This window comes from Euphorbia lathyris, chromosome 2, assembly GCF_963576675.1.
Source record: "Euphorbia lathyris chromosome 2, ddEupLath1.1, whole genome shotgun sequence".
Lineage (NCBI taxonomy): Eukaryota > Viridiplantae > Streptophyta > Magnoliopsida > Malpighiales > Euphorbiaceae > Euphorbia > Euphorbia lathyris.
Window position 1 is genome coordinate 56,418,730 of NC_088911.1, and position 72,089 is coordinate 56,490,818.

General features: G+C 38.0%; 1 protein-coding gene and 1 long non-coding RNA gene across 2 annotated transcripts; one reads left to right on the forward strand and one right to left on the reverse strand.

The window, feature by feature from the left end:
- Window positions 1-33,127: 33,127 nt before the first annotated feature.
- Window positions 33,128-34,922, reverse strand: LOC136220475 (uncharacterized). Its single transcript, XR_010684535.1, has 2 exons — window positions 33,657-34,922; window positions 33,128-33,574 (listed from the first exon to the last, which is right to left on the reverse strand). It is a non-coding gene; the product is annotated as an uncharacterized lncRNA (long non-coding RNA).
- Window positions 34,923-43,227: 8,305 nt separating this feature from the next.
- LOC136218292 (pentatricopeptide repeat-containing protein At4g02820, mitochondrial) lies at window positions 43,228-45,734 on the forward strand. Its single transcript, XM_066005088.1, has 2 exons — window positions 43,228-43,543; window positions 43,855-45,734. The coding sequence occupies exons 1-2, from the start codon at window positions 43,274-43,276 to the stop codon at window positions 45,109-45,111; spliced, it is 1,527 nt and encodes a 508-aa protein (XP_065861160.1). The 5' UTR covers window positions 43,228-43,273; the 3' UTR covers window positions 45,112-45,734.
- Window positions 45,735-72,089: the final 26,355 nt, after the last annotated feature.

Below are 72,089 nucleotides of genomic sequence, written 5' to 3' on the forward strand. Positions count from 1 at the left end.
ATATGTGTGGTTTGAGTGATGAAGTGAACGAGCGTTGCGGTTGTATGGTAAGAACATCTCATCAGATCACATGTACATGTGAGATTAGGAAAGCGATGGATTCTGGTACCGCAATCAGTGTTGACAGTGTCCACGTCTTTTGGAAGACACTTGTATACGGTTGTGCTAACAGTGATGACAACGTCCAGTCCGAGCAATTGACAAAGGAACGACGATACTTTCACTCACTGGTCGAGGAAATCGAAAAAAACGACCCAACCTTTATGCGGAACATTTTTTTAATCATTCATAATCAACTACACCCGGAGCAAGCCAAATATAGTGAACCGAAGGTGAAAATAAACGTTCAAGGATGACCTAGGGGTAGTTTATCAACGAAATGGATGCCGAGTGCCTGGGAGTATCGTGACAGGGGTCATGGATGTGCTCGGTCTTCTAGTTCATCTTAGAGTCGTGGGAGAAGCTCATCATCATCCGTACATATTGCTGGTACCACTGGTATGTTTCATACACTTAATTATCTTTACCATTATTATTTATGAAATTATCTGTTTAATAATCTTGCAATATATTATAACAACAATGCAGATGGCAGTCAATCTGATATTTTTTATTATGTACATTCTGATAAAATAGTAGGAATAATTAAGCCATATGTCGAATCATATCTAGATGTGGCAGTTGATGGCAAATGTGGGTTCCGTGTTGTTTCAGACTTTATTTTTGGAACTCAACAAAGTTGGCAATTAGTTAGACAGTGCCTACAAATGAACTTATTGCTAACCGTGCTTTATACGAGCCATTATACATTGACGGGGTTGATATAGAAATCACTCGGATTAGGTGGGATGGTTCACGGTGTACGGAAGCACATTGGATGCATGTTTGGGACGACTTATATCCGGTTGCAATGTTATATAATGCTGCTGTCTTTTTCTTCGGGTACGGGAATGGGCAAAGCTTGATGCAGTGTTGTACCATTGTATGCACCCTCTACTGCTATGCAACCAGATCGGGAGATTGTTATAGCATATTTAGGGACATACTACCGACACTTTATTCGCTTAGATTTGACGTCTAGTTTTCCAGCACCCCCTATACTAGAATACTTCAGATATCATATGCGTAGCGTAGACGGATGGGAGAACTTGTATACTGAATAGAGAGCACAGTGGGATAGGTTGGTTAACCTTAGGGGATGTTAGTGATTTTTGGACGTTGTTATTGTTACTTTGTAAATTTAATTTCTGTTTAGTGATACCACAAAACTGTAACATGACTGAAATGATATTATGATCTTAAATGTGAAGGAAATCTACACATTGGATGGCTATAACTAAGATATCACAGTGAAATCTCAGTTATAGTAAAACATGCTTATAACTATGATATCACAGTCATATCTCAGTTAAAGTCACCCAATGTGTAGACTTCCTTCACCTTTAAGATCATATTATCGTTTCAGTCATGTTACCATTTAGTGACATCACTAAACCCGTTTAGTGACATCACTAAACTGTAACATGACTAAAATGATAATAGGATCTTAAATGTGAAGAGGGTTACACGTTGTATAGCTTTAATTGAGATATCATAATCATATCTCAGCTACAGCTTAAGATGGCCATAACTGAGATATCAATATGATATCCAGTTTAAGTCATCCAATGGGTAAACCTCCTTCACATTTACGATCCTACTATCATTTCAACCATGTTACAGTTTAGTGAGATCGCTAAACAGTAACATGGTTGAAACGATATTAGGATCTTAAACGTGGAGGAGGTTTACACATCGGATGACTTTAACTGTTATACCATATTGATATCTCAGTCTACAGGTGAAGATGGCCACAAATGAGATATCAACGTGATATCTCAATTAAAGCCATCCAATGCATAGACTTCCTTCACATTTAAGATCCTATTAGCGTTTCAATCATGTTACAGTTTATCGATATCACTATTTTATTGATGTACAGTTTCCCATTGTTATAGTTTAATAAGATGTTACAGTTTACTGAGATGATGTACAGTTACTGCGGTGTTGTCAACGTAGTAAATGTGTTGATATTACAGGTTTATTAATTTTGATACCATTTTATTAATTTTGATATTACAGGTGAAATGATATCAGTTTATTAATGTTACTATTACAAGTGAGATGATATCAGTTTAGAAACGTTATTGTTACAGGTGAAATGATATCATTTTAACATATTTTAATGTTACATGTGAGATGATATCAGTTTAGAAATGTTACTGTTACAGGTGAAATGATATCAGTCTAACATATTTTGATGTTACTGGTGAAATGATATCAGTTTATTAATATTACTGTTACAGGTGAAATGATATCATTTTATCATATTTTGATGTTACAGGTGAAAGGATATCAATTTATTAATTTTACTGTTACAATTGAAATGATATCAGTTTAGAAATGTTACTTTTACAGTGGAACTGATATCAGTTTAACATATTTTGATATTACAGGTTAAATGATATCAGTTTATAATTGTTGCTGTTACAGGTGAAATTATATCCATTTAGAAATGTTACTATTACAGGTGAAATGATATCAGTTTAGAAGTGTTACTGTTACAAGTGAAATTATATCAGTTTATTAATGTTACTGTTACATGTGAAATGGTGTCAGTTTAGAAATTTCACTGTTATACGTGAAGTTATACCGAAAACAACTTTAAATGTTTGGCATAATATGTTAAAAAAAAGTGAATATTCTAGTTTAACATAACAAGAAATCCAACAAACAAAACAGAAACATAAAACGAAATGTATTAAACAATCCCTACTAATATAAGAAATAAACTACACTACGATCACAAATCATTTGGCCAAATTCCAAGCACTCATAATCTGGTCCAATTCGTCTGCATGCCTCTCCGCATCATCCTTATTATACTCTCGCAACGTGTTTAACACATGGTAACACTGGGTAGCCAGACGACTAACCCACTGCAAAAATAAAAAAACAAACAATATGATAACAACCCAAATTATTCTTGAATAAGGAATAAGTGAAAATTAATAGAAATAATGGCAAACCATTATTCATTCTAAAAGAGATATTTATGCATGATTAATGTGGAATTAATGATAATTAATGCAGGGGCGAATATGCAAATAATGAGGAAAAGGAATGAGTCTCTAGCATTATGCCACGCCACGTGGACCATGGCGAGATACGCCATAACGAGATACGCCCGATGAGAGCGAGTAGTGGAGACCCGCCATAGCTCTCAAGGAGAGCGTACATACGCCTTGACAGATCTAAGAATACCAAGAGGCGCCTTTATTACCATCCATGAATGGGAATAAATACAATTAAATGGCAATTACTAGCCATTAAAGGGGAATAAAGACTTGACTGTTCGAATACCTCAACTTTGAGGGTTTGAATGCTAAATACTGGGATTAATGGAGAATTGATAGCAATTAAAGACGAGTAATGACACGACTCTTCACCTGCTTCCCCATTAATGCTGAAGGTTACAAAAACCTATATAAATACCCCAGCTTCCTAGGATCAAAGGTACACTTACTGATTCTCTACTTTTGTGCTTACAGTTTATTCTCAAAAATATTACTGACTTTGGCATCGGAGTGTCCCCGGCCGATCCCAACGGCGCCTCACAGGGAAGTGCTCCGATCAAGGATTTTTCCACAAGTTATCAATTGGTGCGGTGAGCGTGGATCTCTAACAAACAGAAGATCACAAAATCTTGATTGTATAGAGTTTCACAAAGAACAAAACAATGGAGTCAACAGAATAGAAATCACAATCTCAAACTTTGGCTCAATCAGTACAACAAATCTATCCAAAGATACAGTTCTCCATATATTGGTGGGAAAGAGTTTTCTACATTAAATCTGGAATTTTATGATGAAAAAGATAAGTTTCCTCTCCTTTTTTATTTCATTTTTAATTAAAGAAAATTGAGATCCCTCACTCTTATAAAGTGCTATGAATATCATTACATGTTATTATGATAAATCTAATAAACTGTGAAAGATGAAGTCATAGACACAAATCTTTCATTAAATCTTGCATGCTTACTATGCCCTCATATATTTATGCATGACAAGTGTAATATGATATTATCATTGAATTAGTACAAACGCATGTATAAGACCCGTAATCTTGGGATTTACAAAAAAAAATCATCCATTCAATGTGATTTTGTCATTTGATATTAAAATATCATAAAAGGGCTCATGTAATTACAAATGATTTAGACCTGGTCGGTCTTTTGGATGTACATGCATATAACTATTAGAAGAAATTACAAAAAAATCATATTTGGTTTTTCCTTGTACAATTCACCATCTATATATGGTTTTTCTCCTATATAGTACTTTTAATATCAAAAATTCATATTTTTGAATATTGTTTTGTCAAACAGTTATTTCATTCCCTTTTTTACAATGATGTGTCTATTCATATAAAAACTGTTTATTTGACATTGTTAGAATTTCTGTTACCAACACAAGAGACTTGAAAATATTGAGTCTATTTGTAATTATCCTGTAATTGTCCCTAACTATTAAGGCCATTATGGGCTGATGAATTACCAAATTGGATAAACAAAACTTTCATGTCCTGAGCTAACTACAAAATAGTGCAAGTGTCGGTTTCGGATCATAACATTAATTTATGCAAAATTCTTAGGATATACATGAGAATTCCTTAAAGATTGGAGGATTGTATGTGAAGGTAGGTAAGAGTGGATTTTGAGTAATTTTCTTTACACTCCAAATTGGAGGAGAATCATGGTACATGTATTTTTCTTCCAAAATTACCCTTTCTCTTTTATTTTATTCGTACAAATGAAATGATATAAGAGTAATTTTATATATAACTATATTATTAAATCATCACTTACCTTTCTTTAATTACACCTCATTCAAATGAGGCTTTAATGATCTCTGAATGCCATTAATGTATGGATGCACAATATTAATTGCAAGTAAATAGCAACTATGTAAGATATCTTACCCAATATAGAATGTCATAACTTTTATGACGTTTAAAATAAATATGCTATCTTGGATATTAATGCGCATTGAAATACAAAAGGACATTATTCTTAAACCATTCTCATTATGGTTATTTATTAAGAATTCATTATGATATTCATGTGCAGTAGCAATCTTTATGGTTATGACCGTTATACGTGATATTATTATTAAAACAAGCACGATTAAAATTCTATTATGAATTTGTTTGACATATAATATTTACTCGGTTTTATCCTTTGACTAAGCTCATTCTAGAGTCAGGGACCAACGTGAAGGAATTATTAAGTTGATTCCAAGATGAGCTAAAAATTCCATAAAGAGACATTGCATTATACATGATATTTTCCAACAAGGTCAATGCAAACAGTCTTTTGCTATGAAGTATGTTTCATGGATCAAGCCACTGATCCCCAAGGTAAGTGAATATAGCTTTTATGTCTTACCACAATCTTTTAATAATGGACAGGGTATGCCCCACTTCTGGAGTTCTTTCAGTGCTAACCCATAGGTACAAGGGAATTGCTAATAATGCAACCAGTGTCAAACACTAGCATGAAAAATAAAGCTCAATCCAGAGAAGTGTATATTCAGAGTCACTTCAGAAAAATTCCTTGACTATATCATTAGCAAAAAAGGAGTTAGAGCAAATCCAGATAAAGTAAAAAGCCCTGCGAGGAAAAAGGTGAAAAGAGCGCCTAAATAAAAGCCATGCGAGGAAAAAGGTGAAAAGAGCGCCTAAATGAAAGCCCCACTATGGGTGAGAAAGATCCAGAGGTTGAACGGGCGGATCATCGTACTAGAAAGATTGTCAACAAGCATATCAAGGTATAAAACAATTCCTAGCAGAACCACCCTTGATGAGCAGGCCAATCTGAAGGGGAGACCTGTATTTGTATCAATCTGTCATGGATAAAGCTATGTGCACCGTGGTTATTCAAGAAGAAGAAGGTCAGCAGTTCTCCATCTATTATGTTAGCAAAATGTTGAAGGATGCGGAGACAAGATATTCGAAGCTAGATAAAATGGCTCCCACGGTTGTGACAACATCCATCCGCGTTAAACCATAGCTCCAAGCATAACCTCAACATGATCGAGATCAAGATCAAGAGCCGGCTTCACCATCATGATTCAACATTGAACACACGAATGATGAGATTGAAAGGCGAGTGCATACCGCTCTGGATAGACAAGAGAACAATGCAGAAAGATACGCCATCCAGTTAACAGGAATTCGCCATTCACAGCGCGAATCATGGGGTACGAGGCGGAAAAAATGATTAAAGCTTCCAACTTGCCACAATATAAAAGAAAAGAATCAATATAAGCGGGACATTACATATCCCGAACCCAAAGGAGGGGAGCATGTAACCGTTGGAAGAAACGCCAAAGCGTACTACAGGTTGGCCACCACACTGAAGCTTGCTGGGAGCTGGCAAACTAGATAGCTTTGTCCAGAATAACAAATAACAAGACAACAAGCAGAAGACAGATCCCAAAAAGAAATTCAAAAGTGTCATTAATGTCATAGCAGATGGACCAATGTATCAGCCACCCGTGGAAAAAGCAAAAATATCTGTTCTGGATAAAACATCCCTCAATTGCCCCTTTTGCAGAAACAGGTTCAGTAATCTCTCCACATACAGATGCGTTGACAATTGAAGGATGGGAGATGAAATGAAGCGAGTAATGGTAGACACGGGCAGTTATTGCAATGTCATCACCATAGGTGCATTCGCCAAACTAAAGGTTGATCCGATCCAAATAGAAACAACCATTGTTGACATCATGGGAGTGACATGTCACACTATCCGGACCAAGGACCAGGTAACTTTGGAATGCAAGCTGGCGGATGATGATCAAGCGTGGATTGGTGATCTGGAGTTCTCTATTATGAATGGACAATCACCTTATAACATCATTCTTGGGCGACCGTTCATCTCAGAGGTTGCAGCCCTAATTTCCATCCATCGTATGGCAATGTACATTCCCACCAGCAAAGGAGGAATAATGATTAGCGGGAACCAAAAGGCGGTTCAAAAGACCTACTCGGTGTCGCTATCGATCCGCCCACAATTCAAAGATGACGAAGGTGAGGAAGATGAACTTGTCACTACAGCTTTGGGCGACACAGAAACGCTCCTTATTGCTAATGGAAAGCGGGTGCGAATCGCCAAAGGATTAAAACCTGAGATCAAGGAGGATGTTACGAAAGTTCTCATTGAGTCTGAAAGCCTATTTGCATTGGAGAATGAGATCCCCACAGGAGTAAGCCCAGATGTGATTACTCATAAGTTAAACATCATTGAGGATGCGGTTCTAGTTGCTCATAAAAGACGGAACCATAGGCCTAAAAATCAGTATTTTTACGTATTCTTATATGTGCATTAAACTGTTATAGTATCCTATATTTTATAATTTATTCTTTCTCGCCATACTTCTTATATTCATTTGCCTAGCTTTTATTCCTGATATACGCCCAGTGGCTGGCGAATGAAAAGTTCCACAGACGGATCAATTACCTCAGAGATAGGACAATTGATCCCCATCACGGGCGGATCCCCTTTCCACAAAGATAAGAAGCACAGACCCTCAAGAGCTTTCAAATGAGCTCAACTCTCTCCTCAAAGACAGGAACAATATTGGTCACCATCAAAAGCGGGTTAAAATTATCTCAAACATGAGAAAATTACACCCTAAACTTTCTCCTCATAGATAGGAGAACAATAATCTCAGCGGCGGATCGATCTACCTCAAAGATAGGAAACGATTGATCGTCGTCAGAGACAGAGTTAAAACATTTCTCAAACGTGAGAACTTTACACTCTCAAATACTCTTCCCAAAGAAGAGTCTCAAGACCTGGCGGCGGATCGATTCACCTCAAAGATAGGAAGCAAATCGATCACCTAAGGCAGCTTAACTTCCTCACCAGGAATAAAAGCTTCTAACCTTCACAAAGGTTCACACATTGGGGTACGGCTGGCCACCTACCCTAAACAATCGGAGAAATCCTAAACCAGATTCTAAAAAGTTACTTGCTAAAAGATATAATGCATTAGTAAAAATAGTTCTGGAAAGAAAAGGGTTCATCCAACAATGAAGCCTCATCTTCATCAAGATAATGAAGCCTCGTCTTCATCCAAGATAATGAAGCCTTGTCTTCATCCAAATAATGAAGCCTCGTCTTCATCCAAGTAATGAAGCCTCGTCTTCATCTCCAAATAATGAAGCCTCGTCTTCATCCAAGTAATGAAGCCTCGTCTTCATCCAAATAATGAAGCCTCGTCTTCATCTCCAAATAATGAAGCCTCGTCTTCATCCAAGTAATGAAGCCTCGTCTTCATCTCCAAGTAATGAAGTCTCGTCTTCATCCAAGTAATGAAGCCTCGTCTTCATCTCTAAATAATGAAGCCTCGTCTTCATCCAAGTAATGAAGCCTCGTCTTCATCTCCAAACAATGAAGCCTTGTCTTCATCAAAGTAATGAATTCACGTCTTCATCATAGAAATAACGAAGTCTCGCCTTCACAAATGCAAAGTAAAAACACTTTGGAAAATGAGTAAAGGCTAAAAAGGCAAGTGCCTAGAGTGCCAAAACCCTCCATAAAATGCACAAAAGTCCCTAAATGGCTGATCATTCTTACTGATCCCTAAGGTCGGGTCATTCTCCTCAATATGGTAGAACTGAAGAAAAAAAGTCTCTAAGGCGAATCATAATCCTATGCGGTAGGAACAAATGGTCCCATAAAGGGCGGGTTATTCCATTTCTAAAAGAAATATAACTCTCAAAAAGCCCCTAGAGGCTAACAATGGATACAGTTGACCACCTATTTACGAAGAAGAAAAAACCCCTAAAAGTGCATCATATCCATATATGATCCCATCTAGGGCGGGTCCACTTTCCTCCAAGATGGAAAAATAAAACACCATTTAGACAGCCCTAAAGAGCTTTTTATATCTTTAGGGGGGGCTTCTGATAACAACCCAAATTATTCTTGAATAAGGAATAAGGGAAAATTAATAGAAATAATGGCAAACCATTATTCATTCTAAAAGAGATATTTATGCATGATTAATGTGGAATTAATGATAATTAATGTAGGGGCGAATATGCAAATAATGAGGAAAAGGAAGGAGTCTCTAGCATTATGCCACGCCACGTGGACCATGGCGAGATACGCCATAACGAGATACGCCCGATGAGAGCGAGTAGTGGAGACCCGCCATAGCTCTCAAGGAGAGCGTACATACGCCTTGATAGATCTAAGAATACCAAGAGGCGCCTTTATTACCATCCATAAATGGGAATAAATACAATTAAATGGCAATTAATAGACATTAAAGGGGAATAAAGACTTGACTGTTCGAATACCTCAACTCTGAGGGTTTCAATGCTAAATACTGGGATTAATGGAGAATTGATAGCAATTAAAGACGAGTAATGACACGACTCTTCACCTGCTTCCCCATTAATGCTGAAGGTTACAAAAACCTATATAAATACCCCAGCTTCCTAGGATCAAAGGTACACTTACTGATTCTCTACTTTTGTGCTTACAGTTTATTCTCAGAAATATTACTAACTTTGGCATCGGAGTGTCCCCGGTCGATCCCAACGGCGCCTCACAGGGAAGTGCTCCGATCAAGGATTTTTCCACAAATTATCACAATAATTACTAGATATTTTATATTTTTTTTTATCTAATATGGTTAAAATCAATATCACTATTTTATTAATTACTAGAGATTTTTTATATTTCTTAACTAATATGATTAAAATCAATAGCACTAACCAACTCACTGTTTGTACGAGTCTCAGCAGTCGATGGGAGTGGATGAGTGTCGTGAATGAGACATGGATGTGAATGGCGGAGGTACCAAACCAAGTACTGCTCCTCACATGCCGAAGGAGTCCGAGCGGGGGTCAAACAAGATATGATGAGCATCAAACCGAGAGGAAATACTGACCATATGTCTAATGCAATCACATCAGGCACCTCAACCCGATACCTCATACTAGCCCAGGGACGCACGACCTTCGAGGGCCTAAAATCGGTTGCGGAAGTTTCTGCTCATACCTCAGCTGGTGTGCGCATCTACCGGGCATATAAGGCTCGATCATATCCTGATATCGTATCCATCCGGAGTATAAGGTCCTCGGAGTGCGGGATATGGCAGCACGACCGTACGGAAGCCACATCACATGCATACGTATACAAATATATTAGTGAATACAGTAAATTAATATATTTTAATTGCAAAGTAGTCAATAATTAAATGGGAATTGTACCTCATCAGCAGTCAAACTATCAAGTCGGCGTCGAAATGCTATCACCCGATCCTCTTTCTTATCCATAGCATAAGATGGCCACATGGAAGCCCTAGGTAAGTCGGGGTCAACTGGTAATCCCTCCCGATAAGGCCTGAAGCACAGGAAGTACTCGTAAATCCATACCTGAAGAAGAGTCAGACAACCCGTAATCTAGCCGCAGTCTCTACTAGCAATACCTAAGTAATGGTATAGGTATGCTAGTGCAACCGAGCCCTATGAGTATCCACACGCTTCATCCGCCCCATCCTACACATCAAGCAAACAGGTGGGTCGGATCCGGTCACCACTCTTATCTACAAACAAGGTGGAACCGAACATAAGCCAAATCCAACCTATCACCTCAGTCTCTGGAACCCGTCCTACTTTACATAAACTGATGACAGAACCATCATGTATACCACCAGAGCGGTAATGGTCAGCCAGTAACTCCTGGCTAGTCACCCCAAACTAATCACAAACAGCTGACTGAAGCTCATCCGGACCCTGGTCAACAGTCACCATATCGCCCTAAACTGGGATACATAAAATCTACCACACGTCATGTAACAGAATGGTCATCGCACTTAAAGACATATGAAATGATGTCGTGTTCGACTGTCAATGCTCCACGAAAGCAGATATCAGAGCCGCATCAATATGAGGGTACATGATGGATGGCAGATGTGCCATCATAGATGATTGTACTAGCACCTAGGTCTGCTTAGAAGTGGAATTGAACCATTTCACCAACTTACTGCAGTACCTTGATCTCGTATGGCACTTGAGGACGCTCCTCTCCTGCCCTCCCTATATCCCAGCTGCTACATGTCCTAGGAAACTGGGAATCACTAAACCATCCACAGGACCCCCAGGGATCTCCTCCTTTACTACCCAATCGTCATCTAAAGCATCCCTGGAGCATTTGGATGTGCCCACTGAAATTATAATATACGTATTACAGTTGAATGAAATCTTATAAGAATAACTATATAAAATTAATAAAAGAATAAATAATTCAAATTTTTTACCGGATGACAACAACGACCCAGCAGCAGTAAAACGCTCGTCCCGACCCCTCGTCACATACACAAAGGGGGCCATATCACCACATGGAGGAGGAACTGAGCCAGCTACGTCCATCTGATCATCAACATCATCCTCCTGCTGAACTCCAACACGCTCAGCATCCTCCTGCGCCCTTTGGGCGTCGTCAATCATCCTTATCTGTATCCGAAGCCTCCGCGCGGAGGCAGTGATAACACGACTAGTGGTATACCGGTGTCCGGAACCAACGTCATCCTCCTTTGAAGTCTGGAAAATTACCAGCAAATCAAATAAGTATAATTCTTATTTGCATTAATTGAAATTAAATTTACACAAATGGAAAAACAAATAAAAAGTAACACCAAAAAATTAATTGCACGCTTCAATACCACGATATAGTATTTTTTCTATCCAATCAATAATTTATCTACAATTAAATTTACGTTTGTGCAAAATAAATAAATATAAATTAACACCAAAAAATTAATTGCATGCTTCAATACCAAGATTTCTACGTTTTTTCTATCCCATCAATACATAATTTATCTATAATTAAATTTAGATTCTAAAAGATAAATAAATATAAATTAACAAAAAAAAATTGCACATTTGAATACAATGATATAATATTTTTTATTTCCAATCAATAATTTATCTACAAATTAATTTATGTTCGTGAAAGATAAATAAATATAAATTAACAACAAAAAATTAATTACACGCTTGAATACAATGATATAGTATTTTTTTATTTCCAATCAATAATTTATCTACAAATTAATTTATGTTCGTGAAAGATAAATAAATATAAATTAACAACAAAAAATTAATTCCATATTTGAATACAATTATATAGTAGTATTTTCTATTCGAATCAGTAATTTATCTAAATGAAATCTACGTTCCTCAAAAATTAATAACTAAAATTTAACAACAATAAATTAATTGCACGTTTGGATAAATTGATATAGTATTTTTTTTCCTATCTCGGGTTGGCCTACGGGCGTCCCTGATATTTATATATTTAAAAAAAAAATTGTCAAATGGCCTAGGTAGGTGGTTCACACCACCTGGCTCAGGTTGTAAAGGGTGGAACACCCTGTCGGCCCTAGGCCGACAAGGATGAACTACCCGTTTCTTAACGGGTGTTCCACCCGTTTCACCTAGGCCAGAAACGGATAGTTCATCCGTTTCGGCCTAGGGTCGAACCGGGTGATCTACCCGTTTAGGCCATCTTCAAGGAATTCCGTCTCCGATTTTGGAGACGGAACTCGTTTAATTCGAAATAATTTTCAACAACAAGACTTACCCGTTCAAGTATTTGCCCTTTTCCTTTTCCTTGTTTTGGAGGCATGATTATTCTTCGGGTTTTTAATTCCTTAGATATTTAAGAGAATTTCACTTTTTAGCATGAAAAAAGGAAAAGGGCAAAAGTGTCAAACAGGGGGTGGTAATAAGTAATATATGGGCGGTGAATAGCAATCCAAAAAATAAAATATATTTTTATACTTTAATTTATAAATTTTAAATTCCAATTTATAAATAATAAATCCTAAAAAATATATTTTAAATAATTATATATTTAAAATTAAATTTTCTATAATAATTGATTTAACATATTTGTTATATTTTTTTTGGCAACAACATATTTGTTATATTTACTGAGCTTTTTACTTAAAAATCATAGTTGGTTATAAAAATTATAATTAAATCATATTATAAAAATTAATTTTTAATATGTGATTATTATTTTGGGTCTGTGTTTACTGCCTAACATTGGAAAATGAAATCATAGAGCGAGACTCTCTTTCAATATTTTTTGTGAAATGAATAAAATTAAATCGAGTATAATTTTGTTCTGTCTCTTTATGCACCTTCTTTTGGATATCCTGTTGCATACAACAATTTCAAGACCAACAGCCTTTACTCCTTTGCAACCGTCGTTGTCCATCTCCGTCTAATGTCGAACTCATCTCTGACGACAGCGATTCAATTTTCTTATTGTCTCCTATTTTCTTTCATTTTATTTTTGTTAAAGTAGAACAAATCTACAGAGAAAATGGAATCACCGATATCTTCATGGCGATGACAACCGCCTCCGAGACATTCCTGATTAGACCGGACAACCAGGGGGATGACGAACAACATGAATAATGGATTCGAACGGAGTTGTTTAACTGTCGATTATATCTTCAGTTTTCAGTTGTTTGACTATCAGTTACATCTTTTGGTTTCAAATGTTTCACTGTCAGTTATGTCCTATGCTTTCAGTTATTTGACTATTGGTTACGTCTTATAATTTAAGTTGTTTGACTATCGGTTACGTCTTTTGCTTTCAGTTGTTTAATTGTCGGTTACGTCTCTTAATTCCATTTTGTGGGTAAAGATAACATGCTTTCTATTGTTTGACTGTCAGTTATGTCTTTTGTTTCCATTTTGTGGATAACTGGTTTATGTTTTTCTCTCTTGTCCTATTGATAAGTTTTTGACCTATTGCGTTCTATCAAAATTAATTCATTCCCGCTTGAATCTCTATATCATACAAGATCTGATCGCCATGAGTCTCTTAGCTTGGAACTACTGTGGGATGGGCCACGGACAGTTAGGATGATTCTGGATTTAGTCCATAGTTGTAAGCCCAATTCAACTTTTCTTAATGAAACAAAAATTAAAGAAAGCAAATTGGAAGTCTTAAAAAAGAAGTTGGGCTTCACTGGTTGCTTAAGTGTGGACTGCATAGGTAGAAATGGGGGGATGGGCCTGTTGTGGCAGGATATTAGGATGGTCCAAATATTAACTCTAGTAAATACTATATTGATGCTAATGTTTTCCTTGGGTCTGTGCAACCTTGAAGATTTCCTTGTTACTATGGTAATAAAGATAGATCTAGAAGATAAGAGTCCTGGAATATTCTTCGTGATCTTGCTTCTCTATCAGATGATCCCTGGTATTGCACGGGTGATTTTAATGACCTAGACTGTCTTGATGAAAAGAGGGGTATTAATCCTCACCCTGCTAGACTGTACTTGGGGTTTAAATAAGCAATTGAGGATGTGGTTTGGTTGACTTGGGTTCTTTTGGTCCGTTCTTTACATGGGAGCGTGGTCGTGGTACAACTGCTTGGGTGGAGGAACGCCTTAAAGAATGAAATGTTATCTGGCGCCCTTTTCTTTTTCAATAAAAAGTTATGTTGAAACACCTTTCCACATGATTTTGATTTGACAAAATTATCTAAGTAAATGATAAAAAATATTCTAACACATTAAGTTTAAATGCTTTGATTTATTCACACTAATGTGTTTGTTCAATGTTGAGTTTATTGATTTATAAGACATTAAGATAAAAAGCCTAAAGGCCCATAAGTGGAAGTTAAGCCCAAGTCAACAGATCAAGACCTCACGGCCCAAGAAGATAAAACGCAGTCGTATCAAGTGAAACGACGACTCAGCATGAAGAAGGATTGAGAAGTCTTCTAACAAAAGCTTCAAGAGGAAGCTGCCGAGTTAAGCGACAATGCAGTCAGGTCAGCGGCAGAACAAAACCAACTTATAGACAAAGTATTTCTACTTTGGGTAAAGTTCAGAAGGCGCAGGAAGCTGTCTGGAAGACTTTACCGTACATGTCGAAACATTCTGTTTATCTGACGAAAATCTGTTGAGCACTGCCGTAGACAGAAGATGCAAGAATCTCATTGGCCAACGACACTGAGCACGTCCTGAGTGACAACAACAGGAAGTCGTTAGCCTCCAACGGTTATTTCGAAATTCGAAATTACCGGTGCTTGAAGTGTCACTATATAAAGGCCTCTCAATTGCTTCATTCGATGCAGATCTTCAATCAAGTCGAAACGCTGACCAAATTCATACTTGAAGTTCTGTGAGAAAAGCAAAGCAAACCTTACACCAATTCCAATCTTTGTGTAAAAGTCTAGAGTGAATTCATTCATCTAAAGTGTCTTAGCAATTGTTGTTTAGGACAAACACTTATCATTTCTAGAAGAATAGAAAGGAGAGGCCGAGTACTCGGTTATAGTACTCAGCGGTAGTTATAGGAGTGAGTAGAGGAATAGAGGAAGGTACTCTTGTATACTCAGCTTCTATTGTAAAAGGTTTCGTGCTCTACCTTTAAAGAGCTCAGTAGAGGATTCAAAAATCTCGGAACGAGTTCCGGGGACTGGACGTAGGCGGAGAGGCTGAACCAGGATATGTCTGCTGAGTAACATATTTCTAACCTTTAAACTCCTTTATATATTGCTTGCTATTAAAACTGACTAAGTAACGAACTCACGCTGAATTGAGTGCACTAAGAAGCTAAGTTCAGGAATAGACTTAAGTGCTATCTCCTGACTCAAGGAAAGAAGCAGACTTAGTCACCAGTTGACTAAGCTTGTGTCTTAAATCTACTTAGCGCCGCTGTGTAAACCTTTTCTCAAAGAAAAGAAGTCAGCCTTAACGGACAAAATTTTAAATAGTTCCTATCCCCCCCTTGGAACTAACCTTGTCACGTTATACGGGACCAACAAGTTATTCAATAAAGTGCAAGTTTTCATAACTACAACCATCTTTCTTGTCTTTTCATATATCTATACCAATATTTATTATTTCTTTTTCTCTTCCTTTTATGATGTGTGCATTCAGGAGCAGTGATACAGTATTTGACAATCATGATAATTACGAACCAATTTGCAATTTTGATAATCTGGTCTATGAAATAGATTCTAAAGGAGAAATCGAGGAAGAAATCCCTACAGAAATTGAAAGGATGTTAGAAGCGGAAAAGAAAACCATGGAACCACAAGATGAGGCCCTATAAGTAGTAAACTTGGGGACAGAAAAGGAGCCCAAGGAAGTTAAGATAAATGGAACTTTGGACCAAGACATCAAAGAAAGGTTAGCAAACTTATTAAAGGAATATAAGGATGTGTTCGCATAGTCGTATGAAGATATGCCCGATCTAAATACAGACATAGTGGTGCATAAGTTACCACTAAAACCTGAATCCAAACCGGTGAAACAAAAATTGAGAAAAACGAAGTCGGAAACACTGTTAAAAATAAAGGAAGAGGTGAAGAAGCAATTTGATGCTGGCTTTTTAGTAGTATCTAATTATTCGGAATGGGTTGCGAATGTGGTACCAGTTCCAAAAAAGGATGGAAATGTAAGGATGTGCGTGGATTACAGGGATTTAAATCGAGCCAGTCCGAAAGATAACTTTTCGCTACCCCACATTGATGTATTGGTGGATAACACTGCCGGGTACCATATGTTATCCTTGATGGATGGATTTTCAGGCTACAGCCAGATCTTGATGGATATGCTAGATAGAGAAAAAATGACTTTTATAACACTGTGGGGAACCTTTTGTTACAAGGTGATGCCATTTGGGTAAAGAATGCAGGGGCAATGTACCAAAGGGCAATGGTCACCATATTCCATGGCATGATGCATAAGGAAATGGAGTTATACATGGACGATATGGTAGCAAAATTGTGGGCAAATGAAGATCACGTGGTCGTACTAAGGAAAGTCTTTGAGCGGCTCCGAAAATTTCAAATACGACTAAACCCTTCGAAGTGTGTGTTCAGTATTACTTCTAGAAAGCTCCTAGGATTCATTGTGAGTAAAAGAGGGATTGAAGTTGACCCAGACAAAATTAAAGCGATACTTGAGATGCCTCCCCCAAAATCGGAAAAAGAAGTAAGAGGTTTCCTAGGGAAGTTGAACTACATAGCTCGTTTTATAGCTCAATTAACCTCGACCTGCGAGCCGATCTTCAAGTTACTAAGAAAAAGCAATCCTTGCAAGTGGAACCCAGATTGTCAAAAATCCTTTGACAAGATAAAAGAATACTTGCAAAATCCACCGATATTGCAACCCGTTAATCCGGATAAGCCATTATTGCTATACCTAACGGTACACGATAATTCCATGGGCGCACTCTTGGCACAACATGATGAAACAAAGAAAAATGAGCATGCAATTTACTATATCAGTAAAAAAAATCACCGACTGCGAATCCAGATATTCTCCTCTAGAAAAAACTTGCACAACATTAACTTGGGCGTCTCATAGATTGAGACACTACATGCTAAATAGTACCACATGTTTGATCTCGAAGATTGACCCAGTTAAGTTCATCTTCGAAAAACCTGCATTAACGGGAAGGGTAGCCAGGTGGCAAGTCTTGCTATTTGAATATGAAATTATGTATGTGGCTCAAAAGGCAATAAAAGGCTCGGTGATTGCGGATTTTCTTGCTGATAACCCCATGGAGCATGACCACCCGATGGAGGTGTCCTTCCCAGATGAAGACATTCTGGCTATCGAGATAAGTGAAAACCCTCCTAACATATGGACTATGAGGTTTGATGGAGCTTCCAACGCTATGGGTCATGGAATAGGAGTAGTTTTGGTATCGCCAGAAGGTCAACACTTCCCTATCACATCAAGATTATGATTTCAAAATACCAACAATACGGCTGAGTATGAAGCATGCGCTTTAGGGGTCCAAGCTGCGTTAGAAATGGGAGTCAAAAATTTGAAAGTTTATGGAGAATCAACCAGCTTAATGGGGAGTGGGAAACTCGAGATAGTAAACTCATCCCATACCAAGAGCATATATAAGAAATGATCAAAGGTTTCCATTTCATCAAATTGGAACATGTATCCCGATTGGAAAACCAAATGGCAGATGCGCTAGCAACCTTAGCCTCAGCATTCAAACTAGAGAAATGTCAAAAACTACCGGCCATCGAGATTAAATTGCAGGAAGACCAAGCCTATTGTGGGAATATAAAGCAGGAGGCCGATGGGAAACCGTGGTATCATGCTATCAAGAATTACATACAGGAGCAGATCTACCTCGAGGGGGAAACTAATAATGACAAAAGAGCGATAAGAAGATTGGCTACAAGTTTCTTTCTAAGCGGAGACATCTTATATAAAAGGAACCACGATACCACTTTAATCCGATGTGTATGTTATCCTTACAATCAGAAGCTAGTGGAAGAGGTACACGAAGGGTTTTGCGGAACTCACCTCGGAGGACATGCTCTAGCTAGGAAAATCTTGAGGATGGGCTACTATTGGATCAAAATGGAATCTGATTGCATCAAATATGTCTGAAAGTGCCACAAATGCCAAATTTATGCAGATGACATGAACGCGCCATCCGAGCAGCTTCATGTAATGGTTGCACCTTGGCCCTTTTCGATGTGGGGTTTAGACGTTATTGGGCCTATTAAACCAAAGGCTTCGAATGGCCATCGTTTCATCCTCGTCACCATTGACTATGTCACCAAATGGGTTGAAGTTGCGTCTTATGCTAGCGTAACCAAAACAGTGGTAATGAAGTTCATGAAAAACAACATCGTTTGTAGATATGGGTTACTGATAGGGGTCAAAAACCCCTATCTTTGGGTACGGTTTTAGGACGGTTTTTAGTGTTATTTAGTTAATAAGCGAGCAATTCTCGCATTTAAATGCTTTTGTGTGAGTTAGTTAGAAATTAGAAATGTTTTATTTACTTTTCGTTGTTTAGGCTCGTTTTATGATCAATTTAGGCAAATACGGCCAAAATGGCATGCATATTATAATTCCGTTATCCTTTGAAGCTAATTGATCCGTCAAAAGTCGCACCAAACGAAGCGTTTGCTCAAATAAGCGATTGGCGAGTCAATTTAGCCTTTGGACTAATGTTATCTGGAGTTTTTGTGCATGCGCAGGGACAAGTTCGGGTGAAAAGACACTTTATTGGCACTCGGCAACCGCGTGGGGGCGCATCGGGCTAGACTGCTCGACGAACTGGCCTATTTTAGGCCAGCTCGCCGAACAGGCCCTCAGGGGCCTGCTCGGGCGAGCTGGCGCGGCCAGCTCGCGGCGAGCTGGCCTTCGTAGGCCAGCTCACCGAGCAGCTCGCCCTGCTCGGCGAGCAGACCTGCGGGAATTGGTCAAAAAGACCAATTCCGCCCCCATGATGCCACGATGGACCCCACGACTTCCTACCTGCATAAGGACACGAAATAGGTCATCAAAAGGGCCCGAGCCATGCCTATAAATAGGATTTTTCCAATGTAAATTAGCATCTTTTATCTTTTGTAATTTTCTTAGCTTTTCATCTTGAGAAATCCTCTCCACCTCCTCCATATCCTTCAAACCTCCATTGAAGACACCTCCGAAGCTCCGCTCACCGAGGATTGCTCAAGCTCCATCCTTAAGTCCTAGGAAGACGCCTGCATTGGTAGACAGGTTCCCTGAAAGGGATTTTTCTTCTTTTACATTCTGTCTAGCCTCTGATACATGTTATGAATCCTAGGCTCATTGTATCTTCGTGACAATACTTTCATCTTTGATATATATTATAGTTTTTGTTCATTCAATTGTTTTAATGCTTTAATCTTTGTCTTACGCTTTGTCTGATTGGTTTAACTCATTCGATAATCCCAAAATTAAGTTGGCACATATTGCGAGCTGAATCTGACCTAGTCAGTGCCTATAGGATTGACGGCCCTATAGAAGATTAAGCCCAAATTGCTGAGCCTTAGAGCTAGTTTCGGCCTTACAAAGGAATCACGAACTAGGGACTTTAGGAGGATAGGTCGGGTTAATCGCCTCGGACACAAGTGACTTAGGTTTTAATTCAATTGTTTAAACAATCTATTTTCATTATCATCGTATCCCTTCATGTTCCTTCGGATGATTGCATTGGTAAAAGATCACTTAGGAGTAGTTTAATTTAATTAGGCGTAGAATAACTTAGTTAGAATCAGATAACTTAGCTAGGAGTAGTATAATCCAACCTAGGAGTAGATTAACTTAAGAAAAACCAACTCAAAACCCCCTAAGCCTAGATAACACCTGAAACCAAGTAACCCGATACTTGCATAAATAAATCCTGTGGACGATACCTGGAATTTTCCAGAAATTTATTACTTGATAACGATGGGGTACACTTATCCCTTAGTGAGTCTCGCGGTGCGACTGCCGTGAGGCGCATCAAGTTTTTGGCGCCGTTGTCGGGGATTTATTTCTTCTGCAATATCGAACCAAAGGTCGATTTGTTAGTTTAGGCATTCATTGTGAATACCCTTTGTTTATAACATCTATACTTGTTTATATACTTGTTTATATTCATACTTACGTATACAAATACTTGTTGATATATTACTTCATTTCTGTAACATTACTTGTACTTATAAAAATCGTTCTTCCAGCAATTATGGACAACAGAGCTCCAAAACCGTCCATGAACGATCTCAACGCGAAAATGGATTTCCTTATGGCTTCGTACAGCCGTGATAGCCAAACAAGGACACCGTTTTGCGTAAGATGTGGCCAGAATCACCCCGGTGAGGTATGCCACGTCAACTACTACGTACCTAGAGGTGAGAATGTAAGTTACTTGGGTAATCGTCAAAGGTATAATTCTGAACCCCCAACTTACAACTTTTACGATCAAGAGCATACACGATATCCACCGGCGCCCTACATGGCACCCATGGATACCCTTCCATGTCCCCCTTCTAATTCTGATTTTTATGGCAGGAAAACAGAGTGTTCAGAAGGAATAATAACCCTCCTAAGAGAGATATCCGTCCGACTAGCAGCCAACGAGGAGGCATGTAGGACCCTGAGCAACCAACTCGCCGCAATCAGACAGGAAGAAAGGGAATGTCAAGAGGCTTTCCTCTTACAAGAGGAAACGGTTCAAGCCATCGCCCTAAGGAGCGGCAAGGAAGTGGACACACTCGTGGCACCTCAATCGCAAACACAACCATCACCGCAGGTAAGTAGGGAACCGGAAGTGGTAAGCAACCCCGGTCCCGTATCTGAAACTCCAGCTCCTGAAGTCGCTGTAGAAAAAGTAGTTAGGCCTTATGTACCAAAACTGTCATTCCCTCAGAAACAGAAAAAGGCCAACTTAGATAAGAAATTTGCTCGGTTTTCGGAAATCCTTAGTAGATTAGAAATCAATATTCCATTAATGGAAGCACTAGAGGAAATACCGAACTATGCAAAATTTCTCAAAGACATGTTGTTGAAAAAGAAAAAGTTTGGGGAAAATGAGATAGTGGCTTTAACAGAACAATGCTCGGCCATAATCACTCATAAATTGCCCCCCAAGCTTAAAGATCAGGGGAGCTTTACCATCCCGTGTAGGATAGGCAACATGCACATAGATAGGGCATTATGTGATTTAGGAGCAAGTATTAATCTTATGCCTTTATCAATTTTCAGGAAATTGGGACTCGGAGAGCCTAAACCAACAAACATGACACTACAGCTAGCGGACAGGTCAATCGCACGACCTAGAGGCATAGTTGAAGATGTATTGGTGAAGGTGGACAAACTGATCTTCCCGGTCGATTTTGTGGTCCTCGACATGGAAGAAGATGACTCCGTCCCCATTCTTCTTGGAAGACCGTTCCTTGCAACCGGCAGGACATTGATAGACGTCCATGGAGGTAAATTGGTCCTAAGGATGCAGGACGAATAGGTAACATTTAACGTTTACGAGTTTATGAAATTTCCTCAAGAGCGTTCCAAAAGTTGTAATTTTGTGGATGCACTAATAGACGAATGCATTGATGAAGTTGACCTTAACATAAGAAATACCTCTTTAGAACTCGGTCTAGGTGGTGAGGAATGTGAAATCTCGAATGAACCATTTGAAGACCTCCCACCTGAAAAATTTTATTGGGTCAAGGGTCGAAAAAAGGACCTTGATCGTGAGATCAAACCTAAACCCAAAACCTCGCTAGAGGAGCCTCCAGAATTGGAGCTTAAGCCCTTGCCCAACAATCTGAAATATGTTTTTCTTCAACCTCCCACAGATTTACCCGTTATTATTTCTTCTTTGTTGACAGTTGAACAGGAAGAAAGATTGGTGGAGGTGCTGAAGCAACATAAAAGGGCCTTTGGATGGTCAATCCACGACATCAAAGGCATCGACCCCAAAATCTGCACGCACAGAATTTTCCTTGAGGAAGAGATTAAGCCATCTGCCCAACCTCAACGATGGCTCAACCCTAATATGAAAGAGGTGGTAAAAGCCGAGGTTATAAAACTCCTCGACGCAGGTATCATCTTTCCAATTTCTGATAGCCAATGGGTAAGCCCGGTTCAATGCGTGCCCAAAAAAGGGGGAACAACGGTAATGGAAAATTAAAAAGGGGAATTAATCCCAACTAGAAAGGTTACGGGTTGGCGTGTATGCATAGATTATAGGAAATTGAACGAGGCCACCCGTAAAGACCACTTTCCTTTACCATTTATTGATCAAATGTTGGAACGGTTGGCAGGGCACGAATTTTTCTGTACTTTAGATGGGTTATCCGGTTATATGCAAATTCCTGTGGACCCTTTGGACCAAGAGAAAACCACATTCACTTGTCCCTATGGAACTTTTGCCTATAGGCAGATGCCCTTCGGACTGTGTAATGCCCCTGCCACATTCCAACGCTGTATGATGGCTATGTTTTCTGACATGGTCGAAGAGTTGCTAGAAATTTTCATGGATGATTTTAATGTTGTAGGACCTACTTTCGATCAATGTCTTGAAAACTTGGACCGAGTCTTAGAACGTTGTGAAGACAAAAACTTGGCACTCAATTGGGAAAAGTGCCAGTTTATGGTCCAAAACTGCATAGTGTTAGGACACAAGGTGTCAGGAAAGGGGATCGAGGTAGATCTGGCAAAAATTGAGGTGATTGAAAAACTGCCACCTCCTACCAGTGTAAAATTGGTTAGGAGCTTTTTAGGACATGCGGGGTTTTATAGGCATTTCATAAAAGACTTTTCAAAAATCACTAAACCCCTCACTCAATTATTACTAAAAGATGCTGATTTTAATTTCAATGAAGAATGTATGTCTGCATTTAAATTACTGAAAAAGAAATTAATCGAATCACCTATTATGGTAAGCCCGGATTGGTCCCTTCCCTTTGAGTTAATGTGCGATGCCAGTGATCTAGCTGTAGGAGCCTGTCTTGGGCAGAGGGTGGATAAACTTTTTCGCCCAATCTTCTATGCTAGCAAAACCTTAAATGATGCACAACAGAATTATTCAATAACTGAAAAGGAATTGCTAGCCGTAGTTTTTGCCTTTGACAAATTTAGATCTTATTTGGTGCTATCTAAGGTAATTGTTTTTACTGACCATGCATCTTTAAGGTATTTGATGAGCAAGCAAGACGCAAAACCTAGGCTGATTCGTTGGATCTTACTACTCCAGGAATTTGACATCGAGATCAGAGACAAGAAAGGAGTGGAAAACGTGATAGCGGACCACCTATCCAGGTTAGAGTCAGATCAGCAACCCTTAGAGCATGAGGTGATCAAGGAGGTATTTCCGGACGAAACGTTGTATTCGGTAAAAACTCTCCCCTGGTTTGCAGACATCACGAACTACAAAGTCGGTAACATTCTTCCTCTTGATTTAGATGCAAACAAAAGACGTAAGTTTTTGTTTGAAAGCAAACAATATTTTTGGGAAGAACCTTATTTATTTCGATTCTGCACCGATGGCATGATTAGGAGATGTATACCTAAGGAGGAGGTAGAGTCAGTGATTAACATGTGTCACTCTAGGGAACCAGGCGGCCACTTTGGGCCAGATAGGACAGTGGCAAAAATCCTCCAAAGTGGATTTTGGTGGCCACAAATGCATAGTGATGTCAATAGTTATATTAAATACTGCGATGCATGTCAGAGAGTAGGGAATATCTCTAGGAGGAATGAGATGCTTCAGCAAGGCATACTCGTCTGTGAGCTATTTGATGTTTGGGGCATAGACTTTATGGGACCTTTCCCTATGTCACACAACAACCAATACATTCTTGTCGCGGTTGATTATGTCTCTAAATGGGTAGAGGCCGAAGCCCTACCCTCAAACGATGCTCGAGTAGTGATAAAATTCCTGAGAAAGAATATCTTTACTAGATTTGGAACCCCCCGGACTATCATTAGTGATGGGGGATCCCATTTTTGCAATAAACAGTTTGACATGTTGCTCCAGAAGTATGGCGTAGCCCATAGGGTCGCAACACCTTACCACCCTCAGACGAGTGGTCAGGTAGAAGTGTCAAACAGAGAGCTAAAACGTATTCTTGAGAAAACAGTGGGGAATGCTAGAAAGGATTGGAGTCTTAAACTGGACGATGCTCTTTGGGCATACCGGACAGCATTCAAGACTCCCATAGGAATGTCCCCCTACCGTTTAGTTTTCGGGAAATCTTGTCATTTGCCTGTTGAACTAGAGCACAAAGCTTATTGGGCGCTAAAATTTCTAAACTTTGACCCTAAACTTTCAGGTGACCTACGGTTAACACAAATACATGAACTGGATGAGCTCCGATATAACTCTTACGAGAATGCCAAGCTGTACAAAGAACGAACCAAGAGGGTGCATGATAAAAAATACAGCGGAAAACCTTCCATAAAGGCGACCAAGTACTGCTTTATAACTCCCGATTGAGATTCTTCCCTGGCAAGCTCAAGAGTAGATGGTATGGACCATTCTCAGTTCTTGACGCACATCCCTCCGGTATGGTTGAGATTATGTTGAAAGATGGAACCACCCAGAAAGTAAATGGACATCGACTCAAACTTTATCTCGGTAAAGACAATTCGGGTGTCCAAATTCTCCGTCTTCAGGATGATCAGTAAGTTGTCTTCTCCACCCTAACTTTTTACACTTGTTCTTTATGATTTGTGATGCAATGTTGGAACTTATTGAATATTTTTAGTGTGAGGAGGAGGGGTAGACAAACTTACAAAAATTGTATAATTTTTAAATTTTGGTTGCGTCGTGTCTAGTTTAGTTTTGCGTGCGTTTTTCGGGTTTTATTTATGTTTTGCATGTTTAGGACCTAAAATCGTGAACCTCCTTCGAATCTAAACTTCGTTATTTGTCCTTGAGGGCTGGGAACCGAATCTAAGATTGCATGACAACTAGTTTAGGTGTAGGACACAATCCTTGTATCTGTAAAAGCATGAGCTAAAGTTTGCATTTAGACCCTACTTTTGAAGAAATGCTAAAATCATTACTTAGGTAGATAACTTAAGAATTGAAGGCATGTGATATTAAACTTGAGTTTGGGGAGAACTAGTAAACACAAAATTGAAACCCAAAGAATTGTGAGTTGAGTTTGAGCCCAAGAGCGAACATCAAAAAGCTCTTTTTCTTGACATTTTTGTGTGAATGCTTTGACTTGTGGAAAGATTACAGATTTTGCACCTAATACTGTGTTGAACCTACATGCAATGATTTGAGATGATAAACGATGAATCAGCCTCATTAGAATTAACCCTTTTCTTTACCTTATTTTCTCTTTTTCATCCACTCTAGGAAGCCCCTTTGAGCCTATATTTTTGTAGTTTATAGATTTTTCTTTCGTTCTAACCCAATTTTTGCAAACCATCATTTGGTTTGCTACTTAACCCTAAGTTTTTGCAAAGCTCACATCGAGCCTTTGTCGTTTCTAGCGCTTTATCTTTGTTTATGGCATCATAGTAGCAATCCAAAAGGCTAAGAAGTGAATGAGCATCACTATCCCAAGAAAAAAAAAGAAAAAAAAAAGAGAAAAACAGAAAAAGAAAAGAAAAGAAAAGAGACGAACAAAAGAAGGAGAACTCTATCTCCCAGTCCTTAAAATCAAAACGTCTCAAAGAAAATATAACGAATAAAAAGCTCAGTCACTTCATACTCGCTAAAGCCATTTTAACTTTGTTTTTCTAGCGCTAGAACTATTAACCCTTGTTGTACCTTTAACCCTCTAACCACATTACAACCCTAATTCGAGGCTGTTTTTGATATCATCGGAGTCATATAGCATAGTAGAGGAACTCGGATGAACGTGCAAAATCAACGTAATCCTAAGCAAGAACATAAGCCGAGAGTAAACACCTTAGCCACCAAAATTGTGTGAAATGAGTGAACTACCTATGGTGAGGTGTCTTACTTAGCAATCCCCTCAAGCTCGTTTAATTGAACATGTGTCCTTTTTTTTAAAACATATGACCTATGATAATTGAAATGCGGCTTTTGGATATCGTGTCTCTACTTTGTATTTCCGAATGTATGTAATTACAGAAGCTCGAAATTGTGTCAAGCACCTAGTCAAACCGGGAGGTTTTCTAGCTTGCTTGTGATTGCGGGTTTAGTTTTTAGTTTACTTGGGGACAAGTAAAGTTTTAAGTGCGAGGAGGTTTGATAGGGGTCAAAAACCCCTATCTTTGGGTACGGTTTTAGGACGGGTTTTAGTGTTATTTAGTTAATAAGCGAGCAATTCTCACATTTAAATGCTTTTGTGTGAGTTAGTTAGAAATTGGAAATGTTTTATTTACTTTTCGTTGTTTAGGCTCGTTTTATGATCAATTTAGGCAAATACGGCCAAAATGGCATGCATATTATAATTCCGTTATCCTTTGAAGCTAATTGATCCGTCAAAAGTCGCACCAAACGAAGCGTTTGCTCAAATAAGCGATTGGCGGGTCAATTTAGCCTTTGGACTAATGTTATCTGGAGTTTTTGTGCATGCGCAGGGACAAGTTCGGGCGAAAAGACACTTTATTGGCACTCGGCAACCGCGCGGGGGCGCATCGGGCTAGACTGCTCGATGAACTGGCCTATTTTAGGCCAGCTCGCGGCAAGCTGGCCTTCGTAGGTCAGCTCGCCGAGCAGGCCCCCTGGAGGCCTCCTCACCGAGCAGGTTGTGCCTGCTCACCGAGCAGCTCGCCCTGCGGGAATTGGTCAAAAAGACCAATTCCGCCGCCACGACGCCACGATGGACCCCACGACTTCCTACCTGCATAAGGACACGAAAATAGGTCATCAAAAGGGCCCGAGCCACGCCTATAAATAGGATTTTTCCAATGTAAATTAGCATCTTTTATCTTTTGTAATTTTCTTAGCTTTTCATCTTGAGAAATCCTCTCCACCTCCTCCATATCCTTCAAACCTCCATTGAAGACACCTCCGAAGCTCCGCTCGCCGAGGATTGCTCAAGCTCCATCCTTAAGTCCTAGGAAGACGCCTGCATTGGTAGACATGTTCCCTGAAAGGGATTTTTCTTCTTTTACATTCTGTCTAGCCTCTGATACATGTTATGAATCCTAGGCTCATTGTATCTTCGTGACAATACTTTCATCTTTGATATATATTATAGTTTTTGTTCATTCAATTGTTTTAATGCTTTAATCTTTGTCTTACGCTTTGTCTGATTGGTTTAACTCATTCGATAATCCCAAAATTAAGTTGGCACATATTGCGAGCTGAATCTGACCTAGTCAGTGCCTATAGGATTGACGACCCTATAGAAGATTAAGCCCAAATTGCTGAGCCTTAGAGCTAGTTTCGGCCTTACAAGGGAATCATGAACTAGGGACTTTAGGAGGATAGGTCGGGTTAATCGCCTCGGACACAAGTGACTTAGGTTTTAATTCAATTGTTTAAACAATCTATTTTCATTATCATCGTATCCCTTCATGTTCCTTCGGATGATTGCATTGGTAAAAGATCACTTAGGAGTAGTTTAATTTAATTAGGCGTAGAATAACTTAGTTAGAATCAGATAACTTAGCTAGGAGTAGTATAATCCAACCTAGGAGTAGATTAACTTAAGAAAAACCAACTCAAAACCCCCTAAGCCTAGATAACACCTGAAACCAAGTAACTCGATACTTGCAGAAATAAATCCTGTGGACGATACCTGGACTTTTCCAGAAATTTATTACTTGATAACGACGGGGTACACTTATCCCTTAGTGAGTCTCGCGGTGCGACTGCCGTGAGGCACATCAGTTACCCGAGCGCATCATTACGGATAACGCAAAGAACTTCAATAATAAAACCATGGAAGAGATGTGTATGCATTTCAAAATTAAGCATCACAATTCCACGCCTTATAGATCGAAGATGAATGGCGCTGTCGAAGCCGCGAACAAAAACATCAAAAAAATCATGTAGAAGAGGGCCTTAACTTACAAAGATTGGTATTAGATTTTACCGTTCGCGTAGCACGGGTACAGAACCACGTCTAGGACTTCCACTAGTGCAACTCATTTCTCTCTAATTTATGGTATGGAAGCTGTCTTTCCCATAGAGGTCGAGATTCCATCATTAAGGATTATGATGGAAGCAGGAATAGAGGATTTGGAATGGGCTCAAAAAAGATATGACCAGCTAAATTTCATTGATGAAAAAAGGTTGACAGCAATATGCCACGGGCAACTGTACCAAAGAAGACTGATAAAGTCATATGGTAAAAAGGTGAAACCCAGGCAGTTTCGAGAGGGGGAATTGGTACTTAAGAAGATTATTTTGAAGAACCTAGTTCCTCGGGGAAAATGGACCCCAAAATATGAAGGTCCCTATGTGGTGAAGAGGGCGTTCACGGGAGAGGTGTTAACTTTGACAAACATGGATGGCGACGAGCTGCCAAACCCCGTGAATTCTAATTCTGTCAAGAAATATTTTGCATAATTGTGCTTATGATTGTCGAACAATTGTCAAACATCTTATTCTGGTATTTGAATAACGCATGATTCTATAAAAAAACATCTCTGATCCTCTGTCAACCATGAACACGCCCTATATACCTATATACTTATAAGATATAATTACGCTCACATATAAGAAGTCTTTTCTTTCTATTCTTGTTTTCTTTTCTCTCGCATAATACTGATGAAGTTTTATAAAAAAAAGAGGGGAACATGATGCTAATGAATATTATTACACAAAATGGGAAGATTGTAAGAGATTTCGCTTTTGTCTTAAGAACCCGAAAGGATGAAGTTTGAATAATGAATTAGCGGCGATCAAGTCTCGAAAATTGTATTGAGCCATAATGAAAGAAAGAACGTTCATAAGGGACCAAATTCATGTTGGTCCCTTATAACATGACAAGTTAGTTCCAAGGGGGGGATAGGAACTATTTAAAATTTTGTCCGTTAAGGCTGACTTCTTTTCTTATGAAAAGGTTTACACAGCGTCACTAAGTAGATTCAAGACACAAGCTTAGTCAACTTGTGACTAAGTCTGCTTCTTTACTTGAGTCAGGAAATAACACTTAGAGTCTATTCCTGAACTCAGCTTCTTAGTAAACTTAACTCAGCGTGAGTTCTTTACTTAGTCAGTTTTATAGCAAGCAATATATATTAAAGGAGTTTAAGGGTTAGAAAGATATTACTCAGCAGACTTATCCTGGTTCGGCCTCTCCGCCTACGTCCAGTCCCCGGAACTTGTTCCGAGCTTTTTGAATTCTCTACTGAGCTCTTTAAAGGTAGAGCACGAAACCTTTTACAGATAGAAGCTGAGTATAACAAGAGTACCTTCCTCTATACCTCTACTCACTCGTATATCTACTGCTGAGTACTATAACCGAGTACTCAGCCTCTCCTTTCTATTCTTCTAGAAATGATAAAGTGTTTGTCCTAAACAACAATTGTTAAGACACTTTAGATGATTGAAAATCACTCTAGACTTTTACACAATAATATAGAAATTGGTGTAAGGTATTTGCTTTGCTTTTCTCACAGAAACTTCAAGTATGAATTTGGTCAGCGTTTCAACTAATTGAAGATCTGCATCGATTGAAGCAAATGGATGGCCTTTATATAGTGACACTTGAGGCACCTGGTCATTTCGAATTTCGAAATAACCGTTGGAGGGAAACGGCTTCCTGTCGTTATCACTCTGGGCATGCTCAGCGTCGTTGGCCAATAGGATTCACGCATCTTCTGTCCACGGCAGCTTTTCGTCCTTGAAACAGAATGTTTCGACATTTAAGGCAAAGTCCACGAGACAGCTTCCTGCGCCTTCTGAACTTTACCCAAAGTAGAATTACTTTATCTAGAAGTTGATCATTGTCTGCCGATGTCCAGACTGCATTGTCGTCCAACTCAGCAGCTTCCACTTGAAGCTTTTGCTTCGAAGGCTTCTCGATCCTTCTTTTGCTGAGTCGTCGTTTTACTTGATACGGCTTCGTTTTGAACTCTTGGGCCGAATGGTCTTGATGAGTTGACTTGGGCTTGACTTTCACTTTAAGGGCCTTTGTGCTTTTTAATCTTAATGTCTTGTAAACAATTAAACTCAACATTGAACAAACACATTAGTGTAATAAATCAAAGCATATAAATTTAATGTGTTAGAATATTTTTATCATTACTTAAATACTTTTGTCAAATCAAAATCATGTGGAAAGGTGTTTCAACAATTCCCACGATAGCACCAACTCTAGAAGGATGATGAAGTGGAGAAGATGAGGTTCAACATGGACCACTTTGTGCAGCATAAGCAAACGCTTACCAATAATATGGAGGGAATCAGACTTACATCTTAAACAATCGGGGTTCGAATAAATGAGTTCGGAGTGAATGATCCCTACTTGGGACATTCCTTTGGGCGTTCAAAGAAATTGAAAAAGGTGATAAACAAAAATGAAGTAAATTTGCTTGTCATGCATCATACCACACATGATAAAACATATGTGCGCCTTCTTCCTCAGAACCACTACATGCACTAGTTGCCTCTTTTAGAGTGTCTAGAATGCATGATAGATATAGAATTTAAAGAAATGTCGAGTCCATATGTATCCACCATGCCATACTTTCACGAATAGATAGGTCCTCGTGAAAATCATCCTCGATCAAAGTCGGCCTTGCTCGACGGTATCACCCATTGGTCCAAAAGGACTATTTAGTTTTTGCAAGGAGATGGATGCTCGCGGTTTAGTCACGAATTGGAAATTTCGACATCCTATTTAAACCTCCTTCTTACGAATCCTCCGAGATCGAGTCTCACGATTTGTTTCTATTGAAGGTCGAAACCGTTGACCACGTAGAATCCTCTAAAATCAAGTCTCACGATTCAATTCGGTCATTTTCAATCTTGTTATTCATTTGAGATCTAGTCTCGTAATTCGTTTCTATTTAAGATAGAAATGGTTGTTCTGTAGAATCCTCTGAGACCAAGCCTCACGATTCAATTCGGTTATTTTCAATCTTGTTATTCCTTTGAGATCTAGTCTCGCAATTCGTTTCTATTCAAGATAGAAATGTTTGTTTCGTAGAATCCTCTGAGACCAAGCCTTACGATTCAATTCGGTTATTTGCAATCTTGTTATTCCTTTGAGATCTAGTCTCGCAATTCGTTTCTATTTAAGATAGAAATGTTTGTTCTGTAGAATCCTATGAGATCAAGCCTCACGATTCGATTTGTTTATTTTCAATCCTGTTATTCTTTCGAGATCTCGCCTAGCATTTCATTTCTATTCAAGACAAAAATGTTCGTTCCCCGCGAATATCCTGGGGTCAAGTCTTCAGGATCCGAGCTCTAATTATACTGATGCACAGAGATCCAGTCTCGGAATCACCATCTATTTATGATAAACAACATATTAAAGGCTTATAAAATGTATATCTAGAGCTACTTTGTATCTCTTTATTATATAAAGTTATACAAAGGGGGGCAACTATAGATACCCATTTTGTCCGGGATAAACTATTTTTTTTGCTTCTTTATTTGTAAATACTATTATTTTAGCATGCAAAAATGGTTGAATTATAATTATGGTATTTATCCTTGACTAAATGTTTATGTTATAAGGGTTTAGTCAATTGATTAAAATGTTAATTATTAATTGAAGGAATACCATTTTTAAGATAATAGACCTACTAGGAATTAATTAAGTTAAACTAGCACATTTTGAGCACATGAGGATAAAAAAATATTAATGGATATTTTGAACAATTAAAAGCTAAATGAAATTTGTGTAACTAAGGTTTATAGATATTTTAACTTTTGAAATAGAATAAAAAGAGAAATAAATGCAAACTATTTATTATAAAGGGGCTCAAAAGCCCAAGTCCAAACCCATTTCAGCAGGCCCAAATCCAAATCCTGTAACAAGATGTCACTTAATTAGTTAAGGTTGTATTAATGTTTTATTAGTCAAATGTTAATCCCTAATTAATCATCCAAGTCTCTATAAAAAGAGCCCACTTGGACTGAGGGACCCAGGAGAGGAAAGGTGGAGGAAGAGACAAAGAAGTAATTAAAGGGAGAAAGAAACTCACTGTGCTTCTCCTTCATTTAATATCCTCCATCCACCAGGTAATAACCATTTACAAGCTTTCTGTTTCTACAATATTCGTTTCTTATAATATTTCATGTTTTCTTCCTGTTATTGGTCATTTAATCTACTCTCTACTCTCTTCTTTTGTGAAACTTTCGGTCCATTGAAACCTTGATGGAAAGTCTATAGGTTCTAGAGATAATCCATTAAAGCTTAAAAGGACCCAAACTGCCTGGAACTTTCCAGATCTGACGGACCTGCCTTTTTATTTGTAAAAGTTTACCTTTTTATAATATTTGTGGTTTATTAAAAGACCCAAACTACCTAGAACTTTCCAGATCTGAAGGTTCTACCTTTTTATCTGTAAAAGTCTATGCTTTTATAACAGTTATTGTTCATTAAAACTTTGGTTGAAAGTATAATCTACTGAAACTTCAAAAAACAAGAAAAGACTGAAAGACCTGGGGAGTATGTTCTACTTTCTAGATCTGAAAGTTCCTCCCATTTTTATCTGTAAAAGTCCATCCTTTTATTACACTTAGGGTTCATTCAAACTTTAGAAGGAAAGCATAATCTACTGAATTTTCAGAAGACTTAAAACAAGAAAAGAGAGAACTTTCCAGATCTGAAAGTCCTCTCCTTTTTTTCTGGAAAAGTCCATTCCTTTAGCATTTTTATTCATCTCCTCACTCTACATTAAGAAAAGGAATACTAACAAAAATCATAAAATAATGATGTTCTTGTAGCTTTTACACAGTCAGGATCAACCCATGAACCTCTCACTATACAGGACAGTAAAAAATCATAAAAAATGGAGTCTTTTTTTCCTTTCCACATAGGATCCTTTTTGCCAAAAGCCACAAGAGAGCTGCAAAGCAAATAGTCGCATCTAAATATCCCAAGTCCATAGTAAACCCGCGAACAGGCACGAGATCTGCATTCCGAGTTCAAAGAACTCAGAAAAACGCACAAAACAGTTAGCTAAATCTCTATAAAAGAGTAAAGTACGAACAGAAAAACACGAAAAACGCGATTTACCTTAGGATAATCCCAAATCCATAGTAAACCCGCGAACAAGCACGGGATCTGCATTCTGAGTTCAAAGAACTAAAAAAACGCACCAAACGGTTAGCTAAATCTCTGTAAAAGAGTAAATACGAATAGAAAAACACAAAAAAACGTGATTTACCTTAGGATAAACCACATGCACGAGTAGATCGGACCTCCTAGGGACCTCGGAGGAGCCAAACGGCGTCTGTCCACCCTCCAAAGTTGTCAAATCGCTTATAAACCTCGTAAACAAGGTAGATAATAATTGTTCAGCTCCGTTTCACCCGTAAAAAATAGAGAAAACAATCACCGGAATGTCGGATTAGAGCCGAACTATGTTTAAAGGAAGAGAGAAAGACGAGAAGGATGGGAGCCGCCGTGAAACCTCCATGATCAGAAGGCTTCATTCTTTCTGCCAGAAAAAAGAAAGAGAAGAGAGAAAGGCTAGGTCATTGATGATGAATAGTGAGAGTCTAGAAGGGGAATTCGGCTGAGTACAATACAACTAGGTTTATTTGTAGTATAGGGAGCAATTTATACTAGGGTTAATTGGAGATGGGATTTAAACAAAAATTATGTTTTGGGCCTAGATACAAGAAACGAATTTATATATATTGCTTTGATTTTGGACTTTTTCCTTCACATATTAATTAAGTGAGTTTGCTTTTAGCTCAATTTCAATCATGGACTTAATTTGCCTAGTTCAAATTAGTAAAATGAGCTTTTATAATTGATAAGGTCCTTCATAATTTGATTTTTCTTATCTTAATGTTTACTATTTCAGGCCTCAATTTGACCAATTCAGTTTAATTTAATGGGTTTGTGTACTAATTAGTCATTCCGATAATTATCAACTTCGCCCATACGTCTATGTTTAGTAGTGTGAAATCGGTCTAAAATGAAATTAATTAAAACAGCTCGATTCGTATGTCTATGTTTTAGGGGTATGAGGGCGGCCGAGATAAAATAATTAATAAAACAAACAACTCGATTCATACGCCTATGTCACAGGGGTATAAAAATCGGTTAAAATAAAATTAACTAAAATTAAACGACTTGATTTATAACTCTATGTCATAGGGATATAAGTTAAACATGTACAAAACTAACAAAGTTAAGGCGAGTCAATTTATACCTTTATGTCATAGGGGTATGAAAGTAGTTCAAATAAAGTTAATTCAATCGGAATACCTCAACTTACACGTCTATGTTATGGGGGTGTAAGAGCGGTAAAAGTAATAAAATTTAAAACGAACTAATTTATGTGCCTATGTCATAGAAACATAAATTAGACGTTACCGAAATTAATAAAATTATACTCTTACATTAAAAAAATACATAAAAAAGTATTAATCGAGATAAATCAAATAAATTTTAACACAAAAATTACATCTTTTAGTACCAACATTTGGGCGGGGTATGGTGATTAATCAATTTTTTCTTCCCTACACGTAGCCGACAAATGAACCAAAAATCTCAATTTCGTAGACCCACTTATCCATTGAAATTAAACCATTTTCGGTGTCCAATCATGCCTTAATTCTGATTGGTGGTGACTCTAAAAAATAATTTTAATTAGGAAAAACTATTAACCGATTAAGCTTTCGGCGTTCGTGCCCGAAAAATCTGGTAACGACAGGGGAGAAGATTATATTTCCAAGATTAAAAAAGAAATTACAGCAATTAAGCATGATTTGAATTTTCTACGTAATCGGAGGGACAATGGAGGTGTGGCTTTATCTAGGAAAAGGAAAGTTCGCTATTTCGAGTTGCTTAGGTCCATGGAAATTTTCTGGAAACAACGTGCAAAAGCTCACTGGCTTAAATCTGGAGATGAAAATACAAGATATTTTCATTCTTCTAGTTAAGGTAGGAAAACCGTAACAAAATTGAGAGTCTTCATGGGTCTGATGGTCAGTGGCATGACTGGGATGGGGATTTGGGGGACATTATAATGTTGGTGTGCCCTAGTTCATAAGCATTGGTTTTGGAATATGTATTAGACATTTTGTATATTGTTTGAATACATTGTATATGTGTTATAAGAATAAAGGCAATAATTCATAATGTTTATGTCTTGTGTTATGAAACATGTATGAAGTATCCGTTGATTGATAATCATAAAATGTTTGAGGCCTATTCTATTCGTGTGAACGAATATAACTAAAGGTCTATATATCCAGTATCTGTGTAGTTGTGTAGGAAGCACTACTACAACACTTGTATAGTCAAATATGGATACATGTATACATTGATGTAGCTCAATGTGGGACTGGACCGATCCGCTCTAGAAAGATTCATGGTGAACATGTCATTGATCTCCAGACCTATTTCATTATAGTAAATAACGTGGGATGCGGTTCACTTTGATATGCGCCTAACAGGTCCGTAATAGGATGCCAAATACGGGTATGTTGGGTGGATTGTTGAACACATTGTTATGGATAGATGAAGTGATGGGATTACCACTCACTTAATGGTGAGCCGATATCACCGGCCACTTGATAAGTGGAACTGAAGAAGGGTGTGGCCACACCCTGATAAGTAGTTTACTTATCTGATTCATCGGTTCACTTTAGATTTAGAAATATAATAAACCGCATAGAGAATGACAGCCACCATGTTTCTGCTCCATAATATGAATATACAAATGGTAAGAGATACTGAGAGATCATCTACTGGGTTTTATGTGTCTTCTATAGACGGTTGAAGTAATTCGTATCAGCTAGGGGCCTTAGTGGTTTGCTAGAACCCACTTATGGTCATTAACCTTTAGGCCCATATATGGTTAAGGACGAACCCTTAGGATCGTGCACACACAACTCGTGGAATTGAATAATAGTATAATATTAAATAAATATATGTTATGTATTTAATCAGAATGGAATATGTTAATTAATTTTAATTAATTAACAAATGGATAAATTGATTACTTGTTATTTAACAAGTTAATCAATTTGATATTTAATTTGGTTATGGTTAATTAATTAAATTTCCAAATATAATTAATTAATCAATTGATTAATTAGATTGCATAGGATAAATTATTAATTGAATCACAATGCAATTAAATACTATAGGGCCTTAAATATATATATATATATATATATATATATATATATATATATATATATATATATATATCTTTGTGTGTGTGAGATAATTTAATTAGGCCTATTTGATCCTAATTGAATTAAATATAATATGTAGGGTTATATTTATAATTAGGTGTCAAGGAGGGACTAATTAGAAATTAGCCTATTAAAGTGGGGTAATTAAACTGAGTCTATTTGGACCTAATTAAATTAAATATGATATCTAGGATCATATTTATGGTTAGGGACTAAGGAGGGACTAATAGGACATTAGCCACTTAACCTAAACCTAATTGCTACATATATTTATTCATAAGGTTTAGAAAGCTAATCATCACTAGCCTCACAACTGCAAATTTCGGCCCCCTTAGTCCTTGCACAAAGTTCTTCATGCTCAAGTCATTCTGAATCGATTACGGCCAGCACCAGCTTAGTTTCTATACGGTTGGTGCACGTGATTAATGAGATTCACTCGACTTGTGGATTCCTGCAGCCGTCTCTAGAAGAGACATCACCCGTAAGTTCTTGGATCTTTGTTTTAATTTTGTTTTGAAGTTCACCTTGTGGCAGTCTAACACGATCTTGACTGGATTATAGAAAATCTAACCGTAGTTTTCTGCTGCGCTTGGTTAATTTTCGATGATTAATCCCCAATATATAATACATTATTTTAAGGAGATGTTTCAGTCTTCAAATTCTTTCTCCCCTGAAATTCTTGAGTGCATAAATCCAGTTATTTATCTTGAGCAGAATGAGAAGCTTATGGAAGAAATTACTGCCGATGAAGTAAGAAAATCAGCTTTTAGCATGGATGCTGATAAAGGCACCGAGTTCGGATGGAATGAATTTAGCATTTTTCCAATCTTATAGATCTCTGGTAGGCGTGGATGTGGTAAAAATATGCAAGGATTTTTTTGAATCGGGTTACCTTCCTCGAGGGCTAAATAGTACTAGTATTGTACTCATATCAAAGAAAAATCAGCATGAGGTTATGGGGGACCTTAGACCTATATCACTATGTAATGTAGCTTATAAGATCTTAACAAAAGTAATTGCTAATAAATTAAAACCGTTACTTAATGCATTGGTTTCAGAGTCTCAAAGTGCATTTGTGTCTGGAAGAATGATAACAAATAACATTTTAATTGCGTTTGAAACAACACACTATTTGAGAAGAAAAACACAGGGGAAAGAGGGGTTCATTGCTCTCAAGATCGATATGAGTAAAGCATACGACTGACTAGAATGGGGATTAATCAAATCTATTTTTCAACGGTTTGGTTTTACTAAGAGGTGGATTAATCTAATCATGGGTTGTATTGGAACCGTTGATTACCATATTACAGTTGATGGACAAGAACTTGGTAATATCATTCACTTTAAAGGGATTCGTCAAGGAGATCCTTGTCTTTTTATTTGTTCATCATTAAGTTCGTATATACGGGCAAAAGAGTCTCAAAACTTATGGCATGGTTGTAAGATTTCTCGGGGTGCCCCGTCTGTCAGTCACCTCTTTTTACCGACGATTGTTACCTATTTTTTCAAGCTAAGGTAGGTGAAAGTGAGATGGTTAATAAGTGCTTCAAGAATATGAATTGGGGGTCTGGTCAAGTGGTAAATTTACAAAAATTAGTGGTGTTTTTCAGCCAGGATGTAGGGGCTGATACTTGACAGTAGATATTTAACATGTTGGGGCTTCGGGAAACTCAGAATCAAGGAAGTTATTTGGAGTTGCGATCAATGGTTGGTCGGAATAAATAAGAGATCTTAAATTTTATAAAGGATAGAACTTAGAATCGTCTTCAATCCTGGCATTCCAAAATCCTATCTCGTGTAGGTAAGGAAATATTGTTGAAAACTGTTGTCCAAGCGATTCCAATTTATGTTATAAATGTTTTCTTACTGCCATTGAGTTTGTGTCAAGATCTTGAACGTATGTTCAACGCTTTTTGGTGGTGTAATGGGGTCGGGGTATTCGTTGGTTGCGTTGGGATTGTTTAAGAATACCTAAATTTGGTGAAGATTTGGGGTTCAAAAAACTTAGGGAGTTTAACTTGGTTATGCTCGGGAAACAAGGTTGGCAGTTTATCACCACACCAAATTCTCTGGTTTCTCGCATATTTAAAGCTAGTTACTTTAAGAATGAGTCTTTTTTGTAAGCCACTAAAGGTCATAATGCAAGTTTCGTTTGGAGCAATATTATTGAGGCAAAGGACATCCTTCTTCAAGGTTGTCGCATGAGAATTGACAATGGTAATAACTTGCATATCAGACATGATCCATGGCTGCCAATAGCTCCTCTTGGAGTCCCAACTTTTGTATAACAAGATCCTATTGTTGTTGCTCTTGTCAGTTATCTCTTTGCTATGGGTGAGAGACGATTGGATATAGATATTGTTCGTGATCTTTTCAATTCGGAGGATCAAAATTATATATTTACTATTACTATTTCTCAAAGTCTATTGCAGAATGATTGGTTCTAGTGTTTCGAACATGATGGAAACTATTCTGTCCGGAGTGCTTATAAGAGGCTTTGCAATATTCCAGTTGACAGTGTGAGTAATTTATGGAAGAAAATTTGGCAGCTCAAAGTTTACTCGAATGTGAGAAATCTTATTTGGAGAGCCTGTCATAATGTTATCACATCCGATGATAATTTAATTAAGAGACATGTGGATTTAAGTCCCATCTGTTGATTATGTGGTTCGATTAAGGAGAGTTTTATGCATGTTTTATGTGGTTGTAACATTTCCATTCGAGTTTGGAAGATTATAGGAATGAAAAGAATTCTAAACTGGATAGGTAACTTATTCATGGAATGGGTGAGCTTTATTTTTAATACACGTTATGTTGACTCTATTTGTGTATGGACTACGGTCATGTGGGATATTTGGATAAGTAGAAACAATTACATTTGGAACAATGTTAAGATGTCTCCAAGAGTGGTTTTCCAAATGGCTTGTCTGGGTTTGAAGGAATTGCATGATGCACAAACATTGCATCACATTAGAAATGGTTCGACACAAAATTCATTAGCACATAGATGGTGTAGACCACCTCCCCATGTTCACAAATTAAATGTTGATGCTTCCCTGATTCCGGGTTCTGGTTTGTTAGTGGTTAGGGCTATGTTTCGTAACAGTGAAAGCCAGTTATATGGTGGATTTTTTAAGCTTCACCCAGAAAACTATCAAGTCAGAGATGGAGAAGCTCCGGGTATAAGGAAAGCGCTGAGTTGGTTAAAAAATAAAGGTTTGGGAATATGTGAGATTGAATCAGATACTGCTACGGTAGTTAATCATCTTAGGGGATGACCTTTTAGGTCTGCTTATGATTTTGTATTAGAAGAGTGCAAATCTCTGTTAAGTTCTTTAAATGACGTTAGTGTCAATTTCATTAGTCGTTCTGCGAATAGTGTAGCCTATGAGTTTGCTCGGGCTGCCTAGGGGTGTGCACCGGTTCAAAACCGAATCGAAAAAACCGAATACCGAAATTACCAAAATAATTCACACTGATACCGAACCGAATAACATATAAAACCGAAATATAACCGAACCAAAATATTCGGTGCGGTTCGGTTTTAAACCAAACAAACCGAATTTAATTAAAAAAATATAAACAATAAATAAAAATCACTATATTTCATCATTAAATTTACCTCAACAATAAAAATTTGAAATATTTTCAAAATATATTAATATTAGCTTATTATCTCAACAATAATAAACAAAATTAAACTTGTAAATTCAAATATGTGTATATATATAAAATAATATAAACTATGTATAATTCGGTGTGGTTCGGTTTTTTTATATTTTTTGTCAAATCGAATCGAATACCGAAAGACACCAAAAAATAAAACCGATATCGAACCAAAGTGTAAAAAAACCAAACCGAAAACCCGAATTCAATCGGTTCGGTATGCGGTTTAAACTGCACCGATGCACACCCCTAAGACTGGCTACTCTATGTTAGGATTGGAGGAATGATTCTTAAGACATCCTGATTTTATTTGTTCTACATTGTATTCTGACTTTTATTAATGAAATTATTATTTTTACTTCAATAAAAATGTGACTATTTTTTTATATATTACCAATAAAATACTTTAATTTATATATGTTAAATCTCGATTCGTTCATAAAATTGTAAAATTTTAAAAAAATATATCTTAGTCTTTTTTTTAATTTGAAAAATATATTTTAAACTCTTAATCTATTAAAGTTCATACCTCTTCAGGTAATTCACAAAGCCCCTCTGTTCTGCCTTTAGAGTCATCAGATAAAGTTGTTGATTCGTCTCTGGTATCGAAAGTTCAGGACAAAGAACCTTGGACTACGATGCAAAAAAAAAGAATAAAAGTTCCATTATCTCATCGGGGACTCGTGCGAAAAGGCCTAGCAAGCCTCCGAAACATTTCCAATGATTATTTTATTTTAGAATTGTCGGGGCATTGCAAATGCCCGCACACAGCATGCTTTGAAGTTACTTTGTCTTCAGCACCGTCCTGACATACTCTGCCTTGCGCAGCCGCTTGTTCATCATGAATCTATTTTTGATACCTTTTGGCGTTCAATTGGAATGTCTATTTCTGCCTAGAATAATTAACCTACGCCTTCGCTGTGGGTAATTGCCAGAGATTGCTCAACGCCAACTGTTTAACTGTGTTGATGATTTCTAGAATGGGACCGAGTGGTATAATTTAGACTGGATTCCTCTGCCTATCTAGAACCGTATTCGGTCGATTAATAGAGGGTTGGATCAGTTGGACCTTTGCATTTGGAAGCCTGATATGCAAGGAGAATTTTCGGTAAAGACGTTTTATTCTAATCTGATTCCTGATATTTTTAGAGCTGATTAGCAATCATTCATCTGGGGTCAACGTATTCCCCCGTCTTGATCAATGCTAATCTGGCGAGTAATTCATGGCAGAGTGGCAACTCAATCAATTCTTCAGATGACGGGCTTGCAACTTACGAGTCGCTGTGTGCTTTGTTATATGGATATTGAGAATATTGATAATCTTTTTGTTCATTGCAATTTTGCAGAGGCGCTTTGGCGTGAAATTGGGAGGATTTTCAATCGTTCAATTGCCGCCTTTCCTTTTTTTGTCTCCTTTTTTGATAATCTTCGTGGCATGTCGTTTGGGACGCAAGTTGCTGCTCATTGGAGCTCAGCGGTCGTCTTTTGTGTTCGGCTCATTTGGAAGATCAGAAATGAAGCTTTGTTCAATGATTTATTGCCGTCTACTTCAGTTGCAATTTGTTCGATTCGGCTGCTAATTCGTGAGGCTCAGTCTAATAGTTCAGGCTGTTGTCTCTCCCAGTGTGACGCGGTGATCCTGGCTCATCTCCAGGTCCCGATCAGACTCCATCGGGCACCTAACATCATTTCGGGAAAATGGATTCCCCCACCGCCTTATTGGCTGAAGGTTAATGTTGACGGATCTGCGCTGGGCTCCCCGGGGGCTGCTGGCGCCTGTGGAGTATTCCGCTCATCTAGAGGGTTTTCCAAAGGGTGTTTTGCATTCCCAATTGCTTCCTCTTATGCTTACATTGCTGAGCTGAAGGCGGTAATTTTTGCAGTTGACCTAGCTTGGGAGAAGAACTGGCACATGCTTTGTATTGAATCAGACTCATTGTTAGTGGTCAATAAATTAAAGTCACATTCTACCAACGTTCTTTGGTTTGTCCATCAAGACTGGTTGAAATGTCTACAACAGTGCTCGCAAATGTCCGTCGTGATTACCCACATTTACAGAGAAGATAATCGGGTTGCTGATACTTTAGCACGCTTTGGCGTCTCCTTCTCTGGCATTACGTGGTGGCAATCGGCTCCGCAATTCTGCCACTCACTGCTTTTTGATGATATCTGTAATGTTGCTCACTTTAGATTTCGCTGATTTATTTGTTTGTTTGTTTGTTTGTTTTTTGATTTTTTACTTTATTTTTCCGTTTCCCTCCTTGTGTTACATTATTATTATTATTTTCTTTTTTTAATAATATCGGGTTTTCAGTGCGTGCTTTTGGGGTGCTAACCTAGTTAGGATTTCAGGATCATTGCTACTATATCGTCCTATCTTCTATAAAAAAAAAATTTATTTTTTAAAAAAATATTTAAATTTCTTTTAAAAAAAAATTTAATTTTACAAGATTCAAATCAAATTATTACTTACAATTTTAAAAGTATTTGTTTTAAATCTCCCGTAGTTTTATTTTTTAAAAAATTATACAAAAATTCATATTTTAAAAACTATTTACAACTATATCAAGTTATCATTTTGGATTATGTCAAACTAGTAAAATCAGTACTTTTAATATATTTTAAAAATTAACATTTATAAATTAGAAGTTTAGAATATATTTTATAGGGTTTATGATTTTTGAATTTGAGTGTAGAATTTTTAAATTATTATATACAAAGAATAATAACCTATTAAGAATTAAGTTTGGTGATATGATTTAATTGTAATTTTGTAGTTAATTATGATATTCATGTATTTCGAAAAAAAAAAGTATTCGACCCTTTATTATTGGGCTTGGGGCCAGCCCATATCATACCCGCTTCGGCCCATTAACGAGAATAAAATTCTTCTTCGTTTATATATCAAATTGCCTTGCCACTATTAACCCCACTTGAGGACTCGCTCTTTTATCAAGAAATGTTGCTCCGGTCGATTCGAACAACCCTTGCTGCCGCCGCGCGCCACTTTTCGGTGGAAGTGGCGGCTGAGAAAGCTATTCAGAACAAAGGCACAGGTGATGGAAGAGATTCGATAGGGAGAAGACTGTTTAGCCTTGTGTACTCGAAGCGCAGTGCCGTAATAACGATACAGAAATGGAAATCAGAGGGCCACAATGTGCAGAAGTATCAGCTTAATCGGATTGTGAGAGAGCTTCGAAAGATTAAGCGGTTTAAGCACGCGCTTGAGGTCTGGTTTCCTGTTCTCTTTTTTCAGTTGTAATAGATTCTTATTCAGAAGAAGTTAGAAGTTTAATTCTTTGTGGAGTTCATGGCATATTAGAACACTTTTGAGTTTTCTGCTAACAATTAGGAAGTTCGCAGTTTATTATAATTGATTAGCTGCGGCTAGATAATATATATTTCTGATAATCGAATTTAGAGATCTCTTGGCAGTTCGTCTTTAGCTATACATAAATCGATAGTGTTTTTGGAGTCTGATGCTATACTCGATTAAGTACTTTTGTAGTTTGTAATTTTTATTCTATTGCACCTGTGTAGGTTTGTGAATGGATGACCCAACAGAAAGATATGAAGCTTTTGCCAGGGGATTATGCTGTGCATTTGGACTTGATTGCGAAAGTTCGTGGTCTAACTAGTGCAGAGAAGTTCTTTGAAGATCTCCCTGATCAAATGAGGGGCTGGCAAGTCTGTACATCTCTTCTCCATACCTATTCCATGAATAAGTTGCTTGAAAAAGCTGAAGCTTTGATGAGGAAAATGGCTGAATGTAGTTTCTTGAAGAATCCACTCCCCTACAACCACATGCTGTCCCTTTATGTTGCAGAAGGACAGTTGGAGAAGGTTCCAGGAATTATTGAGGAGTTGAAGAAGAAAACCTCGCCAGATGTTGTTACTTTCAATTTGCGGCTGCGTGTATGCTCCTTACAGAATGATGTAGAAACTGCAGAAGAGGTCCTTAAGGAACTGAGGAAGGCTAAAGTGGAGCCAGACTGGATAACGTATAGCACATTAACCAACTTATACATAAAAAATGAACTTCTTCAAAAGGCAGCATCTAGTTTGAAAGAGATGGAGAAAAGGGCTTCCCGGAAAAATCGAATTGCCTATTCTTCCCTCCTCAGTTTGCATACAAATGCAGGAGATAAAGCGAGTGTACACCGTATCTGGAATAAGATGAAGTCACTCTTTCGCAAAATGAGTGATGCTGAGTATACTTGCATGATGGCTTCACTTGCTAAACTTGGCGAGATTGAAAAAGCAGAGAATCTATACACAGAGTGGGAGGCAGTTTCTGGAAGTGGTGATCCTCAGGTGCCGAACATACTGCTTGCTGCTTATATTAATAATAACTTGATAGAAGAAGCCGAAACTTTTCATGACCGCATAGTGCAAAAGGGCATCCGTCCTGCATATACTACTTGGGAGCTTCTTACATGGGGTCATTTGAAAGAGAAGCACATGGAAAAAGTTTTAGATTACTTTAAGAAAGCTATTACTAGTGTTGAAAGATGGAATCCTGACAAAAAATTGGTCGGGGAAGTATTTAAGAATCTTGAAGAAAATGGAAATGTTGAAAAAGCAGAGGAATTTTTGGTTATGCTTCGGGATGCTGGCGTTTTGAGTACAGAGATATACAATTCTCTTCTACGAACTTATGAAAAAGCGGGGAAGATGCCCCTAATAGTTGCAGAGCGTATGAAGAAAGATGATGTGAAGTTGAATGAAGAAACCAATCGGCTAATTCAAAAGACTAGCACCATGTGTGTGAGTGATGTCTCAAGTTATGTGTCATGAGGAAACAGAGACTGTTACTGTCTGCTTACTGGAGGTTTGATTATTCTGTTGTCCAAGAAGTTAATGACAAGTACCCTTTGTCAATTTACGTGGATTGTAAAAAGACTGGCAGCAAAATTTCAGTCATCTTCTTCCACCTCTCGTAGCCTTTGGAAAAAGAAAATGGAGTGGAAGGTCATTTTGCTTGTTTGTTATGCACCAGAAAGCTCAGGCACTCGCAATAAGGGTTAATGTTAATTGCAGACCTAATACATGTGGTTTGCTCGTTTTGAGTTCTTATGATAGGCTTTGGAAATTATATAGAACTAAAAATTGTAGGAAAGCAAGCATTTTAAAGCTTCCTTCTTCATAATGTGCATTGCAGGGTCGTAGCTGATGTACCACAATTGCCCATGTTGACTATCTAAAGTTTGCAGCTCCATCGTGTCGAAGGGAAGACCCATAATCAATATCAATATGGCCGGAGAGGATAGCTTCTACTGTTGCCTTTCCTCACTTTATCCTCCAATTTTTTGGGGATCCCATTTGTTCTTGACAGATGGCTAGCTACTTTTAAGTGCAATATCAACATATATATCATCCCCAACAATATTCTTTATATTCATTTTTTATTTATTATTTTATTATTAAGATTATTATTTATTATTATATTTATCAATAGTGTGAGAACAAAGACTTTTCAATAAAAAATATTAATAAAAAATAAATTAAGGAGACACTAAAATGTGGAGAGATCCTCTCTATTAATTGAGGATGAAGAGACTTTTAGTAATTTGAGGATCTACTAAGCTGTTGGAGTTGATTTTTAACTCTCCTTCAAATTTTAACTTAAAAACTAAAGTAAGAGGCTTTGGAAATACTCTTAGGCCATTTCTAGTGGTGGTAATTTGGTTGTTACCTACCTATGTAGTCATAACTAACCACTAGAGTGGTTATAAACAAATATAGTTTGTAACTTTATTTGATTACAAAGGTTACCAAATCTCCCTAAAATCCAAAATTTTGATGATTTTAAGCCACAGAGGGTGCCAAAGACGTCAGATCTGGCGTGTGGTTTATGTAAACTATTTGAGTTGATAAGGATGACCAAGTCAAATTAGTTAAAGATATTTGTTAATATTTAATTATCCTAATTAGATTGTATATCCGTATTTGAATAGGTTTGTTAGCTCCTAGAAATCCTCTTCTGTTGTAAACAATCTCTGCTGTAAATCTTCTATTTATATTTCTGCTCATCATCAATACAAATCACTTGAAACTTAAATAGTTTACATGGTATCAGAGCTAAAAGTGGTTTAATAACCCTGCCATTAAAATCAGAAACCCTATTTCTCTTTTTTTTCTTCCTTTCTTCAATATGACATCTAATGGAACCAACCCTGCCATCGCATCCACACCCGCTCCTGCTCTTCCATCCCTCTCAACACAGGTGTCTGAAAAATTGAATTCCAATAATTTCTTGTTATGGCGAACTCAGCTCATGCCAATCCTAAAAGGCCAAGGTTTGGCCAATCATATTGATGCCGGAGAGATTCCTCCTGCCAAAACGCTGTCCACCGGAGCTCCGAATCCGGCTTTCCGAACCTGGGAACAGAAGGACCAGCAGGTCCTTAGCTGGATTATCAATTCCCTGTCAACTCATGTGTTACCGCAAATCGTTGGTGCTGAGACTGCACTTGAAGCTTGGAACAAATTGGTGAAGGCGTATTCCACCGGTTCCAAAACACAAATTCGGGATCTAAAGACGCGACTGCACAATCTGAAACGGAATAATGATTCAGTTTCTACCTATTTACAGGCTGCTAAACATCTTAGCAACCAACTCACTGCCCTCGCGAGTCCCGTTCCTGAGGAAGATCTTGTTGCTGCTATCCTTGAAGGACTTGGTTCGGCCTTTAGGCCATTCACCCGTGCATTAGAGGCTCGGCTGGAGCCCATCAGTTTTGACGACCTTATCGGTCTCGCTCTTAGTGAGGAACGACAGCCTGCTAGAGATGTCACTGCCGATTCATCCTTTTCACCATCTGTACATGTTGCTCAACGCAACAATGGAAGCAGAGGTCGATCCTACAACTACCGAGGCCGCGGCAGTGGTAATTTTTCTCCCCAAAACTTTAACAGAAATAATTACACTGCAAATGCTCCACTTGATGTCACCACCTTGACGTGCCACAACTGTAAAGGGGCTGGACATATTTCCAAACAGTGTCCTTCCCCCCGGATGAGTCGTAATTTCCGATCCAATTTCAAACCTGCTTCGAATATGGCCACCACTTCCAACCCTAGCCACACCGAATGGCTGTTAGACTCGGGAGCTACACATCATCTCACTGCTGATTTGGAGAACCTTAATGTTCATTCAGAGTATGATGGACCCGAATCAGTGACTATAGGTAATGGAAACACTATCCCTATTTCTCATATTGGTTCATCTCAATTTTCTGTCTCTGACAAATCTCTTCAATTTCGTGATATTCTTCGTGTTCCCAAAACAGTCAATAACTTATTATCTGTTTCTTCTTTGACTCAATCTAATCCTATTTCGATTGAATTTTTTGCTAACCACTTTGTTTTGAAGGATTTGGAGACAAAGACGGTAATCCACCGAGGATCGAATAAAAATGGGCTTTACACACTCTCAATTCCATCATCTCTACCCAATCGGATTCAAGCAAATTCTGCATCTCTTCCTTTGTGGCATGCTCGTTTAGGGCATGCCAATTTGCAAGCTGTTCGAAAAGCTTTATGTTTAAATAAAATCCAGTTTCATGATAATAAAGACAATTACTTGTGTGATTCTTGTTGTCTTAGTAAATCACATCGATTACCATTTCCCAAATCTGATTTTGTTGCTAATGGACCTTTGGATTTAATCTGTTCTGATGTCTGGGGACCCTCACCTATTGAATCTCATGATAAATTTCGCTATTACGTATTGTTCTTTGATCACTATAGCAAATATACATGGATTTATTTTCTCAAATACAAATCTGAGGTCATGAGTGTCTTCATTAAGTTCAAAACCTTAGTTGAAAAACATTTTCAACGTCCAATTAAAAATTTTCAATCAGATTGGGGCGGAGAGTTTCAAGCTCTTAATGCATATCTCACTTCCAATGGTATAAATCACAGAGTATCTTGTCCTTATACACCCGAACAAAATGGTTCTGCTGAACGAAAAAATCGACATATCATTGAAACTGGTCTTGCTTTATTAGAACATGCAAAAATTCCTAAATCCTTTTGGACATATGCATTTGATTGTGCAGTATACCTAATTAATCGTTTGCCTATTGTCTCCTTGCATAATCAAATTCCTTATGAGAAATTATTTGCTATTATGCCAGATTATAATTTGCTTCATCCATTTGGTTGCCTTTGTTTTCCTTGGTTGCGCCCATATAACTCTCATAAATTAAATGCTCGTTCCCGCAAATGCATATTTCTTGGCTATTGCAAAATTCACAAAGGGTTTAAGTGTTATGATTTACTTACAGATAAAATTTTCGTCTCACGTCATGTGGTATTCAATGAACAGGTGTTCCCTTTTCAGCAGTTACAAGTTGATGCCAGCTCCGGTCTAACAGTTGATCCATCCAATTCGTCACCTATGATCACCTTTCCCTCAGCCATACCACCACAAACAATTACCACACCTGCTCCCATTCGGCCCACTAATCCACGCCCACAAAGAATCCAAGCCATCATACCTTATGTTGATCCTAATCAATTCCTCACAAATTCACCCAACTCCAGCAATCCCCCCATCGCCATTTCACCACCTAATGATCCTCCACCCTCCTCTCAAACCACCAAACCACAAAGAATGGTGACACGATCTCAAACAGGGAGACTTCGGCCCAAGGTTCATCAATCCATTACTGAAATTGCCACTCCAACTTGTTATAGCAAGGATATGAAACACACGGAATGGCGAGCTGCTATGGATGCCGAATACAACGCACTTATAACCAATGGTACATGGGAACTTGTGTCATCTGAACATGTTACCAATCGTGTTGGTTGTCTTTGGGTGTTTCGGAAGAAACTAAATCCCGATGGTACGGTTGATCGCTACAAAGCCCGTTTGGTAGCAAAAGGGTTCCATCAACGGCCCGGACTCGAGTTTGATCAAATGTTCAGCCCAGTCATAAAGCCCACAACTATTCGGGTGATGTTTTCTCTTGCCTTAACACATGGTTGGAAAATTCGCCAACTTGATGTATCTAATGCATTTTTACACGACACTATTGATGAAGAAATTTTTATGGAGCAGCCCCCAGGTTTTATTCATCCTCAGTTTCCTGATTATGTGTGCAAATTGAAGAAGAGTCTCTACGGACTCAAGCAAGCCCCACGAATGTGGCACAAATGTTTAACACTCGCTCTTATTGAGCTTGGTTTTCAATGCTCCAAGGCCGATTCCTCCCTCTACTTTATTAATGATCGTGATGTTAAATTGTTTTGTTTGATTTATGTTGACGACATACTACTTACTGGCTCTAGTATTGATGCAATTACTTCATTAATTACTAAGCTTCAGCAACGCTTTGCCATACGAGATCTTGGTCTGCTTCGTTACTTTCTTGGTATTGAAGCAACTTGGGGAAACCATTCTCTTCATCTATGTTAACAGAAGTATATCAAAGATTTAATTAAACGATCACAAATGGAAGGGGCGAAGGGCATCTCTACACCCGCCTGCTCCTCCACAAAATTATCCATTGAAAGTGGTGAATTTTTTGATGATCCCAGCTTATACAGGAGCATCGTTGGCGGCCTTCAATATGTTACCCTGACAAGACCAGATGTCAGTTTTTCTATTAATAAAATCAGTCAATTTATGCATGCTCCAAGGACCGAGCACTGGAAAGCGGCAAAAAGGGTTCTGCGTTATTTGCACTCTACCCCTACTCATGGTCTCTTCTTCCAGCAAGGTCAGTCCAATATTCTAACAGGTTTTGCCGACGCCGATTGGGGCGGCGATATTGATGACAGAAAGTCCACCTCTGGTTTCACCGTTTATCTCGGCCCTAATCTCATATCCTGGCGGTCTCGGAAACAACGTTGTGTGAGCCGTTCCTCAACCGAGGCGGAATATCGCGCCTTGGCCACCTTAGCCTCTGAAATTCTGTGGCTGCGTTCATTGTTGTGTGAAATCGGTATTGAACCAGTTCGGCCTCCAATTCTGTGGTGCGATAACTTAGGAGCAACTTATCTCACAGCCAATCCAATATTCCATGATCGGTCGAAGCACTTAGAAATAGATTTTCACTTTGTTCGTGATCAAGTAGCTCGAAAAGAGCTGAAGGTTTCTTATATCTCCACCATTGATCAAACAGCGGACATTCTAACGAAACCTCTATCCAAAGCACGGTTCTTCGAACTCCGAAGCAAGTTGAGAGTTCACCCACCTACAACTTGAGGGGACATGATAAGGATGACCAAGTCAAATTAGTTAAAGATATTTGTTAATATTTAATTATCCTAATTAGATTGTATATCCGTATTTGAATAGGTTTGTTAGCTCCTAGAAACCCTCTTCTGTTGTAAACAATCTCTGCTGTAAATCTTCTATTTATATTTCTGCTCATCATCAATACAAATCACTTGAAACTCAAATAGTTTACAGTTTACACGTGTCAGATCAGGTGCGTAACTTTTTGGTTTTAAAAAGTTAAAAAATTATTTTTTTTAATAAAAAAAATATCTTTTAGTACTTGAATAATTACAAATTTTAAAGGTAACAACCCTTCTAATGGGATGTTATTGCATTTTGTTACTATACTCCTAAAAGTCACAGTGGTTGTTATTAATCATTGTGGATGCTTTTAGATTTTTAGATTTTATTTATCTAAAGGTTGCATTGCATTTTACAAACTCGGTCATTCCGTTAAAACCTGTTATCGTGATTATTAACTCTAAAAGTGAACGATTTGGAGTCATTAAAAATATTGACTTTATAAATTACTCAAAATACAAGATTTGATTTTGTAATTTAATTAAACCACAAGTATTATTTAATTGAAAAATTAACTCATAAAATAAATCTTTTATATGCAAATTTTACAAAACACAAAATATCTGAACGCAAGCTTTTAAATCACGGGATTGTTTTTGCAGATTAGTTAAGTCATATGGTTTATTTTTGTATTTAATTAATTGTTAATAATGAAAATCACATATTGGGTTTCACAAATTAAAAGTAATATCATTTTTTAACAAAAAAAAAAGTGATCAACAACAACAACAAAGCCTTAGTCCCGAAATGATTCGGGGTCGGCTAACATGAACCATCATATAAAACCATGAAATCAAATCGTGTCAGCGACACAAATTCTTTCCCTCCACTCTGTCTATCCACTACCATATTTTCCTCAATACCTAATAAACTCATATCACTCTCGATCACCCTCCTCCACGTTTGCTTAGATCTTCCCCTACCACTCACCACTACATCCCTTTGCCACTCTTCAGTCCTCCTAACCGGCGCATCAAACGCTCTTCGTCTTACATGACCAAACCACCTTAGTCGGTTTTCCCTCATTTTATTCTCAATAGATGTAATCCCTACTTTTGTCCTAATTATTTCATTACTCACCCGATCCTTTCTCGTATGACCATACATCCATCTCAACATACGCATCTCCGCCACCGACATCTTATGAATGTGATGAAGGAAATTAAGGCTAAGGTATAGCAGCGGAAATATAAAATTTTTAGCCTACTTCCTTTTAACCATAGGATCCGTTAATCGTTATTTCATATAAAGAGGGATAAGAAGGAATACCTTTTGAAGAACAATCTACCGTTGTTAAAGAAGCGCCCACAATTCTTCTCCGAGTTCCCAAGCACGAAGTATAACACGGTGAGGTTAAGTTAGAATCAACCCTTATGAGATGCAACCAAAATAGATTGCCTCTAATTAACCAACACAAGATCAAAGAGAAAAGGAGATGAATGAAATTAATCAATCGACGGAAGCCGTATGAATTCTTGTCCACGAACTAGGGATGCGAATTCTTTTTCTCTCTCTAGATGTAGGTTTCGAAAATCACATAGAGGGGAGGGTTAGGGCTTAGTCGAAATTCACATATTAGGGGGGGTATATATAATAACTTGTATCTAAACCCTAGTTAGATAGAAATAGGTTACTTAATAAGAATTCAATTCGGAATAGGATTCCTAATTATTATCTTATAATATATCTAATATATTTAGGATAATAATAAATAACCTAATTGGATAATAATAGGAGTATATTAATCTAATTAAAACTCCTAACTTAATTATCTCTTAATTAATTTAATTCACAAACCTAATCAAATTAGGATTAATGGAATTAAAATAATTCCTAACTTATTATATATAAATTTCGGCCTCCCCTAATTAAATGGGCCTTACTGGGCTCATTTGGGCTTCCATCTATTAATGACATCCATCTCTCTTTTGGTTCCAAGTCTTATGTGTGATCCATTAGGTTCTTACTACTTCTGGCCGTATGCAACTATTAAATTAATTTCTTCAAGAATTATATTTAATCCTTGCATAACGGAATGATGTACTGAGTATGTTATTGGCAAGTCTGTAATCATTCCCCCAGAGTCCGTTAAGAAGACAGGTTGATTCTGTCGTTAACCCTTCCGTATTAGTTACAGTATAATTCGATCCTTTATCAACTGCATCCTTGAACTGAATCTTATGACTATGGGTGATGTCAAGTCACATATAGCGAGACGTTCGTTTTACTTGTATAGGCCGAGTCAACTCAAATAGATAGGTTAAGTGAAATCTATATTTCTTACTCTTAAGCTATCACCTTGCAAGGATTTAGAGTCGAGTCTTCCACAAGCGATCCTTGGATGTATCTCCCATTAATCGGGAGTGATAAATGCTCAATCCAATGTATAACTACCCTGAAATTACCTCCTGTGACACCCAACCTTTGCAGTTCACACCCCAGAGTCATCTCTATTAAGGATCGTGGGACCGCAGGATCAAAGTCTCACATTCAGTAATTCAGGATGACCAATTAACATTCCTTTGAGTCTGAGGATTAGTTATACCTATTAATACCAATGAGATGAACATGTGACAATGATGAATCTACCCATCCTGTTATCTCAAATCGGATCCCCAATCCTAATGAACGACGTTTCATCGGATCTATGTAACTGTCCAGATATCTATATATATGAAGCTTGTGAGATCAGCTTTCTGTCGGACAGAAGACATTGTTACATACAAGTCTCAACAGTGATATGTCAATCCTAAACATATCACTTGACTTGGGGTGGTTTTAAGTTTATTAGTTTATTATAAAGTTTTGTCTCACTTCATGCTTGTATGAACACTTTATAATCACTTTAAACAAACTTACGGATTTCCTTTTATTAGACTTTATTTAGTGCTTAAAAGGGATTGCCTTTATATATAGTTATAAACATATATCTCATTAAAACAAATGATATAAAGAACAATTCATTTACATTAAGTTTGTATCCTGCAACAACTGTCTATAGGACACTAAACCCCAACATACTCCCACTTGGACTAAAGCCAATTGTTTCTAAAACTTATCCCAGTAGAAGTTAAATGACGATCATGTACTTTCTGGGTTAAAGGCTTTGTCAACGGATCTGCAACGTTGTCCTCTGTAGGTACTCTTTCTATTCTCACATCTCCTCTAGCCACAATCTCTCTTATGATGTGGTATCGCTTTAGGTAGTGCTTGGATGCATTATGAGACACTTGGGGTGGTTTTAAGTTTATTAGTTTATTATAAAGTTTTGTCTCACTTCATGCTTGTATGAACACTTTATAATCACTTTAAACAAACTTACGGATTTCCTTTTATTAGACTTTATTTAGTGCTTAAAAGGGATTGCCTTTATATATAGTTATAAACATATATCTCATTAAAACAAATGATATAAAGAACAATTCATTTACATTAAGTTTGTATCCTGCAACAACTGTCTATAGGACACTAAACCCCAACATACTCCCACTTGGACTAAAGCCAATTGTTTCTAAAACTTATCCCAGTAGAAGTTAAATGATGATCATGTACTTTCTGGGTTAAAGGCTTTGTCAACGGATCTGCAACGTTGTCCTCTGTAGGTACTCTTTCTATTCTCACATCTCCTCTAGCCACAATCTCTCTTATGATGTGGTATCGCTTTAGGTAGTGCTTGGATGCATTATGACACCGTGGTTCCTTTGCTTGCGCAATGGCTCCATTGTTATCACAGTACAGAGTAATGGGATTGACAATGTCAGGCACCACACCTAGTTCTGTAATGAACTTTCTAATCCAAACTGCTTCCTTTGCTGCTTCCGCAGCAGCGATGTACTCTGACTCGGTCGTAGAGAAAGCTACGCTTCCCTGCTTGGAACTTTTCCAACTGACCGCGCCCCCATTCAAGATAAACAGGTATCCTGATTGGGATTTAAAATCATTCTCATCTGTGAGATGACTAGCGTCTGAAAATCCTTCAATTTTCAGATCTCCTTCTCCGTACACTAGGAACATGTCTTTAGTCCTTCTCAAGTACTTAAGAATGTTCTTGACGGCAATCCAATGCTCGTCTCCCGGATTCCCTTGGTAACGACTCGTTATACTTAACGCGAACGCTACGTCGGGTCTAGTGCATAGCATAGCATACATAATCGAACCGATTGCGCTGGCGTACGGGACTACAGCCATGCGTCGTTTATCATCATCGGTTTTAGGACATTGATGATTGTTTAACTTTACTCCATGTAACATGGGTAAGTTACCTCGTTTCGATTCAAGCATGCTAAACCGATTTAGCACCTTTTCAATGTATGTAGCCTATGAAAGACCAAACAGTCTTCTCGATCTATCTCTATAGATCTTTATACCAAGTATATAAGCTGCTTCACCAAGGTCTTTCATTGAAAAGTTACCAGATAACCATACTTTCACTGACTGTAAGAGAGCACTGTCATTTCCCATTAATAATATATCGTCCACATATAGTATGAGAAATGCTATAGAGCTCCCACTTGCTTTCTTGTAAATGCAAGCTTCTTTGCAATTTTGTTCGAAACCAAATTGTTTTATGGTTTCGTCAAAATGCTTATTCCAACTTCTAGATGCCTGTTTGAGTCCATAAATGGATCTCTGAAGTTTGCAAACTTTATTTGCATCCTTCGATATGAAACCTTCAGGCTGCATCATATATACATCCTCAAGTAGGTTTCCATTCAGGAAAGCTGTTTCACATCCATTTGCCAAATCTCATAATCAAAATGAGCGGCAATTGCAAGCATGATTCTGATTGATTTGGACATAGCCACAGGAGAGAAAGTTTTGTCATAATCAATTCCTTGCTTCTGACGATATCCTTTCGCTACTAACCTAGCTTTGTAGGTGCTAACCTTTCCATCCATGTCTGTCTTCTTTTTGAAGATCCACCTGCACCCAATGGGAATTATCCCTTCGGGTGGATCAACCAAAGTCCACACTTGGTTAGTATACATGGAATCCATTTCAGAATCCATGGCCTCAAGCCATGCTTTAGAATTTGGACTAGCAAGAGCCTCTTCGTAGTTTTCGGGTTCGTCATCTAACACGGGAACCTCATTATCATCTCCCACTAGAAAACCATATCTAACTGGGAGTTCACGAACTCTTTGTGATCTACGAATAGGTGCCACTGGAGTCTCATCTAATGGGACTACTTCGGGTACCTCAACCGATTCTGTTGTTTCAGTCGGTGTTTTTTCTTCTTGAACTTCGTCAAGTTCAATCACGCTTCCCTTTTGTGTTTCTTCGAGAAACTCTTTCTCTAAGAAGGTTGCGTGCTTGGATACTATCACTTTCTGATCATCTGGATGATAGAAGTAATACCCTACGGTTTCCTTAGGATATCCAATGAAGAAACATTTATCAGATTTAGAATCTAGTTTGTCAGACGCAATGCGTTTGACATATGCTGAACAACCCCATACTCTCATAAATGAGAACACGGGTTTCCTACCAACGAACAATTCATGTGGTGTGGAACTAGCAGATTTAGTTGGTACTCGGTTCAGGGTGAAGATGGCAGTTTCTAAGGCATAGCCCCAGAACGTCTTTGGAAGTAAGGCCATGCTCATCATGGATCGTACCATATCTAATAGGGTACGGTTTCTCCTCTCGGATACGCCATTGTGTTGTGGAGTATAGGGAGGTGTCCATTGTGAGCATATCCCACATTCAGTTAGATAATTCAGAAAATCATCAGAAAGATATTCGCCACCTCGATCGGATCGAAGCGTCTTTATTTTCTTTCCTAATTGATTTTCCACTTCATTCTTGAAGCATTTGAACTTGTCAAAAGCTTCTGATTTGTGCCTCATCAAGTAGATGTAACCATATCGAGTATGGTCATCTATGAAGCTTATGAAGTATCTGAATCCCGCTCTTGCTTGGACCGACATAGGACCGCATACATCTGAATGAATGAGTCCTAGAGTGTCTGATACACGCTCACCTTTATTGCTAAAGGGTGTCTTTGTCATTTTACCTTTTAAACATGATTCGCATGTTTCCAATGATTCAGGATCAATTGGATCTATAAGCCCATCTGAATGTAGCTTTAGCATGCGTCTCTTGTTTATATGACAATGCCACAAGTAAGTTGAATTATCTAGCTTATGTCTTTTAGTATCAATTGCGAAAACAGAAATCAACACATAAATCCCATTTTGTGATATTCCTGAGAAATAGAAATCGAATCTCTATAAAAATTGCAATGTTTGTTCTTTATAGAACATACCAGATGTTGGAGTACCGGCTTTTCCCTTCTGGAGGGTAGCTCGGTACAAAGAACAATTTCTCTTCTAATGCCCCACGTCACCACAATAGTGGCACTTTCTTTTGGGCTTCTTCACTTCCTTTCCCTTAACTTTAGTGGGCATGGCTTTCTTACCTTTCTTGGGATGTTTAGGATTGGGATAATTCCCTTTCCTCTTCTTTGATCCCTCTATGACAAGAGCCGATATAGCCTTGTCTTTCTAAATATTGGGCTCAACTGACTTGAGCATATTTGCAAGCTCTTCAAGAGAGGTTTGCAAGTCATTCATCTGATAGTTCATGATGAACTATGAATAACTCTTTGGGAGGGATTGAAGAATTAAGTCTACACTTAGTTCGTTATCCATCGCGAATCCAATACTAGAAAGTTTGGTAATGTAGCCAATCATCTTGACACAATGTGTCATTACAGATGTGCCCTCTTGCATCTTGCAACGATATAGCAACTTGGATATCTCGTAGCGTTCGCACCTGGTCTGTTTCCCAAACAGTTCCTTTAGGTGCATGATGATGGAATAGGCATAGTTGCCTTTGTAATTCCGATGTCATCGATGCAAGTATGATGCATCCGGCATGATCGTCATCAGCCTTGTGCTTCTGGTAAGCATCGATTTCCTCGATGGGAGCATCATCCTCAGGGATAGGGGGTATCGATGTATCAAATACATACCCTATTTTATCGAACTTCAAAACAATTTTGAGGTTGCGATACCAGTCGGTGAAGTTTGAACTATTCAACTTGTTATCGGTAAATGTATTTTGCAGATTGGTGTTAGTCATGATTTTAAGAGTGTTTAATTAAACTGAGAGTGAGAAAGAGTAAACATATGTTATTCATTTGCTTTAAAGTATATCAGTCTAAAATTATAGGCCTTTTAATTTATTTTAGATTGCTCCCACTATTTTGCCAAATTAATAGCCCTCCATATTAATTCGAAGAATTTCACAAATCCTTTAGTGAGCTAGGATCCTAACTCCTGAGATTTTGCCTTGAGTTTACTCAACAAGCTAGTCTCATTCATTAGGTAGATTCATATGATCAATCACATCTCTAATGCGATTCCTAGGTTATTGGGTTACTAACCACATTAGTAACTAATATGCTATTCATATTAATCCCAACCATCTTGCCCATTAGTTTATGACAACATGAGTTTACTCATCCAATTATCATAATCTAATTTAAGTATTACCCCATATTCATGAAAGAACGATTTTCGATAATTCAGGTGTTACCATAAGACCCCAAGCTTGAGTTTACTCAACAACCCAAAGGCCCCCAGTACTGCCGGCTGAATTATAATATTAGGGAGGGGCAACCGATTTTAATAACTTGCTTATTTACTTAACTTTTTAATGAGGGATTTTATTTTAGGTCTCATAATCTAACTTAGTCTTGATTTGCTTTAGCATACATCAGACACATACATTCACATACATTAGCGTTATGGACATATCATCTAAATTATTCCGTCGAGCCAGAGACGGAATAAAAGAGCAAACCTAAGGAAATACTAACTATTACATATTTCTCTTTAGGTCCTCCGTCTTCTCCATGGCGCCTTGAAATTACATATTAATTTCTATACTACTAAAGAAAACTTCAACTGAATTGAAGGGAATTAGATGAGAGGAGAAATTACAATAGATAGTAGATAGGCAGGACTCGCATGCCCTATTTCAAAAATACCAAAAGACTAAAAGAGGGTCCAAATATATCCATAACTCCAAACATGCATAGACTCAATTAAATAAATTTAATTGGTTGATTACATAACCGTCTTATGTAATATTTAGGTTAATCACATTAACTCGTCAAATTAACTTTCATCCAATTTTACTTCTAATCGTTTTGTATCTTTATATTAATTCTTAGATTAATATAACCATATAAAATGTCGATTATGCATGTCCCAATTATTTTGATTTCAATTCATTTAACACTTTGATTTACAACTTGGTAAAAACAAACATTTAAACGAATTTTCATTTGATAATCAAAACAGAAAACTATTAATTTCTGAAACATATATATATATATATACAAAATATTTTCAAGCCGATTTTAACAATTAAAATCAAGTGGGATTCGGGCCGGAGGCCCGAAACTGGGCTGCTGCCGTTTGGCAGCAGCCCTGCGGCTGCGCACGCGGCTGGTCGCGCCGTGAGGCGCGACCCGAGCCGCTGTCGTATTTATATATATATATTTTTTTTATTAAAACATATATATGTATATATATCAGATTTTAAAACGGTTTTAAAAACGATTTTTAGAAATAGGAAAAACTACAATAGATTTCCGTTTTATCTTTTAGAATTAATAAAACTAATTTTATTAACCTAACTATAAAACTAATAGATTTTGTTATAATGATTATCAACCGACATAATTAGGAACATACGCATAATCTATTTTAATTAACAATTAACTAAAATTTATTTATCTTTAGAATTAATTAATCAAACTATTTATTAATTAATCCTAACCATAAATATTAATTCAATCCTATTGAAAAACTTCTAAATTTTCATATATGAAATAACGGATTTAACGATGGCTCTGATACCACTGAAGGAAATTAAGGCTAAGGTATAACAGCGGAAATATAAAATTTTTAGCCTACTTCCTTTTAACCATAGGATCCGTTAATCGTTATTTCATATAAAGAGGGATAAGAAGGAATACCTTTTGAAGAACAATCTACCGTTGTTAAAGAAGCGCCCACAATTCTTCTCCGAGTTCCCAAGCACGAAGTATAACACGGTGAGGTTAAGTTAGAATCAACCCTTATGAGATGCAACCAAAATAGATTGCCTCTAATTAACCAACACAAGATCAAAGAGAAAAGGAGATGAATGAAATTAATCAATCGACGGAAGCCGTATGAATTCTTATCCACGAACTAGGGGATGCGAATTCTTTTTCTCTCTCTAGATGTAGGTTTCGAAAATCACATAGAGGGGAGGGTTAGGGCTTAGTCGAAATTCACATATTAGGGGGGGGGGGTATATATAATAACTTGTATCTAAACCCTAGTTAGATAGGAATAGGTTACTTAATAGGAATTCAATTCGGAATAGGATTCCTAATTATTATCTTATAATATATCTAATATATTTAGGATAATAATAAATAACCTAATTGGATAATAATATGAGTATATTAATCTAATTAAAACTCCTAACTTAATTATCTCTTAATTAATTTAATTCACAAACCTAATCAAATTAGGATTAATGGAATTAAAATAATTCCTAACTTATTATATATAAATTTCGGCCTCCCCTAATTAAATGGGCCTTATTGGGCTCATTTGGGCTTCCATCTATTAATGACATCCATCTCTCTTTTGGTTCCAAGTCTTATGTGTGATCCATTAGGTTCTTACTACTTCTGGCCGTATGCAACTATTAAATTAATTTCTTCAAGAATTATATTTAATCCTTGCATAACGGAATGATGTACTGAGTATGTTATTGGCAAGTCTGTAATCATTCCCCCAGAGTCCGTTAAGAAGACAGGTTGATTCTGTCGTTAACCCTTCCGTATTAGTTACAGTATAATTCGATCCTTTATCAACTGCATCCTTGAACTGAATCTTATGACTATGGGTGATGTCAAGTCACATATAGCGAGACGTTCGTTTTACTTGTATAGGCCGAGTCAACTCAAATAGATAGGTTAAGTGAAATCTGTATTTCTTACTCTTAAGCTATCACCTTGCAAGGATTTAGAGTCGAGTCTTCCACAAGTGATCCTTGGATGTATCTCCCATTAATCGGGAGTGATAAATGCTCAATCCAATGTATAACTACCCTGACATTACCTCATGTGATACCCAACCTTTGCAGTTCACACCCCAGAGTCATCTCTGTTAAGGATCGTGGGACCGCAGGATCAAAGTCTCACATTCAGTAATTCAGGATGACCAATTAACATTCCTTTGAGTCTGAGGATTAGTTATACCTATTAATACCAATGAGATGAACAGGTGACAAGGATGAATCTACCCATCCTGTTATCTCAAATCGGATCCCCAATCCTAATGAACGACGTTTCATCGGATCTATGTAACTGTCCAGATATCTATATATATGAAGCTTGTGAGATCAGCTTTCTGTCGGACAGAAGACATTGTTACATATAAGTCTCAACAGTGATATGTCAATCCTAAACATATCACTTGACTTGGGGTGGTTTTAAGTTTATTAGTTTATTATAAAGTTTTGTCTCACTTCATGCTTGTATGAACACTTTATAATCACTTTAAACAAACTTACGGATTTCCTTTTATTAGACTTTATTTAGTGCTTAAAAGGGATTGCCTTTATATATAGTTATAAACATATATCTCATTAAAACAAATGATATAAAGAACAATTCATTTACATTAAGTTTGTATCCTGCAACAATTGTCTATAGGACACTAAACCCCAACATGTGACAGTGTTTCACTGCCCAACACTCCATACCATATAACAGTGCTGGTCTGATTGCCGTGCGGTAGAATTTTCCCTTCAATCTATTAGGCATGCCGGGGTCATAAAGGAAACCCGTAGTACTCTTTCACTTCGCCCAACCAGATTTAATTCTATGAGCAACATCTCCATCTACTTCTCCATCCGTTTGGATAATAGATCCTAAATATCGGAAGCAATCCGAGGCCTGAACAACTCTCCCATCTAGGGTGATTGTCCCTGCCTCTTTACTCATATCGTCGCTAAACTTACACTCCAAATATTTTGTCTTACTTCGGTCAACTTAAAGCCTCTAGATTCTAAAGTTTGTCTCCATAGTTCCAACTTCCTCTCTACGACTTCTTTCGTCTCATCAACCAACATAATATCATCTGCAAACAACATGCACCATGGTATACCATCTTAAAGTGAACTCGTTAGTTCATCCATAACGATGACAAAAAGAAATGGGCTTAGTGCGGAACCTTGATGCACTCCAATCGTAATAAGGAACTCTTCAGTCTTCCCAACACTGGTACGTACACTGGTGCATGCTCCCTCATATATGTCCTTTATGATGTCAATATATTTGCACGAAATGCCTTTCCTTATTAAGGCCCACCAAAGTACTTCCCTTAGTACCTTATCATATGCCTTCTCCAAGTCAATGAAAACCATATGCAAATCTTTTTTCTTATTTCGATAGTGCTCCTTTAATTGTCTCATTAGATGGATGACTTCCATAGTTGATCTTTCCGGAATAAAGCCAAACTGGTTTTTCGAGGTCTTCACCGTCCTCCTTAGCCTTTGTTCCATCACTCGCTCCCAAATTTTTATATTGTGACTCATTAATTTGATTCCTCGATAGTTGGCACAATCTTGGACATTGTCTTTGTTCTTATACAAAGGGATTAGGATACTTTTCCTCCATTCTGATGGGATCTTATTGTTTCTCCAAATTTTGTTGAAGAATGTCATCAACCATTCAATTCCGCTCTGTCCCAAACATCTCCAAATCTCAATAGGGATGCCATCAGGTCCCACTGCTTTCTTCAATCTCATCTTATTTAATGCCATTTTGACTTCACCCTTTTGAATTCTCCGCATGCAGTCACGATTTATCATATCGTGAGGGATACTTATATCTCCAACATCTTGTCCGCGATCTCCATTAAATAAGTCATCAAAATAGGACCTCCACCGTTCCTTGATATCCTTATCTCCAACTAGGATTTTTTGGTCCACATCCTTCACACATTTAACTTTTTCGAGATCCCGCGTCTTCATATCTCTCATTCGAGCAATTCTATATATGTCTCTTTCCCCTTCCTTCGTATCCAACCTTGTATAAAGATCCCGATTTACCTTTGCTCTAGCATCTCGTATGACCTTCTTTACTTCCCTTTTAGCCTCTTTGTACTTTTCGTAGTTCTCATCACTCCTACATTTCTCCAATATTTTATAGGATTCTCGCTTACTCTTTACTACTTGTCGTACTTCTTCTGTCCACCAAGATGTGTCCTTACCTGGTGGCATGCTACCTTTAGATTCCCCTAGAACTTCCTTCACTACTTCCCTTATACTATGCTCCATCTTAGTCCATATTGAATCTATATCTAAATCCATATTAAAAGTCCAAATATCTTTTTTGTCCATCTCATCCACAAATTTTTGTTGATTCTCCCCTTGCAGTTTCCACCACTTAATCTTAGTCTCCACTTGTGGTGTTCGTTTTCTTCTACATCTCCTACTTCGAAAATCAAGCACCACTACTCTATGTTGGGTTGTCGTACTCTCACCAGGGATCACCTTACAATCAATATAACTCTTTCTCCAAGCACTCCTTACTAGGAAGAAGTCAATTTGGCTCGCATTACCGCCACTCTGATAAGTCACCAAGTGGGATGTTCTTTTCATAAACCACGTGTTCATGATACTCAAGTCACAGGCTGATGCGAATTCCAAGATATCATTTCCTGCTTCATTTTTATCTCCAAAACCATACCCTCCATGAAAACTCTCAAACCTATCTCGCCTAGAACCCACATGTCCATTGAGATCACCACCCAGTACCATCTTTTCATCCCTAGGAACCTGTTGCACCACGTCCTCCAAATCCTCCAAAAAAGCTTGTCTTATAGAGGCATCTAATCCTATTTGTGGCGCATATGCACTTATGACATTCACAACCTCATCCCATAACATAAGCTTAACACTTATAATTCTATCGCTCTTTCTAGACACCGCTACTGCATCATTAATGTACTCCCGATCAATAAGAATACCTACTCCATTTCTACCCTTATCCTTTCCTGAGTACCAAAGATTATAACCCCAATGAGCTATCTCTCTAGCCTTGGCTCCAACCCATTTGGTTTCTTGTAGGCACATTATATTTATTCTCCTCCTCTTCATAACATATACAATTTCAAGTAATCTTTCTGTCAAAGAGCCTATGTTCCATGTCCCAAACCGTAACCTACTACCCCTACCCCTACCATGGACTAGCTTATTTACCCTCAACCCTTGCATATTTGACACCACCCCGTGCCCCGGGATGGCGCGCCGTTTAGGGACGACGACCTAGCAACCCTTATATATTTTTCACTACACCCGGGTCTAGGAAGTGCAACGCGTCGCTGAGTAGGGAACACCCCTACGATATTCATATTTTGGTTCATGTCATAAGATGTGGCTAAGTTTTATGCTGGCCGCCACAAACCTACGGCAACCCTCCTCCTTTGTCCGGGCTTGGAACCGGCCGTAAATGCCACCAAGTGACCCTCACAGGCGGAGTTAACAAAAAAAAGTGATATTAATTATAAAATAATTACAAGAATAAAATGTTATTTGGATTTTTTAGAAGATTTAGGCGTGTAATTATAGTATTTTCAAATTGTCAAAGTTAAATTTGGTATGTCTATTAATTTTTGGAAATAAGTGATTGCAAAGAAAAAAAATACTCCATGTGTTCATATTATTTATCACATTTTGACCAAATCATATATATTAAGGAGCTGATTGATTTGCATTAAATTTAATGTAAATAGACTAAAATACTCTCTATCTCTCTTTATTAATAATCATCATTTTTCATAACATTCATTAAATTACACCACTCATCATACGTTGAAAAATTAAAATGACAAAAAGATTAAAATGGCAAAAAGAGTAATTAATGCTAAACTTATTAATACGTTAAGATAGGAAAAATTTACATGGAAAATCTAAAGTGACAAATAATATGAAACAAGAAAAATCTTCTCTCTAATATAACTAGTAGTGTTCACATGGATCCTAATGACCAAATGAATTTAGTCATTCATCGTTAGATCTAGGCTCATTTAAATAATCTAAGCCGTCAGATGCTTTGAATCTGCACCATATGATTTAAATGAGCCTAGATCTAACGGTGAATGACCAAATTCATTTGGTTATTAGGGTCCATGTGAACATTACTAATAACAAATAAGATGAACCGGAGGGAGTATAATTAAAATTCTAGAGGTTTTGATTATCAAAATCATACCAACTGATTTTAGGCGAATATAAACTTTCACGTGCCATTTAAGAGACCTGAACCAACACCTGGAGAAAAGGGAACACATGACACCTCCATAGCCAAATTGGACAATACGACGACGTATTAAAGACATGGACTCGGTAAATCTCAAAAGATCTAGTCAAAGATTCATCTGTTACAACAATCACGATTGATCCCATGAATCTCGGACCTAGTGGGCTTGAGGAATATCATGCCCTGATAGCTGGACACACGTTCACCTATCAATATGTGAAACGTAGCACGTCCCGCTCTTGAACTCATAACTATCTTTTATATCAATATAAATAGAATAAGCCAGCTCAAGGTACACTACTTCATTCATTTATTAAGCTTACATTACAACTTTGATTTACTATTGTGTTCATCCTTAAGTCCTACCTCAAACTGACTTAGGCATCAGAGTAGATTAACTAGATAACACCCCCTTTTGAACTTGTTTCTGTCCAATTGCAGGTCTCTTAGTGGACTTTGAGGATTCAACCACATCAAATTGGTGCGGTGAATATAGAACAAAACAACAATGACTCGCTTAAGTAGTTATATCCAATTTCCCTCCTCTAATGCACTCTCTGCATTCAGAGTTTAGATTACGGTGGAAGAAGAAACACATCAATAGTTTTAGGTTGATCGCAATCTGACTCTAGCTATAGCGGAGGGCACTGAGGCCTTAGACTCCCAACAGTAAAGGCTTCTAGCCGTAATCTCCCGACAATTAGCAGAAAACCCGTGATCTGTCCACGACTTTATCAGAGTCATACGATAAGAGCATGCCATCCAAACGGCCGAGGTTAAAGGAAAGTAGGATATTATGATATACATGAATAAACCTGAGAACACCAACTGCTCAAACGGGCATCATACTACTCGAAGCTGTCATCATTAGTAAGACGGATCCCTAAGGGATCAGGTAAGGGATTCAGACGTCCAGTCGAGGGGAAAAGAAGACTCCCCAATAAGATGTTGCATGTCCCAAACTGCAAGGAAAGCAAAGAATGTCGATGAGAAGTCCCTCAAAATATCAACCTGCGTAAGAGAAGAAAAGCGACCCTCCTTGAATAGAAGGACACCAGATACAAACCGAAGAAAAACCCGACATAAATATGTCGAGTCCAGCTCTATAAACCAGGAAAGAGAAGTCGAACCCCAAACCCAACATCGATTGGTGCCCAGAGAAAAAAACCTCTCAGTAAAAGGCAAGGGTTTCGAGGCTAACTTTGAGGCAATCCAAAAATAATTGGATAAAATTGAAAGCACAGTCGTAGAATCAAGGATGGACTTAAAGCATCCTAATATAACGGAGGTAGAAGTACCACTGTGCAGGAAGATCATGACTGAGCCCATGCCATGAGGGTTCAAATACTAGTTGCTAACAGAGTATGATGGGACAACAGACCCCATTACTCACATCAAAACTTTAGACAGGCCATGGATACCACCACAACAACTAATGTTGTGACATGCCGCTTATTCCCCATTACCCTAAAGGGTGCTTCCTCCTAATAGTATGAGTCCATTGGCACCGAAATGATCATCAACTTTAAGCAGATATCAAGATTCTTCACTGACCACTTCGTAACATCCATCCTTGAGAGAAAAACCATGCATGATCTTAACTACCTGGTCTAACATGAAAAAGAAACCCTTAAGGACTACGTGGAGAGATTCCAGTAGAAAGTCATTCAGTTCAAGCTACTGAATATGGAAGGAGCAATCGACATCATGATAGCCAACTGCCTAAACAAGGAGATATCCCGATCGCTAACCACTAATAGGTCCCGAACCTTCAAGGACTTGATGACTCGGGCAAGAGATTTTTGTAGATAGGAGACCCACAAACTAAATCCTTTATTGAGCAAGAGGACTGCCCCCGCTAGTAGGTAGCCCAAAAATGTCAGGGCCTAAGATAAAAAAAGCCAAGAGAGTACCGAGAGAGATCGATGATCTCCTCGAATGCTCCAAGAGAAGACGTCATATGTATTGGGTAGAGATAAATAGGGTACACATCACCTATCCGTCCAAGATGAATAATTTTCCCTCGCGCAACAATGAGGCATACTACAACTTCCATAAAACTGAAGGGAATGATATAGAGGATTACAAGCAATTCATTAACGAGCTACAAAAGCTATCTGCCTGAGGAAAGCTAGACAATTTTTAAAGAAAATTGGACGAAACTCGACAACTGAGCAAAATGAGAGAAGCAACACAGGAAAAGCCCCTTAAGGTGTTATCAGTGTCATTTTTGGAGGATGCATCCCAAGGCGACCATCCAAAATAGGAAGAGCCCCTAAGAAGGATAGACCTGGTAGATCATCGACCTTCTCATTTGGCATTGTATGGAACACCCCTAAAGAGGTGCACGATGACGCATTGGTAATCGTGGTCTGAATCGATTATTTCAGTGTTCGCTGAGCATTAGTGGATATTGGGATGTCACCCAACATCATCACGAAGAAAGACTACGAGGCACTTTGCCTCGAGCCGAGCATGTTGAAACCTATGAAATCCCCTTTAATAAGAATAAGTGGACACTCAATCCCCTATTGGGAACCATGGTGATGAAAATCGAGATTGGGGATGACCACCCTATCCGACTGTCGAAAGCAGAGCTCATGGTTATAGATGTCGGTCTACCTTATAATGTGATAATAGGTCAACCTTTACTATGTGATTCAGGTGGTGCATTGTCCATTCGAAACTTGGCATGACCGTTCCCCACGACCAAAAGAATGGCCATCTCCCAGGAAAATCAATTAGTAACATAACAAACGTACATGTCATCATTTGAAATGAATCCATCAAAAGTCTAACCCACTGAGGAAGAGTGTGAAAAGGCATAATCGGTCGGGATCTTGGAATTTGACAGTCTGTCCGAAGGCAAGTTGGTGCAGCTCTTAGTAGAAATTCCATCACCCATAAAGGAGGAAATTGTCCAAATGCTAAAGGAATACGTCGAAGCATTTTCCTAGTTCTCAACAGACGTAGATGAGATATCCCCCAAAGTAATGATGCATTATCTTAACATCGATCCCGAAGCTAAGGCGGTCAAATATAAGAAGTGGAATCATGGCCTCGAAAGGAAAATCTAGGCCGAGGTAAAGAAGTTGCTGGATAGTGGGCCCATTGAAGAAGTCATCTATCCACTATGGCTCAGAAATTTGGTCATCGTTAAGAAAGCGAACGAAAATTGGAGACTTTGAGTCAACTTTATAGACTTGAACAAAGTCTGAGTGAAGGACTCCTACCCACTCCCCTGTATTGATATGCTCATAGATTCCACGTCGAGTTATCCCATCTACTCATTATTAGATGTCGCGGCAGGGTACCACTAGATACACATGAATCCTCTTGATAAAGAAAGCACAAGCTTCATAACCAATGAAGGCACATATTGCTACAGGGTTTGCCCTTCGAACTGAAGAACACATGTGCAACTTATTAGAGGCTTGTCAACAAGATTTTTGAGGGTATGATTAGGGATCTATATTGGTGAAATGATCATACAGAGCAAGACAATCGAACAACACGTTATAGAACTAGAGACAGTCTTCCGAACTCTGAAAGAGTATAACTTAAAATGCAACCCAAAATTTTTTTACGTTCGGCGTTGGCTCGAGCAAGTTCTTGGGACTCATGATATCCCAAAGGGGAATAAAGGAAAACCCCAAAAAATCAAAGCAATAATCGACATGGCACTGCCCCTAGAAGGTCAACAACGTCCATAAGCTAAACGGGAAAATAAACACCTAGGGCGATTCATTTCATGTCCAGCAAAGCGATGCATCCCATGCCACAAAAGTCTGAAAGGGAAAAAAATTAACTGGACGACCGAGTGCCACATGTACTTAGAGAAATCAAGGAGTTCATGGCATCACCACCCTTTCTTAGGCGTCCTGTACCAGGAGAAACACTCTACCTCTATGTCAACGTGGCAAATGAATCCCTCGATATGGTCCTCATTCAGGAGGAACATACAGAAGAGTTCTTGATTTACTATGTCAGTCGAGTCCTCTAGGATGTCGAAACCAAGTATCCCAAACTAGATAAGCTGGCTTATGGAGTGGTAGTAGCCTCACAGATATACTTATAAAGCCACACAATCATCGATCGAATGGACTCACCACTTTGCCATCAATTTGAAAGACACCAAAATGCACAGAAAAACATGCTCTGGCGATTGCATTAACAAGTAGACTACACGATGGAAAAATCAACCGCCAGGAGCATGCACAACCTCCTTATCAGTCCCTCATTTATCAAAATATCCAAAAATTATCAAAGGTCAACCCCTCCTTCAACTTATCGGAAATCAACAAGTGCAACGCTTCCCGAAGCCAATGCTTTCTCATCCTAAAGAACGATAAATTAGACCTGGAGGGACATTGATATCAGGAGAATATAAACTCTTCACGTTGCACTTAAGAGACCCGAACTAACACCCGGAAAAAAGGGAACACATGGCACCTCCATAGCCAAACTGGACAATACGACTCTGTTAGAGACATCGACTTGGGAAGTCTCAAAAGACTCAGTCAAGGATCCATCCATTATAACAATCACGTCTGATCTCATGAATATCGAGCTTAGTGGGCTTGAGGAATATCGGGTCCCGATATCTGGACGCATATTCACCTATCAACAAGTGACACATAGCATGTGTAACACCCTGATCCAATACCATGTAGATATTGTCCGCTCTGGCCCAATTCCAACACATTGGGCCTCACGGCTTTAAAACGCGTCTGCATGTATTGGATTCACATCTTACTAATAAGCCCCAATCACTCCCTCTCCATTTCCGATGTGGGATTCAGTTCATTCCTGCCCCCATCGTCATCCCTTAGGGCCGCTCCTTGCTCAGGCCTTCTACCCCGGCACCACCCTCTCCGGACCGGGTCGTTACAGCATGTCCCGCTCCTCAACTCATAACCTTCTTCTATAGTAAGCTCAACTGAATATACACTACTTCATTCATAATCTTACATTACAATTTTGATTTATTTTATTCGTGGACCAATGTAAACAAGTGCTAAGCTTATCACGGTTGCTTATCAACTTGTCAATTGCTTTGGAGAAGTAAAAATTTAACTAAGTAGTAGAGACATACGACACCGCAATATTCAAGTACTATTTTTGATAGTAAACGAAGAACTAAAAAGTAGTTCACCAGTATCATTAAATTAATTTAATAAACCTGTTATGTTTGGTGATGTTTTCTATCTCTCAAACCAAGCGCACTTTGGTTTGGTTGGTATGGGTGGTTAAGACGAGCTGTTCCAGGACAACCTATTTCCAGTTTAGGATAACCTTAATTACTAATTATACTTCCTTTACTCCTCACCTGTAACCCACTTCAACTCATCCATCACCTTCATCATTTAACCCATTCAACTTAAAGGCTATTTTTAGATATTGTTAACTGTTTAAATTTTACTGTTAGATAGTATTTTATGTGGTTGAATTTAAAAGTCTACTTGACAGAAATAAGGCCAAAAGGAGGGTTATTGTTCCGCTAATCCGCTCCGATTTCCTAAAAAGAATGGAGGATGATCACATTAGTAAATAAAAGATGTAATATAAGCTTAATATAATGAATGTCATAGTATACCTGAGTTGAATTTACTCTATTTATTTTGTTGTCGAGCTGTAGAAGACAGTCATGAGTAGAGGAACATGGTGGGTCACATCTCTCCTATAGATAGGAGGATGTGCACCTAGATATCGGGTCTGATATTTCACAAGCTCACTAGACCCGTGATTCTTGGGATCGGCATGATCATGCTAACAATTGGATCTTTAACTGGGTATAATGAGACTTCCCAAATCAAGATTCCTAATATGCAGTCGTACTGCTCTATTTCACTGAGGATGCGCTATGCGTTCTCTTTCCTCGTGTGTTGGTTTCTTAAACACTATATGGCAACGTGATATTTGTCCGATATCATTGTTGTTTGTTTGTTTTCTATATTTAATAAAATTGTAATTTACCGTTTTTTAGAAAGTAATAAACAGTTAACGTATAATAAGTAAAATTATAAAAATGTTAGGTGCTAGTCGGGTGGACATTTAGAGATTAGTTGAGAATTAATTGGATTTATATTTTTATATTTTCTTATTTATTAATAAAAAATATTATAAAAATAAAATTAATATATATATATATATATATATTATATTTGATGAACTTGCACGAGATAGCAAAAGGAGGTTTTTAAACTAATACGGCACCGTTTCTCTTATTCTGTTTTTAATTAGTTTGTTATGTATGCACGCCACGTGTAGGCATGTGTATGGTTCTGTTATCTTTTTGTTTGTTACCGTTGTTATTAAGCATGCGTTTGCTGCTTTTCTTCTGTAATCTGTATTCAAGCTTTCCAAGCTTTCTTCAATACTTTTTCGATCTGTTTCTCTCGTTCAATATGGTATCAGAGCGCCGGTTAGTTTCTCGGTGACCGGAAAGTAATGCCACCTAAAAAGGATAGATCGTACGCAGAAACTGTTAAACGATCTATTGAGAGCAGATCTGAAGAAGAAACTCAAATCGTTGTTGAAACACCTCTAGAATTAGATTCAGAACTTCAAACCAGCGAAGAAATGTCAAATTCGCAGGGAAACTTCAATAATCAGGATAATACCAACCTGATTCTTGTTAGCACTGTGCTAACAGGCTTGAATTACATACCATGGAAGCGCTCAATGATGCTGGCTTTGAATGCAAAACGCAGATCAAAGCACATTCTTACCGACGACAGGCCGGCCGGCAGTGTCACTTCAGATGACTATCTGAAATGGAAGGAGACTGATGATTTGGTTTTCTCATGGATAATCAACTCCTTACATAAGGATCTAGCTGATGTGTTCCTTTTTGCCAAAACTGCTCGTGATCTGTGGAAGGAGCTGGAGCAGAGATATGGAGAAAGTAATGGGCCACTAATCTTCAAGCTGCGTCGCGAGATCTGTGGCATGAAGCAGGGAAATCAAGCACTAGTTGATTTCTTCAACAAAATCAAGCGCAAATGGGATGAGTACAGTGAGGTGAAGTCGCCTATCACTTGTTCTTGTGGAGAAGCTAGAAAGAAAATTCTGGAGGCTATAGAAGAAGAACAGCTGATGCAGCTCCTCTCAGGT

Coding starts and splice junctions, on each gene's coding strand:
- LOC136218292 (XM_066005088.1), top strand. CDS start 43,274: ATGTTGCTCCGGTCGATTCGAACAACCCTTGCTGCCGCCGCGCGCCAC. Junction 43,544..43,854: donor GGTTTAAGCACGCGCTTGAG/GTCTGGTTTCCT, acceptor GCACCTGTGTAG/GTTTGTGAATGGATGACCCA.